At 39.3% G+C, this 72,089-nt stretch overlaps 2 protein-coding genes across 2 annotated transcripts; both read right to left on the bottom strand.

The window, feature by feature from the left end:
• Positions 1–14,834: 14,834 nt before the first annotated feature.
• Positions 14,835–45,569, bottom strand: LOC127111646 (protein NTM1-like 9). The gene is made up of 4 exons (XM_051046192.1): positions 45,365–45,569; positions 45,075–45,266; positions 16,155–16,452; positions 14,835–14,937 (listed from the first exon to the last, which is right to left on the bottom strand). Exons 1-4 carry the CDS (start codon positions 45,567–45,569, stop codon positions 14,835–14,837), a joined length of 798 nt encoding a protein of 265 aa, XP_050902149.1.
• Positions 45,570–65,093: 19,524 nt separating this feature from the next.
• LOC127111629 (NAC domain-containing protein 1) lies at positions 65,094–65,704 on the bottom strand. Its single transcript, XM_051046191.1, has 2 exons — positions 65,629–65,704; positions 65,094–65,401 (listed from the first exon to the last, which is right to left on the bottom strand). Exons 1-2 carry the CDS (start codon positions 65,702–65,704, stop codon positions 65,094–65,096), a joined length of 384 nt encoding a protein of 127 aa, XP_050902148.1.
• Positions 65,705–72,089: the final 6,385 nt, after the last annotated feature.

Raw genomic sequence — 72,089 nt, 5'->3', positions numbered from 1 at the left:
AGCCAACACAAAATCCAAGCAAATAGATCAATAGATGATGAGTTTCGAAGAAAAAACCAGTTGAAGAACAACCTTGGATTTTGGAGATTTGAGCTTGCTTCCTTGCTTCCTTTGGCAAAACAGAAGTGCAATGGACTAAAGGATGAAGGTCTAGAAGCTTTAGATCCAAAGATTCAACCAGATGTAGTTGGATTTTAGATCTGAAAAATTTGAAGAAAAGTGAAATAGCTTCTTTGGTGAGAGGTTAGGTTTTCAGTCTGCAGCATTTCAGGTTGATTCATGGATGAAATTTGAATGGAGTGAGGTCCTATTTATAGATGGAATGGCAAGGAGAGTGTGATTCAATCCGTGTGCATGGAATTGGGCATTCATTGCATGGGCTTGCATGATCATGCAAAAGGCCCAAATTCAATGCCAAATGCAATATGAAATCATACCAAAGTGAAATGAACGTGTAATCTGAATGGTAATTGCTTGTGCATGGAATTTTGAAGTGTTATGCATAATTGAACTAAAAACTTCTCCTCTTCGAAAATACCATTTGCCAAATCCAAACATGAGCATGTGAGTAATGGTTGGAAAGGTTTTGATGTAAGGAACAATTGTTATGTTGGGCGAAAATCCATTTGAAGTGTGGAAATTGGTGAAATTGGAGTTTAAAGTGCAAGGTGCAAAACATGTAAAGGCAAAGTTTCTAAATTTAGCCAATGTTCAAGCCCCTCAGTTTTGACGATGCAAACCTCAAATGGAAAAACCTCCAACATCAAAGTTGTCTATCTTTTCAAGAAAATCAAAATGGACTTAAATTTTGCATCATTTGGATTTTTGATGAAAGCGTTATGGGAACTTGAAGTTGTACTTTTTTGCCTTTTAATGCATTTGGTCCAAAAGGACCTATAATGTCTTGCATTATCACATGTATTTCCTTTGAGATTTTGAAATTTTGTTCAACACAACATTTGAAGTAGACATCTTAAGATTTCCAATGCATTTGATCCCACCTCAAAATTATAAAAAATGAATGAGTTATGTCCTTGGGAAGTTGACCCAAAATTAGGGTTTCAGTCAAAATGACCTATAATGTCTTGGAATGGGAGATAACCTTCCAAGCTTCAAATCAATTTTTTATGAACATGAAAGTTGTTCATATTGTCCTTCAGAACATTTTTGATTTTGGGATCATCTCCATTTGACCAACACATAACAAGTTAGGTCTTAGTGCATTTCAAAATAGTCAGATGAATTAACTGATCAACTTCTCGAGTCCATGACTCATATTTTGATGAATTTATGATTGAGGACACTCAAATAAGTTCAAATATGCATGAAATGATGAATTGAAGAACTTACCTTGATTGTATTTGACCATGGGCTGAGGTTGCTTCATGAGCAAGGCATTGTGGTGCACAGATGAATTAGGGTTTCTTTGGGGAACAAACCTCAAACCCTTTGACTAGCTTTGATCAAAATGATGAATTGAGATGCTAGGGAGGCATATTTGATGGATGAGAGCTTTGGGGACCATTACCATGCTTGCTTTCATCTCCTCTTGGCCATATCTTTGTACCAATGATCTCCTTGAAGCTTTGGACCTTGTGATTACTCAAGCTACAAACAAAAGATGTTAGTGACATATTTTTGTGCTTTTGGTTAATAAACAAAAATAAGAAAAGTAATTATATACAATTCAAACATGCTTGGTGATCTCAAACCACTCACAAGAGGCCCTACCCAAAGGTAAAGGGAACCAAGATGCTTATGATCCTTGAGGCAATGCAAATGCAATGTCATGATGCCATGAGGGATCTTAGGGTCAAAATTGGGGTCTTACAGATGCCCCTATTTAAGGTCATTCTAGCCGGAGAAGTGAAGGTTAAAATCTTCATCTCGGCGGGGTAGAATGGGCTTAAATAATAACAAAGAGACGAATTTTGGTCCCTAAGAGACCTCATGATGCGAATGTATGTATGCAAACTGTAATACTCTGTGGGGATATATGTCCACAAAGAAAGAAAGAGATCAGGAACAATTGAAAATCCACTGGAGTAACACACTCCTAAATGGAACAGAGACTCTACCGGGGAGTAAAAGGATAGAAATGCGTGAGCAGGTCACGACTTAAAACTTACCGAGAGACACAGAGAGAATCCATGAAATAAATCAATGGAAGGACTCGAGCTAACTCGAAGATGCATGTATTGAGGAATATGCCAATACAGCAAAATTATCCGCAACGGATACTTCGGATAAAAATCCGGACTCAGGTGGGGATGTCCACTAAGGACTCAGCTGAGGAAAACAAATGAGGTATTACCGGTTACTGGGTAATAAGCTCAAAAAGAGATCATGTGATTCCACCGGTATAAGGGTGAGGAAAAAACATGCTCCGGGAGAATGAGTATCTAAGACTGGTACAAGGGTGAGAGATATCAATCAACCAAATCATCTGAGGAAGATTTAAAAGATGTATTTCAACTCAGGAAAATCTGACTCCACAGGGGACAAAAAGTCATAATAGGGAGCAGAAGGAGGGAACACCAGGGATGCCGGTTACTGGGCATATAATAGGTGACCAACCAAAGCATGAGTTGGGGAATATTCTCAAAACACTCATCATCCAAAAGAGGGCTAAAAGCGAACTCGATTATGGGATGGACATTCGATTCCAAAAAAGGGATACGAATCTTACTTAACTGGGGAAGAACAAAAGGCTTCGACCAAAGAGTGCATGAGATATATTATCTATTACCGTCAGAACATAGATAATATACTCGCATGGAAGATTATCCACAACCGGTTACTGGGTTAATAAAGGATAAATCTACCGACAGAGAAAGGCATCGGGATACCGAAACTAGGTATATAATGATGACCATTCAAGGGGAGCAACAAACATTACAGTCAACCGGTATATGAAAGATGACTGCTGAGGATAAACTGCTTAATCAGAGCAATTATCCGAGAAAATGAGGGGATATCAACACCGAATGTTGGATGAAGATAACCGTCAAGGAGGGGATTACATCTACCGGATACTGGGTAGAAAACCACGGCGGAGTAACCGTCATCAATCAGGTTAACTCTGCAAGGGGATGAAATAGGGTTTACAACTACCGGTATAAAGGTAGAAAACCACAGACTCTGCCGGGGCAAAGATGGATAATTTCCGGTTACTGAGCAACTATTCATCTATACCACAGAGGAGTGCAGGAAACAGTTACAAGAAGCCAATCTAGGATCAAACTAAAGAGGCAAGCTGAATCAAAACTCGTCCTAGTGAGGATATAGCTCAATAGGGAAACCCATCCCAATATATGTTGGGAAGGAACAGAAACAACCATCATCCACGAGGATATAACTCGGTGGGGAATATGGAAGGAAAGATAAACACTTTCTGCTTAAGGGGCTGACTCTACATGGGGAGATCAGACACCGACATCTGCTTGGGAAATGTATTACCCCCTAGCAGGGATAACAAACAAAGATATATGGCAAAGAATGCAATCATGAATATCTGAATGTTTGAAAACTATGTGCACGCATGCATGGTTTATGTATGATGAATGCTGACAAACAGACATTTCTAACACAAACAGCTCCAAAGGACTCAAACATCCGGTACTACATCTCAAGAGAGAAAGCCAGGTTCACCGGAGAGTATCCAAATCTGATGAGGGCAAGAGATACCAGGAAGAAAAGATCTATGCAGATGATGAACATCAGTCATTCCAGTTGAGGACAGGAGTTTTTGCACAGATAAAATCCGCCACATAAGCAACTCCACTGGGGAATCTATCCGAGAAGGTGAAGGGATTTTGGGGATCAACCACCAAACAGGAAGCTTCTAAGGTCACCACCAAATACCGTACTACCAAAGAGATCACATCTACTGAGGAGGAAAGGTTGCTACTCTGCTGAAGGGAAAAGTGGTGAATATCTTACCAAACACCCTGCTTGGTAGAAGAAACCAAAAGGCTCCGGCAGGAAGAGGATACAAACATGCCAGGAATATGAACAAATGTCTTACCCTGTTGGGGATCATACCATCCTTGGGAGAGCACTGAAGATTTCCTAAGTATCCTTTCGTCATTGTGAATGTTCATTTTGTTTAAAAACAAATTTATGAAAAATTCGATTCTTCAAAACAATGATATTTTTTTAATTAAAACATGCAAAACATTTGTTGAATAGAAACAAATAAGAGTGCAAATAATTGGATAAAAGGCTCAAATTTATTTGATGGAATGGTAGTTTGCAAATGGCAAGACTCCATAGATCTTTACAAGTTTGAAATTGGTGATATATATTGGAAAAGGGCTACATTGAACATAATGACCATTTCTCCACCAATTCTGAATCCGATGTATTTGAAGCTTCGGCTGATGACGAATGAGCAAGAATCTCTGACGGATGACAGTTGTAGAACAAAGTCTTGTCAGGATGCAGTTACTTGCCAAATCCCTAATTTTTGCCTAGATTGCCCCAGGATGAGGTACTCAATCTAGCGGGATACATATATTCATTTTTTATGTCTCTATCTTTTGCCTGGACCGCCTTTTCGGGTTTTCAATCCACCGAGACACTCATTTTTGCCTAAGCCGCCCTTTCGGGTTTTCAACTTAGCGAGCTATTCTGTTTTTATTTTTAGGCGAAGTATTTCTTGACTGCATCTGAATTCACAGGACGAGTGAAATCCTCCCCATCCATAGTTGTAAGTATCAAAGCACCGCCTGAAAAGGCTCTTTTAACAACATATGGACCTTCATAGTTTGGAGTCCACTTGCCCCTGGAATCGGGCGCGAAAGATAAAACTTTCTTGAGCACAAGGTCACCTTCTCGGAACACACGGGGCTTGACCTTCTTATCAAAAGCTTTCTTCATCCTTTGCTGATATAATTGACCATGGCACATGGCAGTCAGTCTCTTTTCTTCAATCAAATTCAGCTGGTCATAACGACTCTGAACCCATTCAGCATCAGTCAACTTGGCTTCCATCAAGACTCTCATTGATGGGATCTCCACCTCTACTGGGAGTACAGCCTCCGTGCCATAAACAAGAGAGAAAGGGGTTGCCCCTGTTGAAGTGCGGACAGATGTACGATATCCGTGTAAAGCAAATGGCAGCATCTCGTGCCAATCTTTGCACGTGACAACCATCTTCTGGATAATCTTCTTGATATTCTTATTAGCAGCTTCAACAGCCCCATTCATCTTGGGTTTGTAGGGAGAGGAGTTATGATGCGCAATCTTGAATTCACTACACAGTTCTTTCATCATTTTGTTGTTCTAGTTAGATCCATTATCAGTAATGATCCTATCTGGAACACCATAACGACATATGAGTTGATTCTTGATAAACTTTACAACCACCTGCCTGGTCACGTTTGCATATGATGCCGCTTCAACCCACTTGGTGAAGTAATCAATTGCTACGAGAATAAATCTGTGTCCGTTGGACGCTTTTGGCTCTATCATGCCGATCATGTCAACTCCCCACATGGAGAAAGGCCATGGTGATGAAATCACATTCAAAAGTGTCGGGGGAATATGAATCTTATCCGCATAAATTTGACACTTATGGCATTTCTTCACATACTTGCAACAGTCAGACTCCATTGTCAGCCAATAGTAGCCTGCTCTCAACATCTTTCTAGCCATTGCATGTCCATTGGAATGAGTACCAAATGAAACTTCATGGACCTCAGTCATCAACAGGTTTGCTTCGTGTCTATCCACGCATCTGAGCAGAACCATGTCAAAATTCTCTTATAAAGCACATCGCCATTGAGGTAGAAACTTCCTGACAATCTCCTCAGAGTCTTCCTATCTTTCACAGATGCCCCAGGCGGGTAAGATTGGTTCTGAAGGAAACGCTTGATATCATAATACCATGGCTTATCATCTTTCACCTCTTCTACTGCAAACACATGAGCTGGTCTGTCCAAGCGCATCACAGTGATATTGGGGACTTCATTCCAAAGTTTTACCACAATCATCGAAGCAAGTGTAGCAAGAGCGTCTGCCATCCGATTCTCATCTCGAGGAATATGATGGAAGTCAACCTTAGTAAAGAACGTTGAAATCCTCCTCGCATAATCCCTATATGGAATGATACCAGGCCGATTCGTTTCCCATTCACCCTTAATCTGATTAACAACGAGGGCCGAATCACCATAAACATCAAGATGCTTGATCCTTAGATTAATGCATTCCTCCAATCCCATAATACAGGCCTCATACTCAGCCATATTATTCGTGCATTTGAAAGTTAGCCTTGCTTTAAAAGGAATATGTGTGCCCTGAGGAGTAATAATCACTGCCCCAATACCATTTCCATATTGATTTACAACGCCATCAAACACCATACTCCATCTGGAACCAGGCTCTGGCCCTTCATCGAGTGTAGGCTCATCGCAATCTTTCATTTTCAAATACAGAATCTCCTCATCTGGGAAGTCATACTGAACTGACTGATAATCTTCGATCGGCTGGTGTGCCAAGTGGTCAGCCAAGATACTACCTTTAATAGCCTTCTGAGCTCGATGCTCAATATCATACTCAAATAACAACATCTGCCAACGGGCAATCCTCCCTGTTAAAGCAGGATTCTCGAAGATATACTTGATTGGATCCATTCTGGATATCAACCACGTCGTATGATTTAACATATACTGGTGCAAGCGCTTAGCAGCCCAAGCCAAAGCACATCATGTCTTCTCAAGCATGGAATATGGAGACTCATAATCGGTGAACTTTTTGCTCAAATAGTAAATAGCATACTCTTTCTTTCCTGATTCGTCTTGCTGACCAAGGACACAACCCATTGAGTCTTCAAGAACAGTCAGATACATAATCAACGGTCTTCCTTCCACGGGCGGAGATAGGATTGGAGGCTCAGATAAATATTCTTTAATGCTATCAAAAGCTTTCTGGCAATCTTCGGTCCAATCATGGGACTGATCTTTCCGGGAGCTTGAATATCGGCGCACATGTGGCAGTCATGTGGGATATGAATCTGGAAATATAATTCAAGCGGCCAAGAAAACCTCGGACTTGCTTCTCAGTTTTGGGCGCAGGCATCTCTTGTATTGCTTTGACCTTTGCAGGATCAACCTCAATACCTCTTTCACTAACAATAAAGCCCAATAATTTGCCGGAACGGACTCCAAATGTACACTTGTTGGGATTCAGACGAAGCTTATACTTTCTCAGACGCTGAAAAAGCTTCAACAAGTGCTCTACATGTTCAACTTCCGTTCTTGACTTAGCAATCATGTCGTCAACATATACCTCGATCTCCTTGTGCATCATATCATGGAACAAGGTAGTCATAGCTCGTTGATACGTGGCTCCGGCGTTCTTCAAACCGAAGGGCATCACTCGATAACAGAATGTTCCCTAAGGTGTGATGAATGTTGTCTTCTCCATATCCTTGGGTGCCATCATAATCTGATTATATCCGGAAAATCCATCCATAAAGGAGAAGACATTGAATTTAGCTGTATTATCTACCAACATATCAATATGTGGTAGAGGAAAATCATCTTTCGGACTAGCTTTATTCAAGTCTCTATAGTCCACACACATCCGGACTTTTCCATCTTTCTTAGGCACGGGCACAATATTGGCTACCCATTGAGGATATGTAGAAGTCACCAGAAACCCCGCATCAATTTGCTTCTGAACTTCCTCCTTGATCTTCACTACCATATCAGGATGAGTTCTTCTGAGCTTCTGCTTCACAGGCACGCACTCAGGTTTCAAAGGTAGGAAATGTTGCACAATCTTTGTATCTAGACCGGGCATGTCTTCATATCACCAGGCAAAGACATCAACATATTCTCGTAACAACTCAATCAACCCTTTCTTGACAGACTCCTCCAGGAGTGCCCAAATCTTCACTTCTCGCACACAATCTTCAGACCCCAAGTTGACTGTTTCCAGATTCTCAAGATGCGGCTGAATGATCTTCTCTTCATGCTCAAGTAGACGGGTAATCTCGTCGGGAATCTCTTCAACATCATCTTCTTCCGCCTCAAATACAGGAAATTCAAAGTTGGGAGCTGGTGGTGGGTCATTATGTTCAATGGGTTTGATTAACCTGCATAATGATTTTGGATATAAAGAGCTTTAGAATTCAAACAAGGCAAATCACTATGCAGATGAAAAGGTTGATTTTATTCTATTTTTAGGTTTTATGTGATCACCAATTTCATGAAAAAAAAGCGAAAAGGGAAAATAATTGGAAAAACAAATATTTAACATGAATCTATTGAATGAAAATATCATTGTATTTATGCGCCAACAATGTCATCACTCCTCCTTTTGGCATGGGAGGAGGGTTTTTAAACACAATGAACATTACTCTGACTTATGGATGACTGTTGGAATATCCACAGCGACCCAATTATTGCAGATTCCCCCAGGGATGACGAAGTTGCCAGAATCCTCTTCGTCCTCTTCCAGAACGGCAGCAGCCTCTTCGTCTTGACCAGTGTGGATGAAACCTCCACTCTTGAACAGCCCTTGCGTATTAGAAACCCCAGATGAATAACCTATGCCAGCCCGGGACTTGTTATCTTCTAGCTCAATCATTTTCCCTAATCCAGCAGTTGTACCACGCTCAATGGCCAACTTTGCATCTTTGTAAGAAGTAAATGGAGTTCTTTTCTCAATAGGTTCAGCAATAGATAAAGCTTGGAAAGGAGTTCCAACTTCATCCTCAGCATCTATATATGAGAAGGAAGACAAATGGCTAACCAGGAGAGCCTTTTCTCCCCCTACCACCACCAGCTTCTTATTCTTCACAAATTTCAATTTCTGGTGTAGGGTGGATGTCACAGCGCCTGCCTCGTGAATCCATGGTCTGCCTAAGAGACAGTTATACGATGGGTGAATGTCCATAACCTGGAAAGTAATTTGGAAATCACTTGGTCTGATTTTGACTGGGAGATCAATCTCACCAATCACAGTTTTGCGAGACCCATCGAAAGCCTTCACAACTACTCCACTCTGCCTCATGGGAGGCCCTTGATATGACAACTTCGAGAGAGTGGATTTCGGCAATACGTTCAATGATGACCCAATATCCACCAGCACGTTGGACATGGCGTCATCTTTGCAACCCATAGATATATGTAATGCCAAGTTGTGGTCTCTTCCCTCCTCGGGGAGATCAGAGTCACAAAAGCTCAAGTTGTTACAAGCAGTAATGTTTGCAACAATGCTATCGAATTGTTCTATCGTGACATCATGATCCACATATGCCACATCCAAAACTTTCTGCAGAGCCTCTCGGTGTGGTTCTGAATTCAAAAGCAATGATATCACGGATATTTTGGATGGCGTTTGTAGAAGCTGGTCTACAACATTGTACTCGCTCCTTTTGATGAGCTTCAACATCTCATCACAGTCTTCTTTCATATTTCCGCTCGGGTCAACAGAAGCAGGAGTTCTCAATGTAGAGGAGGGCTGAACAACAAGTGTCGGGTTCGGAGAGCTCACAGCATTCCCAATCGGGCGTTCAACAGAATCAGCATTAATTCTTACTCGAGCATCTGCTTGAGGCTTTGGCGGTGCTGAAAATACACGACCACTACGGGTCAAACCGCTAACATCAGCAATATTTACAATAGATGAGGATGGCAAGGACACCTCTTTCCCATTTTCTACCGCGACAACATTATAGCGATAGGGGACCGCCTTTTCAGAAGAGTACGCTATCGGTCCGACTGGCTTAATGATGAGAGCAGGAGAAGCCTTCTGCTTGCTACCATCATACTTGATGATAACAGGCTCGGGGATCCGGAATACTGGAGAAATCACGTTGACCTCATCGGCGTCTTCGTCAACATTTCTGTTTTGAAGGATCTCAATAACTCCTTCATCCAGCATTTCTTGGACATCTTTGCGCACCTGGCGACAACCTCTTTTGATTAACAGAACAGACTCGGCATCTATCGTGGTCATGCTCATAATGACTATAATCACATAGCAAATGATGCATCTCAACCAGAGATTGTCGAATATGACTGACATATTTGACTTTGTATTTGCCAGGGCAGCCCTGGACCATGTTGACAGACTTCCCATGCCCGGACAATGGGTTCTTCTTCACGTTAGGACCTACGTCCTCAAAACATAAAATGCCACACCTCACAAGGTCTTGAACTTTGGTCTTCAAAGGGTAGAAATTCTCCACGTCGTGGCCGGGAGCACCAGAATGATAAACACAGTGTAATTCGGGCTTATACCACCACTGGGGTTAGTAGGTATAGCCGGTGGGTCTCGCAGAGTAATCAACTTCCTCTCTATCAAAGAAGGATATAACTCTGCATACGTCATCGGAATAGGATCGAAGGTGACCCTTTTCCTCTCGTAACTCGTGCTGGTTTGATTACCGTTTCGAGGCTGGTAGGCCTGCTGTTGCGGACGGTGCTATTGATGTTGATATTGCGGATGTGGTTGCTGATTGTTGTTATGTTGCTGGTATTGCTGATTATCTATGAAGATAGGTGCTATATGAGCCACCTGGTGCTGGTTACCGGCGGGACGCACAGCCTTCCTCCTCACAGAGGGTCTTCTTGGTTTCATATGAGAAGTCACAGCATGTGCCTCTCCTTCTTTCTTTTTCGCAAATGCCCTATAACGTTTGGCAGAAGAGCATTCTTCTCTTGTCAGACGTCCTTCTCTAACCCCTTCTTCTAGACGCATCCCCATATTCACCATCTCGGTGAAGTCAGAAGGAGCGCTAGCAATCATCCGCTCATAATAAAAAGAACTCAAGGTCTTCAAAAAGATCTTGGTCATCTCTTTCTCTTCTAGCGGAGGCACGATCTGTGCTGCTACCTCTCGCCACCTTGGGCGTATTCTTTGAATGTTTCCTTGTCCTTCTGGGACATGGCCCTCAATTGATCCCTATCGGGAGCCATATCCACATTGTACTTGTATTGTTTGACGAAGGCCTCGCCAAGATCGTTGAAGGATCGGATGTTCTCACTGTCTAAACCCATGTACCAACGCAAAGCAGCACCGGACAAACTGTCCTGAAAGTAGTGGATGAGCAATTGGTCATTGTCGGTCTGAGTCGACATTTTCCTGGCATACATGACCAGGTGGCTGAGAGGGCAAGTATTTCCCTTGTATTTTTCAAAGTCAGGGACCTTGAATTTCACAGGGATCTTCACATTAGGAACCAAGCAGAGTTCGGCAGCAGACTTGCCGAAAAGATCCTTTCCTCTGAGAGTTTTCAATTCCTTGTGAAGCTCAAGAAATTGATCATTCATAGCATCCATCTTCTCATAGACATCTGGGCCCTCAGACGGCTCAGAATGATAGATGGTGTCCTCTACTCTGGGCAGAGTATGCACGACAGGAGGAGGAACAGCAAGGACCGGGCTAGATGCCGGCATAGAAGCAAAGGTGGGAGCAGGACCATCGGGCATGAAATTGGGAGGCATCCCCCACGGGAATCCGACTGGCATGGCCGTGGGAGCAAAGTGTGCACTGGCAGGCACAGTCGAGGAGACAATCTCAGAGATGACGGTCCTCTGGGAGGAGTTAAAGGTGTTGGAGAAGACTGGACTGGCTCTGGGCAGCCATGAATGATTCCATCAAGGGCTTAATCTGGCCACTTCCTCTTTCAGTTCGCGGTTCTCTTGTTCCAAATGATCCATCAGTCTCGAAATGTTGGCTCTGGTGTAGTACCGGTGAGTTAGCTTGTCTTCAAAATAAATGAAGAACACAAAGTCAGACCACAGGACAAGAAGTCGTCGGGAACAAAACCTGCTTATGCACATGATGCATGCAATGCTCGTGCATATGATTTTTTCTTTTATTTCAAAGGAACTTTAGGGTTCTATTTGCAAAGTTTGGAAATATTAAACACTTTTATATGGAAACATAATATCTGGGAATATTTTACACAAAAGAAGTACAGCATTGGTAACCATATAACAAGAGAAAAGGAAAATAATCATCCTATGGATCCCTAGAAACAATCATCTAAAGCTCGGGACACAGGAAGATAAGATGCACGAAGCCTCTTCACCTCCCTCTCGTAAGCTGCCTCCATGTCTGCTTTCTCCTTGGCGAGTCGGTCGTACTTCCTTTTCCAAAACTTGGAAGAAGAGGAAGTAGAGAAGTCCATGCATAATTAGGATCATCAATAACCTGATGTTCGAGGAACTCTATCAAAGCATCCTTCTTCTTGATCTGCTGAAGCAACTCTTCTCGTTCACGGATCCAAGCATCGTGAGCGGTCTTCGTCTCTCAACCTCTACTCCTTGGTCAGGGAGGGTTGAAGGCCCAGCCATAACCAAAGGTGTAGGTCTCGGATATTCATAAGGCATGAGATACAGACGCTCTCTTCCTAACCCAAGCATGTAAGGCTCCATAGCAACACAATTCTTAGGACCAACTCCTTCCTTCCTTTCCTATGAATCTTGCACCAAGCGCGGACCATTCTGCCCTTCAAGTTTTGGGGGATCTTTACCCTCCTGAAAGAACATACCTCTAACAGAATGTTATTGGGTTTATCCTTTAGGGGGAAACCAAGCTGACGACGTGCCAAAATAGGGTTGTAGTTAATCCCACCACCTGTACCAAGAAGAGGTACATTGGGGAATTCACCACAAGAGTCGATAATCTGCACACCATCATACACACGGTTGTACCAAGAGATATCATCATTAGTGAGAGACATGAGTCTCGTGGACCACCGTAGACATCCCTTGTTCTCCTTGAAGGCGACCGTCTGCGGTAAGTGAGAAATAAACCACTTATACAACAGAGGCAAACAGCACACAATGGCACCACCACCCTTTGCATTCTCATATGCAAAGAAAAATAAGTGTCACCCAACAGAGTCGGAACGGGATTAAGAGTAGAGAAAAAATCCTAATAGCGAATAACACACTAACCCATAGATGAGAAGTACAAATATGGCCTCAAAGGCGTCCTCACTCATGGCCTTCCATACACAGTAGCTTGAGCAATGAGGAACTCAGAAGGGAGACCTTGAATTCCACCTTTGGTAGTCATATGAGCACCAACCAGAGATTCATCTATGTGCAACATGTCTGCTATCTCTCGAGAAGTAGGAATACTCTCCAAGCCACTGAACAACAACTGATCTAGAATAGGTATACCCACAAGGTAGGCATACTCCTCAAGTGTAGGCAAAAGCGGAAGTCCGGAAATGTGAAGCAGCGGTACAAGGGATCATAAAACTGCACCAATACACTCATCAATCCTTCGTCCACCTGAGTAGTAAGAAGAGGAAGAAGCTTCCCAAAACGAGCCTTGAAACCCAAAGGATCTAATACATAGGATGTCAGATTCCTTAACTCTTTCAAGTCGGGTTGCCTGAAACTGTACTTCTTTGTATTCCTCTTTGTCTTTCATGTCTGAAAATTTGCAAATAAACCCTTAAGTTCCTGAAAATTTCCTTATTTTTGATGATATGGATGCAAATGGGTGCATGAATGCATGAATGCAACAATCACACTCAAGGATCAAGCAAAGCACACCAAACAAAGGTCATGGGATGGATCATATCATCCTTAATATCAATCATCCATTTTGGTGGATTATGGTTTACACCTTATCAACACCCAAATTCCATTGATATTAAGGATACATGAACGGATCAACCACGAATCAAGGGTTGTTGCGAGTCACGAGCATGGAGTCTCGGTTAAGAACCACCCAAAGGGAGTGTACTAGAGTTTAAACCTGCCAAACATGTTCTACAAGAGGTTCCCATAGTCATCATCCCATCTTTCGGATATATCGGAGAAACGGCTACTCGTATTCCAAGAATATTCTCAAGAGAGACTCTTATGAGTGTAGTAAGGGGGATAGTAAAAATGAAAAATAGGTCTCTTGAACTAGGAAGGGTGATTATCAATGAAAATTGATTTTCAAAATATTTTTTTTTTCAAAAAACCTTAATAAAAGTTTTTTTTAAATGAAAAAAAAAAGTAGTCAACTTGTATAATTAATTATAAACTTATTTATGATTGAGTAATCGATTACGGTTTATATATAATCGACTATACTACATATGTGAGTAAATGTTTCCAAGATATCCTTAGCATAATTGATTATGGACTAGATATAGATTTTTTTCCTTGTTTTTTCATATGGAAATTTATGACAACTCACTTAAATAAAGGGTATTGATGATCATCTGAAAAACATATTTTATTGACAGAAAACCTTACAAAAAAAACTCTCTTACTATCATACTAATAAATACTATTTGTGATCAGTATTATTATTTTACTCTCATAGTAAATTAATAGAGATTTCCTCTCTTAAATTAATAAGATATAAATGTTGCAAGTTGAGTTTGTGTTAAAAGTAATATGCAGATTCCAAATTAAATTTCTTTTGAAAAATTGGGTGGGAATAAAAATGTCTAAATGTTATGCTAATTGCGCAACAGTGCCGCTTTCAATGTCCTAATTGAGCAAGATTACAAATAATCCACCAAAACTACCTATCTATAATAATATTATTATGACCACAACTTTGAGCTATGCCAATTTTAGATTCCAAGTGTTTAAAGTACTATAAACTTATTATGTTACATATGAATGTGAATGAGGGGGAGTTAAAATAACATATTCAAATTAAATTGTTAAAAATAACTATGTAAAACAACTTTAAAAAATATTGAAAGGTGCATTTCATAAACAATAAACGGATGTAGTTTTTACATGAGATAACATGGTTTTCTTTCAAAAAGAAAAACCATACATGTGGTATGTATTTGGTGACTTACGTAAAGTAAATAATTTGATCTTAATAAAATCAAACTTTTCAAATAATTAACTAATTTCAATATTATCGAAGTTTATAAACTTCCATGGATCACTATAATCTTCTTCCATTGCGGTTTCAAAATGTTGATCTTGTGGCATGGAAGTGCATCTGTCGACAAAGAATATTGTCTTTGTTGAGCATTAAAATATTGATATCGTGACAATAAATCTTGTATTTGTTGTGTCCTAAATGTTTATTGGCTTGGTTTTGAAACATCATGTTCGGTAATCGAAAAATCTTGCATTTGTTGAGCATGAGAATGTTGAACAAATTGATATTGTGAATTGTTTACAGACAAATAATCTTGCATTGCTTGATCTTGAGAATGTTGATTTAATTGATAGTGTGAGATACCAATCATATTTGCTGATAAGGGAACTTCTATTGGTTGAAATTGAGAATGTTGATTAAGTTGAGATTGAATCATCATGTGTTCTAACATAGAATCTTGCATTTGTTGAGTCATTGAATGTTGAATTGGTAGATGTTGTCACCTTTTTGTTGTTTTGACTTTAATTTGACATTTCATTCCATACTTATGCTCATAAATTTTGCATAAAACCAATCATCCTATAACATAAAAATATGAAATTTGCATGAGATTCTACTTTTTGTATACATTTAAGATAAATAATACTACTTTTCACACACAAATATATAAACAATAATGTTTAAAAAATAAGAACTTGAATTTATTTAAATGAGTTAAAATTAAAGTTAATGAATTCATTTTTAAAAACGAAAAATTAGTGATTTTTTCATATAAAAATATCATGAAGTAAAAACTCAAATAAATGAAAATGGTATGGAAATATACAAAACCATTTACAAAATTTATAACATGTGATACATAACTAATGAACATTTTATAATGAAATAATTTATTAATTTAATATTTTAACTATCAAAAAAATAAAGTTTACAATTATTTTTGTTTGTTATTAAATATAATTACGCAATAGTTGTTACTACTATTTTGCTTTAGTCTTTGAAAGTTAACTATTTCTTGTCATTTACTAGAATATAAAACTAACTATTATTTTCTAGTTTGTTACTACTATTTTACTTTAATATTTTGAAAGTTAAATACTTCTGTCACTTACTAGAACATAGAACTACTTATATTTAAACTCAAAATAAAAATTAAATATTAATTTTAATTTATTTAATATAAATTTTAAGAATTTTTACATTAACATATAAAAAATTTATTAATTAAATAACTGAACTTCTTCTCTTATATTTATTGTTACTAACACCATCATTAATAATAAATATATTATTAAAAAAATTTAAACACATTTTTAACAATATGTATATCATACCTTATTATTATAAAGAGTTGCACAAGAAATTGTAAAATCTTTGATTCTGAACTCTTGCATAATCCAATGGTCTTCAAATTCACTAACTCTTTAGCCTTTCCTTGTTTACCTGTGTAAAACACTAAACTTCTTTTGAATCCAATTTCAACATCATTATTCATCACTGAATTTTCTTTTCCAGTAGCTTTCCAAAAACCATGATTTTCAACTGCTCGATCAGGACGTTGTCCATTTTCATACTTCTTACTTCTTGGCGTAAAAAAATACATTGTGTCTCTCCTTGAATTATAACTATTTTCTGCAAAGAATATACCAACACAAAATCAACAAAAAGAAATATAAAAATATTAAAGAAATGATAAAAATAAATGAATGTTTTTGATGTATATAACATACCTAATTGTTGAGGAGAAAATTTGTAAACATCAACGTCATGAATCCTTGGTGGAACTATGTGAACACTTTGTAATTTTGTTTCAAATAATAATCAATCAGCTAAATATCATTAGGGTTGAATCTGTAACCTGGTGGTAATGTAATGAGATTTATGTTCAATCTCATTATTGTCGTAACATCATTAGAAAGTTGAGACTGCATGTTGCTAGCACAAAAGAAGATGGATGAAAATAATGAATGAATAAAATAATTATTGGTAGGTTGTTGTATTTATAGGTCTCATTTTTCAGTTGTGATTAGATCTTTTTACATGAGTTTCAAACTACTATATCTTTTGCTATTTAAAAGATTGAATAATTTTACCTTTATTTTCGGAATTTACAGTTACAATATTGTAGCGGGGTATTCGTTACCATTAGAGATATTGACTAATACAAGGTTAAATCATACAAGTCGAGTCGCCGCTGCACTTCTATTTATCCAAAGGAATGGTTAGAAAGCGAACAAAACCTAATAGTTTTATCGAATCAAAACTAGTAAAAGAGAGTCAGAGATCTGGGTAAGGGGGTGGTTATTCAATGGGAAGGTGTTAGGCACCCAAAACATCCCTAGGTACTCCTAGGGAGCCCTTTCACATGTTGCAAGGTTGTTGTTTTGTGAAAGTTTATTTGTGCAAACATGATTGAAGAGATGAGAAGAGATTATACAAGTTATTTACATTTTTGTGTTTGGATGGATAAGCCCATTGCCTACGTACCATCTTAAAAAAGATTATGATCAAAACCTCGTAGTTCGGGGTAAAAATCTCAAAAATGAGTTGGTGAATTGATTGGTCCAAAAGCCTTAAGGTCTTTTGTTATCAAAGGGAGAGAAAACTCAACCTAAAACCATAAATCCACCATGTGAGGATATCTTCAACATGCTAGTGAGAGGTTAACCCTATAATAAGCATGGAAGACTCATTGTCCATCACTAAGGATATAGGTGAGTATTACATCTACCACCAAGATAACTCAAACCTAACAGCTAAAGGTTGTGAAAAATTTGATTAAGGAAGTGGCCATTGGAACCACAAAAAAGACATTCGAATGGGTTTATTTACCATTAGAAGTATTACCAAAATGGTCAAAGTGAACTTAAAGATTCAATTCAAAATAAGTATTATGAAAAGAAAGTTTGAAAAATCAAAAGCATAAGGCTTAGGTTTCTAATGTTGAAAAAAGAGTTAAATGTTTGCAAAAAGTTTTGGCTTGGGTTAGAGTGAGAGAAGAAGAAGAAGGGCTAAAGTCCTAAGTAAAGCAAAAAGGTGAGGGAAAAGAAGTAAAACCACAATGGAGTTCCTTCTTGAGATCATATTGATGATCCAAGTAGCTCCCATCCTTTGGAATAAGCAATCACAGAAAGCATAAACTCAAACAATCAACAATCAAATGAACTCTTGGAAAGACTCCTCAATGCCTCTTGGATCTCTCTCTTTGGAAGCTCATGGTAATGGTCCTCAATTAAGCTCAAGTTGGAACTCCTAGCACAAGAAAACACACATCAAAAGGTTCTTACACAATCAAAGAATGGACAAGAGGGAGTTTAGAATATGGTCCTTTCAATGTCATCTTCAATTTTAAGCATTCTAAAGGCTCAATGCCTAGTTGCTCTTTGACTTTTTATAGCACTCTAAAGGCCCAATGCCTAGTGCTCTTTGACTCCAAATTTGCATAGGGAAAGTCCTAAGATCTAAGTCCATTTGTCCATTTCTTTGCATTTTGTTCACAACAATCAAAAACAAAACAAAAAACAATAGTATATACACAATTATGTGCTCAAGTGAGCAAAAGGCAAATGGGATTACAAAACATGTGCTCCAATGAGCAAAGAAAAAGCAAATGAATAATATGTACAAGAATGGTAAATTGCATAAAATAAGTGCATAAGGTAAATGTTAATTGTAGTGGTCAATAGTTAGTGTACCATAAGGCAAAATTAGCGCTATGTTAAGCAATCGTAATTGGACTTATGTAGAAGTCACAACTATCTGAGGCTCGGTCAATAATAATGTAGGCAAAAAACACAAGTTAGAAGTCTTGATTAGTGAACCCAAGTTCCAACAACTTGCCATGCCAAAAAGAAGAAGAGAATTGAGCTGTATTGGTTTAAGTCTTTTGCATGATTTAGGAAAAACCTATCCTTAATGCAAAGTCATTCACTTGATCAATTGATCAAGATGAATTAGATTTGAATCAAAGAAGATTAAGTCCCTTTAATCAATGTCAACTTATCAACCTTCAACTCATTGATCAAAAATAAAAGAAGAAGAATAAGGAGATGAAGAAGGATAAGGAATGGAAGGATCAAAATGCATAAGGTGAAATAAAAAATGTACCAATCCATGTGTATTGACCAAATGATTGAAAGTCAAAGTCAAACAATGAGAAAGAAGAAATGAGATGAAGATTGGAAGTTAAACAATAAACAAAATATTTTTGGCATTTTTAATATTAAAAGAAACTTGAATTAAAAAATAAAAGAAAAGGTCAAACTTCAAAATCACTCAAATCAACCTTGAAAGGTCCAAGTGATTTATCCCAAGTTCAACAAGGTCAACAAAGTTTGACAAAAAATTTCAGCATTTTAAAAGTCAGAAATATTTTTAATCAATTAAAAATGAATAAAATAACAACCAGAAAAAAAGAGGACTGAATATTCCTAGTACGGACAGACATTGCATGTGTGAGTCATACTAACCCATTTGCTGTTTTGTAGGTTTCAGTATTCAACCGGTACGCATAGCTCGTCTGTTCAGATAACCTGCTGAGGGTCAACAAATCCAAGCTGATGGATCTTCCCAACGCCGACATCCTTGAGCTGAAAGAGATGATGAGGGAGTTGTTCAGTGTTGTGCAAGGGCTTGCCTTGGGACAGAAAGCCATGTCCGAAAGATTGGAACGGATCGAGAAATGGCTGATAGTAGAAAAGGTTCAGGGGAAGGCTCCGTCCTCCGAAGTGAACAAACCTTCTGGTACTGTAGCAGAGAAACCCTCCGACAGTGGTCCATTCAAGAAGAAGGTTGAGCCAGTTGGTGTGCCCGCAAAGAAAGAACGTAGCAAAGATCGTTATCATCCTTATGCTGCCACTATAACCACTCCTGTCAGCAATCCACCTGCTCAACAGCAACAACAGCCACCTCAACAGAAGACACCGAGAGCTGAAAGCCAGGTGAAGAAGAAGAAAGAGGATCGTCAGTTTGAGGAACCACCCGTGACTTACGCCCTTCTGTTCCAAAGGTTGATGGATCTTGCTTTAGTACGGCCAAGGATATTGATTCCCATAGAACGGCAGAAGAGGCCACCAAACTATGATGAGAATGCCAAGTGCGAGTTTCACTCTGGGGCACCCGGACACAACATTGAGGGTTGTAGAGCTTTTAAGCATGTCGTCCAGGACATGGTGGACTCCGAGACCATTAACTTGGCCCAGATTATGAAGGGGGATGTCAACCCTGCGCCCAGAAAGGGTCCTGTAAAAGTCAAGATGGTGAAGAAGGCCAAGAAAGGATTGGAGATGACTGAGGAGGATCAGTTGAAAGGTCCAATGGCTATGGTTCCAAAATCTCTGATGCAGGATGGAGCTTTCCCTGTTGTTGATAATGCTTGTGCGACTGTCACTACAGAAGGGTGTGTATTGATGAAGGACCCGACCCAGAAGATGAAGAAAGTAGAAATGGACAATGAAAGATGTAAAGCACCCCGTCTGGCAGTTGAAACCGTCCAGGTAGAGAAGGTCCTTGTTGCTGAGAAAGAGAAGAAGTTGTCCATTTCTTCTTATAAACAAGCTCTGGAGGTGGTGAAGAACAAAGAAGCCCAAGGCTGGGGAAGGATCATTGACATCGTGGTAAAAGCAGACATGTTTGGGGTCGGTTATCAGCCGGGTCAAGAGTCGTCTAGATCAAATAGAGGATGTCGCCCACCATACACCTTCGTCAGTGCAGGGATGTTGGATCCTGGTCATGCCCGTTCAGTGGTTGAAGATGTTGACAGCAACCGCGAACTCGAGCTGTGGATAAAGTCGTGCGTACCAAGAAACTGGAAGTACTCCAAAAGCATCACTGTCACTCATTCTGAAGAGTAGTATTTCTGTTTTTCAATTTTTGTTTGCATGAAAGCCATACGTTTTGCCCGAAACGTAATGGTCCATTGTAAGGGCCATCTCATGTGTTTCATTATGCAACATTTTGCATCAGTAATGAATGGATGTTTTGTAGTTAAAAACGGTGTTCCCTGTTTTTCATTTAATTTTGCAATTTAAAAAAAGAAAAAAAAACAAATAAAAATGGCAACGTTTTTTTCAGTCTCTTTCCTTTTGATTTGGTCTCGTTCCAAAGTGATTACTCTCCTGATCTCACCGATAACGATTTAGTTACACCTCTGTATGACTTCGACAATTCAATCTATCATGCCAGAGAGAAAGACGAAGAAGATTGGGATTTGCTGGAATTAGCCAGGTCATTGAAACAAGAGGAGAAGGTGATCCAACCACACGAGGAGCGATTCAAGATTGTTACTCCAAGCTCCGCCGAGGTTAGAAAGCGAAAAATTGAGGTCGTTTCAGAGGCAAGTCAAGAGCAGAATGGTAGCCCCTTTTGAAAGAGAAGGTCAATATATGTGCCTGGTTGTATCTAGATACACCAAGGTGGGATACCAATGCTTTGGGGCATAAACTACCATCAGGAGGGGACTGTGCAAAAGCTGAGGCCGACAAAGGATAAGAAAGAGAGAAGGTGTGAATAGACTATCAAGATGCGAGCGGAGCTAATCTGAAAGATGGATTCCCGGTACATCACAATGAGGTATTGGTTGATTATATGGCTCAGGTCTCAGTGTTTATCTTCATGGATGGCTTTTTGGCCAAGACCAGATTGAATTGTTGCCAGATAATATGGAGTAAACCAGGTCCATCACACGAGGGGTACCTTCTTGGTCTAAGTTGATGTCGTTCCGTCACATGAGGCCGGTGCCACGTATCAGAGGTCTACGGTGACTTTGTTTCGTGATATGATTCATCGTGAAAGCAAATGCCATGTTGATGACATGATGACAAAGTCCCAAGCAGAACAGGGGCATCCGGTAGACTTAGGGCAAGTTGTTTGACCGTTTGAGATAACTCATACTTTTGAGTCTGAACCAGTGCACTTATGGAGTGCTGTCCATCAAGCTACCGAGGCTTGTTGTGAGCGAATCAGAGGAATCGAGGTCGATCCTGCCAAAAAAAAAAAAAAAAAAAAAAAAGGGGTAAGTTGTAGGAACCTCTGATTCCGATACCTCAGTGAAAGAAATAACTGTTAATCCGGTACTTGATAACCCTCGAGGGGTCTACGAGGTGCGTATTGAGTCAGCATGACTAGTCTTGTCGAAAAGAGTATGCAATTTACCTAAGCAAAAGTTTATCGACTGTGAAACAATACACTCACTGTTCGAAAAGCTTGATGTACTTCGGCATAGGCTGCTCGCCGACTGAGACAGTGTATGCTGATTCATACCACTTTGTGGATGTCAAAAATAGATCTGATCAGATATGTGTTTGAGAAGCTAGTAGCAACCCATGGAAAGGTTATCAACCAAGGAAGTTTGAGGTCCCTGATGAGGACATCTCGAGGTACTCAAATCGAAAGATTGAGAGTGACTGATCCCGGAGGAGGGGTCTGACCCCAAATCCGAACGGATTCCGATGTCTGAGGGGGAAAGAGACGAGGTGAATAAGGTGGTGCTTCCCGGATCACAGTTGGTTGCACCAACAATGGTGGCTGAACATAAAGTCTGTATCCTGGATATTGAACCTAGGGATGTGCATCTACCTGGGGCAGTGTCTTCCTCACAGAAATATGAGAAATCAGTGAAGACTGAATGGATAAAGACTCGGAATGACACGTAGAGCCCAGCTGAAGGAAGGGGCTGACAGTTACCTGGCATGGGGCAATTGTACCCGGTGAACGAAGCATGTTGTTAACCAAGAAGTATGACCTCGCGCGTACCACGTGGAAGAATTGGTTGAAAGGGATCCTTCCTCCTCAAGACGATTGTGGGGCAGATGGACAAACAGGTATGAATGTCCGTTCGTGGTCAAGAGGGTCCCATCTGACAGAACCTTGTTGTTTATGACCACGGATGACGACGATTTTTCCATTCCCTGTGAATGCGGACGCAGTTAGAAAATACTTCGTGAAAGAAACCCGCTGGACAAAAAAAAAAGAATAAAGAGTCCAGGCAAAAATGGGCATCCCGGCGAACCAAGAAAAGAGAAAGGTTCGGGCAAAGTTAGGGATAATAAAAGAAAAGAAATGTACACCCGGCAAGTTGAAAACCCGCAAGGGCGACTTGGGCAAAAAAGGGTATCCCGGTGGACTGAAACCCGAAAGGGCGGTCCAGGCAAAAGAGGGAATGAAACGAACAACTGCATCTAGCATGATCATTTGTGCTCATGATGACTTGGATAATCTCCGACAGAGACCGATCGGAAGCGTCTTGTTCAGAAGACAGAAGGTGCGGAAAGTCCTGAGGACATATGAGGTGTAACTAAGTTGGAACCCGATGAGATCACGGTTTCACGTTGCCATTAGGATAGATTTTTCCTTTTGTGTGCAATCACCTCTTTCCAGGGTTTGCTTCCTGTGTGTTGCTCGATTGTGAGCCATCTTTTATTCCAGTAAAATAAAGCGTGTGTTCAGTCAAATAATTTTGTTTTGTTGTCATTACCGTTTTGATTACGAAAACATCCGTTTATTTTGATAAGAATATTTGCATTTTGAAACATAGAGGTCTCTTCCAATGCATGCTTGTATGATTGAAATCTGGAAATCTTACTTGGAAGTCTGAGTGACCTAAGTGTTGAAATATCATAACACCTGGGGCATACCTGGGGCACGTTTTTATCTGACGATCTCTTGTGCAGAGCCTGATTAGGGGCAACGGATAGTTGAGCGGTAAAAAGACGGTGAAGGATTACGACCACGGTCCTGGAAAATTAATCAAGAAGACTCTTCAAAGTCTGATGATTGGAAAGTTTGTATGAATACCAGGAGTTCGATCCCCGTGGAGTACGGACGAGATTTGGAATACAAGATGATGGAGCAGAAAAGTCCAGAAGAGTCTGAGAGTTCTTAAAAGTGGAAAGTCAACACTATGGGTGGATGATGGATACCAGTGTTCGACGAGTCGACCGACACCCCCGTCAAACAGGCTGTATCTCCCCAGAGGATTAAGAGTGTGATCTCCCTGGCAGATTCGAGATCGTTGTCTCCTCAGCAAGCCTGAAGGTTGTCACGTCCCCAGCCCAAGTCAGTATTGAAGCTATCAGAGTTATTTCCCCTGCAGAGATGCCTGTAGACAGTACCTTCTTTCCCCAGCAGATCTAAGGATTGCTTCTCCCCAGCAGGCCTATGCTTGCAGATTTCCCCAGTTGAGAATCCCCGCTGAGCGCCTGACAGTTATTTTCCTCGGGAGCACCTCAGTGGAGTTTATCTGTAGACCGTTGGTGTGTCCCCCAACAATTGGTTTTGTGATGCTATCATCTCCAGTATGGCCGTGAGTGCTTATCCCAAGCAGGTTTGTGGGAATTCATCTCCAGTATGATATGACGTGCTATCATCCTCGACAGAGTTGTTACTCTTGCCACTACGGTTGTTCTCTCCGCTAGGATTGTTCTCCTCAGCAGAATGGCGTGGTTTTTCCTCAGCAAGTTCCCCGAGTGGAGCGGGTCTTATGAAATGCATCACCAACAGTGATTCTCCTACATATGGATTGGTTGGGTCGTCCCTAGTGGAGTAGTACTTATTTCTCCAGCAGAGTTCATCCTACCAGTGGATTGGACGGGTTTCTGTAGTAGACTGATATCTGTATCCCCAGCGGAGTTACGACTGTTTTCCAAGACTGAAGCTGTCTTCCCAGCAGAGGTTGTGTTGATTGGTTTTTCCCCAGCAAGGTTTGTCTTTCCCCGGCAGAATGGAAGTTGACATGGTTATAGGATCCCCAACACAGCTCCTGGAGTTCCCCGGTGTTGTCTCTAAAGGAGACGTGTGTTTATGCATTCATCATTTAGATAAGCATGGCATATCGCATCATTAGTGCATAGCATTTCCATAATCATGGGGCATTGTGTAAAGCAAAAAAAACTCATGCATCAACATAGCAAGCATATCTATTAGCCCTAGGCCGTGGCAACCAACCAAGGTTGGTTTGTTGGAAAGAGTTTAACATCGCGCCATTGGATCGGCTTTAGAATTGGGTTCATCAGCATGGTTGAGAGGTTGGTGTTTTCCCAACAAGTGATTCCTCAGTCGAGTGGGTATCCCCAGCAGTGTTACTCCCCAATTGTTAGTGTCTTTCCAGCTTGGGTCTTTTTCCTTAAGCAGATATGGGTGTGTCTGATCTCTCCATGTAGAGTCTACCCCTTAAGCAGAAAGTGTCTATCCTTTCCTGCCATTTCCCCACTGAGATACATCCTCGTGGATGACGGTTGCTTCCGTCCCCTCCCTAATGGGATGGGTTTTCCCTATTGAGTTCTTTCCTCATTAGGATGAGTCTTGATTCAGTCTGCCTTTTTGGATCGATCCCAAATTGGCTTCTTGTTGACTATCTCTTGTGCTGCCCTGGGGCATAAATGAATAGTCGCTCACTAACCGGCACTCATTCATTTCATCCTCAGCGGGGTTTGTTGTTGGCTTCTACCTACAAACCGGTAGTTGTAAGTCCTATCTTTGTGGTTTTCTACCTACTAGCTGGTAGTTGTAAAATCCCACTTTCATCCCCTTGGTGGAATTAACCCTTGTGCTCATCCCGATGATGACTGGTTACTTTTCCATTGGCCTCTACCACCAAACCGGTAGTTGTAAGTCCTATCTTTGTGGTTTTCTACCTACTAGCTGGTAGTTGTAAAATCCCACTTTCATCCCCTTGGTGGAATTAACCCTTGTGCTCATCCCGATGATGACTGGTTACTTTTCCATTGGCCTCTACCACCAAACCGGTAGCTGTAAGTCCTATCTTTGTGGTTTTCTACCCACTAGCTGGTAGTTGTAAAATCCCACTTTCCTCCCCTTGTTGGAATTAACCCTTTGTGCTCGTCCCGATGATGACTGGTTACTTTTCCGTGGTTTTCTGCCTACAAACCGGTAGATGTAATCCCCTCTTTGTGGTATTAATGGTCTTGTCCCCTTTAGATACTTGCTTTGATCAAACAGTATTGTCCCCATTGGGTCTTCACTTTCTTTTTGGATACTTGCTCCAAGTTAGCAACTTTATCCTCTTTTGATTGGTCATCTTTTGCATACCTAGTCTGGTACCCAGATGCCTGTCTTTTCGGTCGATTATTCATTTAACAACCTACAACCCGGTTATGGATAGTCTTCCATGCGAGCGTATTATCTACGTTTTGACGGCTATAGATAATATGTACTTATGATTTCCCGGTATTCAGACCGAAGGAGTTTCCGACGATCAGGTCGATGTACTCATGGCACAAGGCCAATTTTCCGGTATTCAGACCGAAGGAGTTTCCGACGATCAGGTCGATGTACTCGTGGCACAAGGCCAATTTTCCGGTATTCAGACCGAAGGAGTTTCCGACGATCAGGTCGATGTACTCATGGCACAAGGCCAATTTTCCGGTATTCAGACCGAAGGAGTTTCCGACGATCAGGTCGATGTACTCATGGCACAAGGCCAATTTTCCGGTATTCAGACCGAAGGAGTTTCCGACGATCAGGTCGATGTACTCATGGCACAAGGCCAATTTTCTGGTATTCAGACCGAAGAAGTATTCTCCTCTCCGTTGGTGTCGATAAACGTCGAGTTTTTTCCCGATCATCCGTTGATGATTTGGTTGTGTCCTCCTTCCCAAGTGAAGTATTCTCCTCTCCGTTGGTGTCGATAAACGTCGAGTTTTTCCCGATCATCCGTTGATGATTTGGTTGTGTCCTCCTTCCCAAGTGAAGTATTCTCCTCTCCGTTGGTGTCGATAAACGTCGAGTTTTTCCCGATCATCCGTTGATGATTTGGTTGTGTCCTCCTTCCCAAGTGAAGTATTCTCCTCTCCGTTGGTGTCGATAAACGTCGAGTTTTTCCCGATCATCCGTTGATGATTTGGTTGTGTCCTCCTTCCCAAGTGAAGTATTCCTCCTCTCCGTTGGTGTCGATAAACGTCGAGTTTTTTCTATTCGTCCTATGACGTCTAGTTGTACCTGTCCCCACGTGGATTTACCTCTCCGTTGGTCTTGGTAAACGTTGAGTTTTTTCCCATTTCGTCCGTTGACGTATGGTTGTATCCCTTCCATTCATTCATTAATGTTTGGTTACCTCTCCGTTGGTCTTGGTAAACGTTGAGTTTTTCCCATTTCGTCCGTTGACGTATGGTTGTATCCCTTCCGGTCATTCATTAATGTCCGGTTACCTCTCCGTTGGTCTTGGTAAACGTCGAGTTTTTCCTAGTTGTCCGTTGGCATCTAGTTGTGATTTCTATTCCCATTCGTCATCGTTGTGATGTCTGGATGTGGCCATACCCTTTGAAAACCAAAAAAACAAAACAAAATACCCAGTAATAAATATCAAATCCCAGTGGACGTTTCCATTGGTGGATCCCTGTATTGTGCAAATTCTACGGTTCTTGGTATTCAATCCCTGTTTACCCTGGAAGTCTGACAGCCGTTGCTCTCATCCATTCGGGTTCCCAGCTGATTGAATAGGGGCAGCTGTAGCACCTCAAATTTGCACCTATCATTGTACATACATTTTCATATTAGGTCATAGCATATCATGGTCCATTGCATAGCATTTGCATAACCCTCAGTTGCCTCAAGAGCAAGCAAGCAAGAATTAGGTCAAACTGATCAGGAGATCAGTCAGTCAAGCAGGCAAGTGCATTTTTCAAGGAGCCAAGGCCCTAGGGTTTGTCCAACAAGTTCACATGACTTGGAGGTCCATTTGAAGTGTTCAAGTCAAGGGTTGAAGGCTCAGAGGTCATCAGTTCATACACAGACAGTCAAAAACCCTAGACAGTCAACAGTCAGTCAAAGCAGTGGATGGTGGCCATTCTTGTGGAATTTGGACACCATGCTCATTAATCAAGAGTTCATACAACTTGGGACATCATTTGAAGTCAAATTCTCAAGGAATTAGGGTTTGGAAGTCATCAGTCAATGCACAATCAGACAGAAACCCTAAAAGTCAACTGTTGGTCAACTGTCCATTTAATCAGTGATTTGATGATTGGATTTGGTTTGTGAGAGCTCATTCATGGCCAAATAGTCCTCATATATCATGTCAAACACCATCATGGAAGAATTTGAAGCCAGATCAAAAATTTCCAAAAGTGGAAACTGGACCTGTAACTGAAACCTGCCATAAATGGAAAGTCTTGATCCTCAAACTTACATCATGATACAAGCTTCAAATGAATTTTTGCCCAACATGAAAGTTGAAGATCTTGTTCTCCCATTTCCAAAAAGTCCAAGAACTCTCAATTCCCATGTGTGGTTGGCAAGTTATGATCGAATCGATTTCAGAAAATCTTGAACTTCAAAGGGCCATATCTCTCAAACCGTTTGGCCAATTTTGGTGGGGTTTTTTCCTACAAGTCACATTTCATCTCCTCTTTCCAAAAATATAAATTTCATGAACCAAAACCTTGCCAATCAAAATGGCATTTTTGAACCTAGCATATGTGAAATTCAAGTTTGACCAATGGTTGACTTTTTGAATTATGCATTTTTAACACTTGGGGCCAATTGGAACTTGCTTGGAATGTTATTTGCAGCATGTACAAAGTCAAATTCGTGCAAGTACTTGCACCCATCACATAGCCATGCCTAGTTGCTTGAAAATGGGAAGAAAAGTACAATTTGCAACCACCATATCCCACATATCCATGAGCCATGCCTTGTACCACAAAGGCAGCAGAATTGTCCATGATTTTCTGTCATGAGAAGTCAGTAATAGCAGCCCTCACATTGCTGACAGAACGGCATTCATTTTCAAAAACATGATCTCACTTGCATTTTTCTAAAAAATCTGTAAAACTTGCCTTTGCCAAGAACAACATCCAACAGCAGCCAGTCAAGAGCTTCCAAGGTGAACTGAGCCTGGCATTGTTATTTTACCATCCATTCATCAAAACCAAACTAGTTGCAACCAACAAACCAGCAGAAAAACCTTGTGCTAAAAAACTGCATCTTGGCCATCTTCCAAAGGGCTGTCAAAACTTCAAAGTGACAAATGCATTGCCCTGCCACAAACAACATAAAACAGAACTCTTGAACATTTTCTGTCATGAGGAACCAATGACAGCAACAAACCAATAGAACACAAACCAACTCACTCATGCTGAAATCCTCATTCTCTCTCATTTGACATTGGGACAAAAATTGCAAATTCTGTTCTAAACAATAGGCAACATGAAACAGCACTTTTGGACATCATTCACTGTCCTATGAAACCCTGCCTTGCCAACCAACAGCAGCCTCATAACACAGAAAATCATCCATCTGCTAAGAAACTCACTTTGGCACTCTTGCAAAATCTGTCAAACTTCAAAGGAATGAAACCCTGCCTTGCTTAACACAATATCTCCTCACCATTTTTTCTGTCACTTAGCAGCCATCAAACATAACATAGCAGACCAACCAACTTCATTCACTCTCAAAATCTCACCTTCTTGCATTTTCAAATTTTCTGTCAAAACTCCAAAGTCACCAAGCCTTGCCTTGCCCTGAACACAATCCAAGCATCCTTTTGAACCACTAGAGGCAGCCACAAGCCAGCATAAACCATGGTGTTCCCAATCTCATTTTCACATTTCATTCAAAAAACCACAAAATAGCCAAAACATGACAGCTCTTGTTCTAAGCATTTGTTGATCAAAAGAGCATTGCAAACACACCTCAAATATCACATAGCAGGTGTCCAAAGCCTCAAAACCTGCAGAAAACATCAAGAACTCAAAATCACTTTTCAACTTGTCACATTGTGTCAAACTTGCATTTTCAAAGCTACCTTCACTCTCAGGTCCTTCCAAGCTTAGCAAATTAGTTTGTCATGGTCCATAGGGTATATTGAAGCTGTCTCAAACCTCCATTGCTCACTGTTTGAAAATCAAAAACATCACCATTCTCAAAAATCAAGCAAAACCAGTTCAGTGGCCATCTTCATTACCAGCTTGATTCAAGTTCAAGTAAGGTGTCAAACAGCTTGCCTTGGACCCTTTGAAGCTATCTGGATACCTGTCAAGCATTGAAAGCATCTCCAGCATCACATTCAACATTGCCCTGTTCAGTTTGGTAAATTTTCGAGCTCCATTATTCTTCAAATTACTACATGCTTTGGATAGGTCCTTTTATGCTGAGCTCAACAGTGTTTTTAGTTTTAAGGATGGTTTAGTGTGTAGCAAGTTATGTTGAATTGAATGTGGGTGATCCAAACTTGTTTTTGCATGTTTCTATTTGCCTAGCTCGATTTAGTGAAAACTAGTGATGAATTCATGTTGCTTGTTGCTTGCTGGTCATTTCTATATATGCAATCGACATTTCTGAAAAAAATTGAGAAAACACGATTTGGGGATGAAGGTGACATGAAACCCTAATTTTTCTTCAAGCCTTGCCCAGAACTGGCCTCTTTTCACGTGTGCATGGCCCCTTCTACCATCAACCAATAGGAACATTTCGTTCCTTGGCCAAAACGGCTGTGTTTTGATTAGTGAATCATGGAATTACCAAACTACCATTCTTGCTTTATTAATTCAATTAATTTCTTCATTTCATTTCACTTTGATATCCAATCTTCCAAAAATCATAAATGCTTCAATTTTAATCCAATTTGAATGGGATTTTTTGTGTTGTGTTCATCATGATCTCTACTTTTTTATCATTATTTTTCCAGAATTTTTTGATCATTGGTTTTTGTTTGGCACTAGGGTTTGTGACATGTGACCAATTTTTGTACACTTTGCCAAAACATTTGTGAAATGGTGATACTTTATCCAATGGCCCCCAAATTTTTTGTGTTTAAACTAGACACACTCATGGTGATTTTGGTGTAGAGTTTGTGAATTTATCATTTGTGGTTTGTGAGTTATGATTTTTTGAATTAGGGTGTGACAATTTGTGTCACATCATTGATGTCCAACTTCATGATTTTCATTACCATGCTTCTTGACCTCCAATTGATCTGATTTTTTGCATGAACCTACTCTTGTATGTCTAGTTTACATGTGAATTTTCTTGGAATTATTTGTGGCATTTCCTAATTGTTTGAGATTTTCTCCCCTGGTTAGTCAAATGTTGACTTTGTGTGACACATGTTCCCTTTTCATTTGTGAAATTCTCATACTTTATTGGATGGACATGAAATTTTACATGAGATAACTAGACATCCTCATCTTTACCATGGTTTTGGTCCCATTCATTTATCATACACCATCTCTGACTTATGATTTTTCTAAGTTGATGCATGTTTGGTTGACTTCTTTGAGCATGTTCAAGATTGCTTTGACTTTCTGATTTTCATTGACTGCCTTCCACTTGTCCAAATGAGATGAAATTTGACATGCTTACCATGCTATGGATTGTGATTGATCATGATTTATTTGGTGATTTTTGGAAATGTTTAAGATTGCTTTTGAGCAAGTCTTGCTGTTGACTTCTATGAGTTTCTGTTTGCCATACTTTGACCTAATTTGTTCATGAAATGATGATAGTGATTGATATGGATGTGAACCCAATTGGTTGTGTTTCTTAATTGTTTGAACATGATTTTGGATACTTACCCATGCTGTTTTGACTTTTCTTATTCTCTTTTGACCCTAGGCTTGCCCTAGTGGTCCTGTTACTCACCTTTGAGCTTGTGTTTTCAGATTGACCATCAAATGGCCATTGAGACCAATTCTTTTAATTGAGCTTGCTTAAATATCATTGTCTAACCTCTTTGTCTTGTAGGTAGCTTGGCTCACATGCTTTAAGCTTTGTGCCTTGCACATTCACTAGCTTGTGTTGACTGGTTGATGTCTGTTTCATTTTGATTTAACTCTGACTTGTATACTAACTGTGCTTGACTGATTTCAGGTACTTTAGTTGCTTTTAGTTCCTTGTGAACTTTTGCTTTGCTTTGCTTGTATAAGCAATTTGCATTGAGGTATGTCTCTTTGCCTTCATGTAGTCTGGAAGACCTGGCCTGTTACTTGGCCAGGCAACTGTCTGAAGTCCTCCTTAAGAGGCAATGTTTGTGGATGTTTACTTTTGTCCTTGCATAGAGTCAAAGTCCTCCTAAGTGAAGAGGCAATTGGTGGAAGGTAGGGATATGCAATCTATCCCCCACTATTCAGTGTGTCATCTGCTTTGCTCACACCACTGTGTTGATGCATTTCAGATACAAACCCAAGATCTTGTACAATTGTACAGTTGAGTCAGTTTCAAATGTGTAGAAGGGTTCCCACTTTCTGAACCCACACATTCTTGTCAAATGCTCTCCCAGGCCAGGGATAGAAGCAATGAGGCACACCCCTCATCTCCTTTCATCTGCTTCACCTTAGCCCCGCAATGGCAAGGTTAAGAGCAACATTCACCCAGTTCCAGAGGTTTGTTTGTTGAGGTTGATATGACCCCTCGACTAAAACCTAGCCTTGTTTGAGCCACTTGCTTGTATATAGTGTGTGTTATCTGTGCTTGTAGGATTGTTTGACTTGCTTCCTATGCAAGTTAGGATTGTTTGACTTGCTTCCTGTGCAAGTTAGGATTGTTTGACTTGCTTCCTGTGCAAGTTAGGATTGTTTGACTTGCTTCCTGTGCAAGTTAAGTGTGTGTGTGGCTTGCTTCCTGTGCAAGCCATACTTAGGATAGGCTGGCTCCTTGTGCCATTTAGCTAGAAACCTTAACTTAGGGATGATTTGCATGATAACATCTAGGCTCGAGTCGTAGTCTCCCTAGTTGTGTCTCCCTCTGTTATCTGGTTAGGCTAGTCCTGTATCCCTCTGTAGGGGAACTACATCGCCCTGATCTTCACACCAGATGAAGTATGTAGGCAGGAGATTGAGCTGATCTCTCCGGGCGCCCTTTTTCTTTTTTGTGTGTGTTGTCTGACATTTGCTAGGCTCGAGTCCTTGACTCCTTAGCAACCTGTCGTCCGTTTGTTTGTGTGTGCTTGATAGTTATAGGCTCGAGTCCCCGACTCCCTATTAACTTGTTGTGTTGTTGTGTGCTTGGAAGCTGATGTAAGTCCATCGAGTGGCATTAGGGTTCCAGTGTGCGTGTGTTTGGTTCGGATGCTGATGTAAGTCCAGTGATTGGCGTTCAGGCTCCATGTTTGCCTTCTTGTGTGTGTTTTGGTTCGGATGCTGATGTAAGTCCAGTGATTGGCAGTCGGGCTCCACGTTTGCCTTTGCCTGTGTTTGTTTGTGCGCGTGTCAGCCGAGCTACGAATGCTCTGATTCTTCTCTCGTCCGAGAAGATACGTATGCATAGGATGCGATATCCTAGCGAGCATGTGTCGTTTCCCCAGTCCGAACTACTTCGACTCTGATGTCTATGCCTGATAGACTAAGTAGGCCCAGGATGCGACATCCTGCCGAGTTCAGTTTCAGTCTGTTTTCTTGCGTCTCTTTCAGCCAGTGTGTGTGTGTGTGTGAGCAGTGTTTAGCAACCATTTTCCTTCCTTTTGTGCGTGGATCCCGTAGAGTACTACGGATGCGTAGGGGTGCTAATACCTTCCCTTCGCATAACTGACTCCCGAACCCATACTCTTTGGTCGCGAGACCATGTTCTTTCCCAGGTTTACTCTGAGCGTTTCCTTTCCCTCTTTTGGGATAAATAACGCACGGTGGCGGCTCTGTTGTTCTTTCTTTCCCGCCGGTTTTTCGCGTGATGCGACACAAAGCACCGCCTGAAAAGGCTCTTTTAACAACATATGAACCTTCATAGTTTGGAGTCCACTTGCCCCTGGAATCGGGCGCGAAAGATAAAACTTTCTTGAGCACAAGGTCACCTTCTCGGAACACACGGGGCTTGACCTTCTTATCAAAAGCTTTCTTCATCCTTTGCTGATATAATTGACCATGGCACATGGCAGTCAGTCTCTTTTCTTCAATCAAATTCAGCTGGTCATAACGACTCTGAACCCATTCAGCATCAGTCAACTTGGCTTCCATCAAGACTCTCATTGATGGGATCTCCACCTCTACTGGGAGTACAGCCTCCGTGCCATAAACAAGAGAGAAAGGGGTTGCCGCTGTTGAAGTGCGGACAGATGTACGATATCCGTGTAAAGCAAATGGCAGCATCTCGTGCCAATCTTTGTACGTGACAACCATCTTCTGGATAATCTTCTTGATATTCTTATTAGCAGCTTCAACAGCCCCATTCATCTTGGGTTTGTAGGGAGAGGAGTTATGATGCGCAATCTTGAATTCACTACACAGTTCTTTCATCATTTTGTTGTTCTAGTTAGATCCATTATCAATAATGATCCTATCTGGAACACCATAACGACATATGAGTTGATTCTTGATAAACTTTACAACCACCTGCCTGGTCACGTTTGCATATGATGCCGCTTCAACCCACTTGGTGAAGTAATCAATTGCTACGAGAATAAATCTGTGTCCGTTGGACGCTTTTGGCTCTATCATGTCGATCATGTCAACTCCCCACATGGAGAAAGGCCATGGTGATGAAATCACATTCAGAAGTGTCGGGGGAATATGAATCTTATCCGCATAAATTTGACACTTATGGCATTTCTTCACATACTTGCAACAGTCAGACTCCATTGTCAGCCAATAGTAGCCTGCTCTCAACATCTTTCTAGCCATTGCATGTCCATTGGAATGAGTACCAAATGAAACTTCATGGACCTCAGTCATCAACAGGTTTGCTTCGTGTCTATCCACGCATCTGAGCAGAACCATGTCAAAATTTCTCTTATAAAGCACATCGCCATTGAGGTAGAAACTTCCTGACAATCTCCTCAGAGTCTTCCTATCTTTCACAGATGCCCCAGGCGGGTAAGATTGGTTCTGAAGGAAACGCTTGATATCATAATACCATGGCTTATCATCTTTCACCTCTTCTACTGCAAACACATGAGCTGGTCTGTCCAAGCGCATCACAGTGATATTGGGGACTTCATTCCAAAGTTTTACCACAATCATCGAAGCAAGTGTAGCAAGAGCGTCTGCCATCCGATTCTCATCTCGAGGAATATGATGGAAGTCAACCTTAGTAAAGAACGTTGAAATCCTCCTCGCATAATCCCTATATGGAATGATACCAGGCCGATTCGTTTCCCATTCACCCTTAATCTGATTAACAATGAGGGCCGAATCACCATAAACATCAAGATGCTTGATCCTTAGATTAATGCATTCCTCCAATCCCATAATACAGGCCTCATACTCAGCCATATTATTCGTGCATTTGAAAGTTAGCCTTGCTTTAAAAGGAATATGTGTGCCCTGAGGAGTAATAATCACTGCCCCAATACCATTTCCATATTGATTTACAACGCCATCAAACACCATACTCCATCTGGAACCAGGCTCTGGCCCTTCATCGAGTGTAGGCTCATCGCAATCTTTCATTTTCAAATACAGAATCTCCTCATCTGGGAAGTCATACTGAACTGACTGATAATCTTCGATCGGCTGGTGTGCCAAGTGGTCAGCCAAGATACTACCTTTAATAGCCTTCTGAGCTCGATGCTCAATATCATACTCAAATAACAACATCTGCCAACGGGCAATCCTCCCTGTTAAAGCAGGCTTCTCGAAGATATACTTGATTGGATTCATTTTAGATATCAACCACGTCGTATGATTTAACATATACTGGTGCAAGCGCTTAGCAGCCCAAGCCAAAGCACATCATGTCTTCTCAAGCATGGAATATCGAGACTCATAATCGGTGAACTTTTTGCTCAAATAGTAAATAGCATACTCTTTCTTTCCTGATTCGTCTTGCTGACCAAGGACACAACCCATTGAGTCTTCAAGAACAGTCAGATACATAATCAACGGTCTTCCTTCCACGGGCGGAGATAGGATTGGAGGCTCAGATAAATATTCTTTAATGCTATCAAAAGCTTTCTGGCAATCTTCGGTCCAATCATGGGACTGATCTTTCCGGAGGAGCTTGAATATCGGCGCACATGTGGCAGTCATGTGGGATATGAATCTGGAAATATAATTCAAGCGGCCAAGAAAACCTCGGACTTGCTTCTCAGTTTTGGGCGCAGGCATCTCTTGTATTGCTTTGACCTTTGCAGGATCAACCTCAATACCTCTTTCACTAACAATAAAGCCCAATAATTTGCCGGAACGGACTCCAAATGTACACTTGTTGGGATTCAGACGAAGCTTATACTTTCTCAGACGCTGAAAAAGCTTCAACAAGTGCTCTACATGTTCAACTTCCGTTCTTGACTTAGCAATCATGTCGTCAACATATACCTCGATCTCCTTGTGCATCATATCATGGAACAAGGTAGTCATAGCTCGTTGATACGTGGCTCCGGCGTTCTTCAAACCGAAGGGCATCACTCGATAACAGAATGTTCCCTAAGGTGTGATGAATGTTGTCTTCTCCATATCCTTGGGTGCCATCATAATCTGATTATATCCGGAAAATCCATCCATAAAGGAGAAGACATTGAATTTAGCTGTATTATCTACCAACATATCAATATGTGGTAGAGGAAAATCATCTTTCGGACTAGCTTTATTCAAGTCTCTATAGTCCACACACATCCGGACTTTTCCATCTTTCTTAGGCACGGGCACAATATTGGCTACCCATTGAGGATATGTAGAAGTCACCAGAAACCCTGCATCAATTTGCTTCTGAACTTCCTCCTTGATCTTCACTACCATATCAGGATGAGTTCTTCTGAGCTTCTGCTTCACAGGCACGCACTCAGGTTTCAAAGGTAGGAAATGTTGCACAATCTTTGTATCTAGACCGGGCATGTCTTCATATCACCAGGCAAAGACATCAACATATTCTCGTAACAACTCAATCAACCCTTTCTTGACAGACTCCTCCAGGAGTGCCCAAATCTTCACTTCTCGCACACAATCTTCAGACCCCAAGTTGACTGTTTCCAGATTCTCAAGATGCGGCTGAATGATCTTCTCTTCATGCTCAAGTAGACGGGTAATCTCGTCGGGAATCTCTTCAACATCATCTTCTTCCGCCTCAAATACAGGAAATTCAAAGTTGGGAGCTGGTGGTGGGTCATTATGTTCAATGGGTTTGATTAACCTGCATAATGATTTTGGATATAAAGAGCTTTAGAATTCAAACAAGGCAAATCACTATGCAGATGAAAAGGTTGATTTTATTCTATTTTTAGGTTTTATGTGATCACCAATTTCATGAAAAAAAAGCGAAAAGGGAAAATAATTGGAAAAACAAATATTTAACATGAATCTATTGAATGAAAATATCATTGTATTTATGCGCCAACAATGTCATCACTCCTCCTTTTGGCATGGGAGGAGGGTTTTTAAACACAATGAACATTACTCTGACTTATGGATGACTGTTGGAATATCCACAGCGACCCAATTATTGCAGATTCCCCCAGGGATGACGAAGTTGCCAGAATCCTCTTCGTCCTCTTCCAGAACGGCAGCAGCCTCTTCGTCTTGACCAGTGTGGATGAAACCTCCACTCTTGAACAGCCCTTGCGTATTAGAAACCCCAGATGAATAACCTATGCCAGCCCGGGACTTGTTATCTTCTAGCTCAATCATTTTCCCTAATCCAGCAGTTGTACCACGCTCAATGGCCAACTTTGCATCTTTGTAAGAAGTAAATGAAGGAGTTCTTTTCTCAATAGGTTCAGCAATAGATAAAGCTTGGAAAGGAGTTCCAACTTCATCCTCAGCATCTATATATGAGAAGGAAGACAAATGGCTAACCAGGAGAGCCTTTTCTCCCCCTACCACCACCAGCTTCTTATTCTTCACAAATTTCAATTTCTGGTGTAGGGTGGATGTCACAGCGCCTGCCTCGTGAATCCATGGTCTGCCTAAGAGACAGCTATACGATGGGTGAATGTCCATAACCTGGAAGGTAATCTGGAAATCACTTGGTCTGATTTTGACTGGGAGATCAATCTCACCAATCACAGTTTTGCTAGACCCATCGAAAGCCTTCACAACTACTCCACTCTGCCTCATGGGAGGCCCTTGATATGACAACTTCGAGAGAGTGGATTTCGGCAATACGTTCAATGATGACCCAATATCCACCAGCACGTTGGACATGGCGTCATCTTTGCAACCCATAGATATATGTAATGCCAAGTTGTGGTCTCTTCCCTCCTCGGGGAGATCAGAGTCACAAAAGCTCAAGTTGTTACAAGCAGTAATGTTTACAACAATGCTATCGAATTGTTCTATCGTGACATCATGATCCACATATGCCACATCCAAAACTCTCTGCAGAGCCTCTCGGTGTGGTTCTGAATTCAAAAGCAATGATATCACGGATATTTTGGATGGCGTTTGTAGAAGTTGGTCTACAACATTGTACTCGCTCCTTTTGATGAGCTTCAACATCTCATCACAGTCTTCTTTCATATTTCCGCTCGGGTCAACAGAAGCAGGAGTTCTCAATGTAGAGGAGGGATGAACAACAAGTGTCGGGTTCGGAGAGCTCACAGCATTCCCAATCGGGCGTTCAACAGAATCAGCATTAATTCTTACTCGAGCATCCGCTTGAGGCTTTGGCGGTGCTGAAAATACACGACCACTACGGGTCAAACCGCTAACATCAGCAATATTTACAACAGATGAGGATGGCAAGGACACCTCTTTCCCATTTTCTACCGCGACAACATTATAGCGATAGGGGACCGCCTTTTCAGAAGAGTACGCTACCGGTCCGACTGGCTTAATGATGAGAGCAGGAGAAGCCTTCTGCTTGCTACCATCATACTTGATTATAACAGGCCCGGGGATCCGGAATACTGGAGAAATCACGTTGACCTCATCGGCGTCTTCGTCAACATTTCTGTTTTGAAGGATCTCAATAACTCCTTCATCCAGCATTTCTTGGACATCTTTGCGCACCTGGCGACAACCTCTTTTGATTAACAGAACAGACTCGGCATCTATCGTGGTCATGCTCATAATGACTATAATCACATAGCAAATGATGCATCTCAACCAGAGATTGTCGAATATGACTGACATATTTGACTTTGTATTTGCCAGGGCAGCCCTGGACCATGTTGACAGACTTCCCATGCCCGGACAATGGGTTCTTCTTCACGTTAGGACCTACGTCCTCAAAACATAAAATGCCACACCTCACAAGGTCTTGAACTTTGGTCTTCAAAGGGTAGCAATTCTCCACGTCGTGGCCGAGAGCACCAGAATGATAAACACAGTGTAATTCGGGCTTATACCACCACTGGGGGTTAGTAGGTATAGCCGGTGGGTCTCGCGGAGTAATCAACTTCCTCTCTATCAAAGAAGGATATAACTCTGCATACATCATCGGAATAGGATCGAAGGTGACCCTTTTCCTCTCGTAACTCGTGCTGGTTTGATTACCGTTTCGAGGTTGGTAGGCCTGCTGTTGCGGACGGTGCTGTTGATGTTGATATTGCGGATGTGGTTGCTGATTGTTGTTATGTTGCTGGTATTGCTGATTATCTATGAAGATAGGTGCTATATGAGCCACCTGGTGCTGGTTACCGGCGGGACGCACAGCCTTCCTCCTCACAGAGGGTCTTCTTGGTTTCATATGAGAAGTCACAGCATGTGCCTCTCCTTCTTTCTTTTTCGCAAATGCCCTATAACGTTTGGCAGAAGAGCATTCTTCTCTTGTCAGACGTCCTTCTCTAACCCCTTCTTCTAGACGCATCCCCATATTCACCATCTCGGTGAAGTCAGAAGGAGCGCTAGCAATCATCCGCTCATAATAAAAAGAACTCAAGGTCTTCAAAAAGATCTTGGTCATCTCTTTCTCTTCTAGCGGAGGCACGATCTGTGCTGCTACCTCTCGCCACCTCTGGGCGTATTCTTTGAATGTTTCCTTGTCCTTCTGGGACATGGCCCTCAATTGATCCCTATCGGGAGCCATATCCACATTGTACTTGTATTGTTTGACGAAGGCCTCGCCAAGATCGTTGAAGGATCGGATGTTCTCACTGTCTAAACCCATGTACCAACGCAAAGCAGCACCGGACAAACTGTCCTGAAAGTAGTGGATGAGCAATTGGTCATTGTCGGTCTGAGTCGACATTTTCCTGGCATACATGACCAGGTGGCTGAGAGGGCAAGTATTTCCCTTGTATTTTTCAAAGTCAGGGACCTTGAATTTCACAGGGATCTTCACATTAGGAACCAAGCAGAGTTCGGCAGCAGACTTGCCGAAAAGATCCTTTCCTCTGAGAGTTTTCAATTCCTTGTGAAGCTCAAGAAATTGATCATTCATAGCATCCATCTTCTCATAGACATCTGGGCCCTCAGACGGCTCAGAATGATAAATGGTGTCCTCTACTCTGGGCAGAGTATGCACGACAGGAGGAGGAACAGCAAGGACCGGGCTAGATGCCGGCATAGAAGCAAAGGTGGGAGCAGGACCATCGGGCATGAAATTGGGAGGCATCCCCCACGGGAATCCGACTGGCATGGCCGTTGGAGCAAAGTGTGCACTGGCTGCAGGCACAGTCGAGGAGACAATCTCAGAGATGACGGTCCTCTGGGGAGGAGTTAAAGGTGTTGGAGAAGACTGGCTCTGGGCAGCCATGAATGATTCCATCAAGGCGCTTAATCTGGCCACTTCCTCTTTCAGTTCGCGGTTCTCTTGTTCCAAATGATCCATCAGTCTCGAAATGTTGGCTCTGGTGTAGTACCGGTGAGTTAGCTTGTTTTCAAAATAAATGAAGAACACAAAGTCAGACCACAGGACAAGAAGTCGGGAACAAAACCTGCTTATGCACATGATGCATGCAATGCTCGTGCATATGATTTTTTCTTTTATTTCAAAGGAACTTTAGGGTTCTATTTGCAAAGTTTGGAAATATTAAACACTTTTATATGGAAACATAATATCTGGGAAATATTTTACACCAAAGAAGTACAGCATTGGTAACCATATACAAGAGAAAAGGAAAATAATCATCCTATGGATCCCTAGAAACAATCATCTAAAGCTCGGGACACAGGAAGATAAGATGCACGAAGCCTCTTCACCTCCCTCTCGTAAGCTGCCTCCATGTCTGCTTTCTCCTTGGCGAGTCGGTCGTACTTCCTTTTCCAAAACTTGGAAGACCGAGGAAGTAGAGAAGTCCATGCATAATTAGGATCATCAATAACCTGATGTTCGAGGAACTCTATCAAAGCATCCTTCTCCTTGATCTGCTGAAGCAACTCTTCTCGTTCACGGATCCAAGCACGTGAGCGGTCTTCGTCTCTCAACTCCTCTACTCCTTGGTCAGGGAGGGTTGAAGGCCCAGCCATAACCAAAGGTGTAGGTCTCGGATATTCATAAGGCATGAGATACTCAGACGCTCTCTTCCTAACCCAAGCAGTGTAAGGCTCCATAGCAACACAATTCTTAGGACCCAACTCCTTCCTTCCTTTCCTATGAATCTTGCACCAAGCGCGGACCATTCTGCCCTTCAAGTTTTGGGGGATCTTTACCCTCCTGAAAGAACATACCCTCTAACAGAATGTTATTGGGTTTATCCTTTAGGGGGAACCCAAGCTGACGACGTGCCAAAATAGGGTTGTAGTTAATCCCACCACCTGTACCAAGAAGAGGTACATTGGGGAATTCACCACAAGAGTCGATAATCTGCACACCATCATACACACGGTTGTACCAAGAGATATCATCATTAGTGAGAGACATGAGTCTCGTGGACCACCGTAGACATCCCTTGTTCTCCTTGAAGGCGACCGTCTGCGGTAAGTGAGAAATAAACCACTTATACAACAGAGGCAAACAGCACACAATGGCACCACCACCCTTTGCATTCCTCATATGCAAAGAAAAATAAGTGTCACCCAACAGAGTCGGAACGGGATTAAGAGTAGAGAAAATCCTAATAGCGAATAACACTAACCCATAGATGAGAAGTACAAATATGGCCTCAAAGGCGTCCTCACTCATGGCCTTCCATACACAGTAGCTTGAGCAATGAGGAACTCAGAAGGGAGACCTTGAATTCCACCTTTGGTAGTCATATGAGCACCAACCAGAGATTCATCTATGTGCAACATGTCTGCTATCTCTCGAGAAGTAGGAATACTCTCCAAGCCACTGAACAACAACTGATCTAGAATAGGTATACCCACAAGGTAGGCATACTCCTCAAGTGTAGGCAAAAGCTGGAAGTCCGGAAACGTGAAGCAGCGGTACAAGGGTTTGGTGGTAGTCATAAAACTGCACCAATACACTCATCAATCCTTCGTCCACCTGAGTAGTAAGAAGAGGAAGAAGCTTCCCAAAACGAGCCTTGAAACCCAAAGGATCTAATACATAGGATGTCAGATTCCTTAACTCTTTCAAGTCGGGTTGCCTGAAACTGTACTTCTTTATATTCCTTCTTTGTCTTTCCATGTCTGAAAATTTGCAAATAAACCCCTTAAGTTCCTTGAAAATTTCCTTATTTATTGATGATATGGATGCAAATGGGTGCATGAATGCATGAATGCAACAATCACACTCAAGGATCAAGCAAAGCACACCAAACAAAGGTCATGGGATGGATCATATCATCCTTAATATCAATCATCCATTTTGGTGGATTATGGTTTACACCTTATCAACATCCAAATTCCATTGATATTAAGGATACATGAACGGATCAACCACGAATCAAGGGTTTGTTGCGAGTCACGAGCATGGAGTCTCGGTTAAGAACCACCCAAAGGGAGTGTACTAGAGTTTAAACCTGCCAAACATGTTCTACAAGAGGTTCCCATAGTCATCATCCCATCTTTCGGATATTATCGGAGAAACGACTACTCGTATTCCAAGAATATTCTCAAGAGAGACTCTTATGAGTGTAGTAAGGGTGAATAGTAAAAATGAAAAATAGGTCTCTTGAACTAGGAAGGGTGATTATCAATGAAAATTGATTTTTCAAATATATTTTTTTTTCAAAAACCCTTAATAAAAGTTTTTTTTAAATGAAAAAAAAAGTAGTCAACTTGTATAATTAATTATAAACTTATTTATGATTGAGTAATCGATTACGGTTTATATATAATCGACTATACTACATATGTGAGTAAATGTTTCCAAGATATCCTTAGCATAATTGATTATGGACTAGATATAGATTTTTTTCCTTGTTTTTTCATATGGAAATTTATGACACCTCACTTAAATAAAGGGTATTGATGATCATCTGAAAAACACATTTTATTGACAGAAAACCTTACAAAAAAAATCTCTCTTACTATCATACTATATAAATACTATTTGTGATCAGTATTATTATTTTACTCTCATAGTAAATTAATAGAGATTTCCTCTCTTAAATTAATAAGATATAAATGTTGCAAGTTGAGTTTGTGTTAAAAGTAATATGCAGATTCCAAATTAAATTTCTTTTGAAAAATTGGGTGGGAATAAAAATGTCTAAATGTTATGCTAATTGCGCAACAATGTCGCTTTCAATGTCCTAATTGAGCAAGATTACAAATAATCCACCAAAACTACCTATCTATAATAATATTATTATGACCACAACTTTGAGCTATGCCAATTTTAGATTCCAAGTGTTTAAAGTACTATAAACTTGATTATGTTACATATGAATGTGAATGAGGGGGAGTTAAAATAACATATTCAAATTTAAATTGTTAAAAATAACTATGTAAAACAACTTTAAAAATATTTGAAAGGTGCATTTCATAAACAATAAACGGATGTAGTTTTTACATGAGATAACATGGTTTTCTTTCAAAAGAAAAACCATACATGTGGTATATTTGGTGACTTACGTAAAGTAAATAATTTGATCTTAATAAAATCAAACTTTTTCAAAATAATTAACATAATTTTCAATATTATCGAAGTTTATAAACTTCCATGGATCACTATAATCTTCTTCCATTGCGGTTTCAAAATGTTGATCTTGTGGCATGGAAGTTGCATCTGTCGACAAAGAATATTGTCTTTGTTGAGCATTAAAATATTGATATCGTGACAATAAATCTTGTATTTGTTGTGTCCTAAAATGTTTATTGGCTTGGTTTTGAAACATCATGTTCGGTAATCGAAAATCTTGCATTTGTTGAGCATGAGAATGTTGAACAAATTGATATTGTGAATTGTTTACAGACAAATAATCTTGCATTGCTTGATCTTGAGAATGTTGATTTAATTGATAGTGTGAGATACCAATCATATTTGCTGATAAGGGAACTTCTATTGGTTGAAATTGAGAATGTTGATTAAGTTGAGATTGAATCATCATGTGTTCTAACATAGAATCTTGCATTTGTTGAGTCATTGAATGTTGAATGGGTTTGCATGGTGGAGGAACAACCACATTGGTAGATGTTGTCACCTTTTTGTTGTTTTGACTTTTAATTTGACATTTCATTCCATACTTATGCTCATAAATTTTGCATAAAACCCAATCATCCTATAACATAAAAATATGAAATTTGCATGAGATTCTACTTTTTGTATACATTTAAGATAAATAATACTACTTTTTCACACACAAAATATATAAACAATAATGTTTAAAAAAATAAGAACTTGAATTTATTTTAAATGAGTTAAAATTAAAAGTTAATGAATTCATTTTTAAAAACGAAAAATTAGTGATTTTTTCATATAAAAATATCATGAAGTAAAAACTCAAATAAATGAAAATGGTATGGAAATATACAAAACCATTTACAAAATTTATAAGCATGTGATACATAACTAATGAACATTTTATAATGAAATAATTTATTAATTTAATATTTTAACTATCAAAAAAATAAAGTTTACAATTATTTTTAGTTTTGTTATTAAATATAATTACGCAATAGTTTGTTACTACTATTTTGCTTTAGTCTTTTGAAAGTTAACTATTTCTTGTCATTTACTAGAATATAAAACTAACTATTATTTTCTAGTTTGTTACTACTATTTTACTTTAATATTTTGAAAGTTAAATACTTCTTGTCACTTACTAGAACATAGAACTACTTATTATTTAAACTCAAAATAAAAATTAAATATTAATTTTAATTTAATTTAATATAAATTTTAAGAATTTTTTTACATTAACATATAAAAAATTTATTAATTAAATAAACTGAACTTCTTCTCTTATATTTTATTGTTACTAACACCATCATTAATAATAAATATATTTATTAAAAAAATTAAAACACATTTTTAACAATATGTATATCATACCTTATTATTATAAAGAGTTGCACAAGAAATTGTAAAATCTTTGATTCTGAACTCTTGCATAATCCAATTGGTCTTCAAATTCACTAACTCTTTAGCCTTTCCTTGTTTACCTGTGTAAAACACTAAACTTCTTTTGAATCCAATTTCAACATCATTATTCATCACTGAATTTTCTTTTCCAGTAGCTTTCCAAAAACCATGATTTTCAACTGCTCGATCAGGACGTTGTCCATTTTCATACTTCTTACTTCTTGGCGTAAAAAAATACATTGTGTCCTCTCCTTTGAATTTATAACTATTTTCTGCAAAGAATATACCAACACAAAATCAACAAAAAGAATATAAAAATATTAAAGAAATGATAAAAATAAATGAATGTTTTTGATGTATAATAACATACCTAATTGTTGAGGAGAAAATTTGTAAACATCAACGTCATGAATCCTTGGTGGAACTATGTGAACACCTTGTAATTTTTGTTTCAAATAATAATCAATCAGCTCAATATCATTAGGGTTGAATCTGTAACCTGGTGGTAATGTAATGAGATTTATGTCTTCAATCTCATTATTTGTCGTAACATCATTAGAAAGTTGAGACTGCATGTTGCTAGCACAAAAGAAGATGGATGAAAATAATGAATGAATAAAATAATTATTGGTAGGCTGTTGTATTTATAGGTCTCATTTTTCAGTTGTGATTAGATCTTTTTACATGAGTTTCAAACTACTATATCTTTTGCTATTTAAAAGATTGAATAATTTTACCTTTATTTTCGGAATTTACAGTTACAATATTGTAGCGGGGTATTCGTTACCATTAGAGATATTGACTAAATCCAAGGTAAATCATACAAGTCGAGTCGCCACTGCACTTCTATTTATCCAAAGGAATGGTTAGAAAGCGAACAAAAACCTAATAGTTTTATCGAATCAAAAACTAGTAAAAGAGAGTCAGAGATCTGGGTAAGGGGGTTGGTTATTCAATGGGAAGGTGTTAGGCATCCAAAACATCCTAGGTACTCCTAGGGAGCCCTTTTCACATTTCTTGCAAGGTTGTTGTTTTGTGAAAGTTTATTTGTGCAAACATGATTGAAGAGATGAGAAGAGATTATACAAGTTATTTATATTTTTGTGTTTGGATGGATAAACCCATTGCCTATGTACCATCTTAAAAAAGATTATGATCAAAACCTCGTAGTTCGGGGTAAAAATCTCAAAAATGAGTTGGTGAATTGATTGGTCCAAAAGCCTTAAGGTCTTTTGTTATCAAAGGGAGAAAACTCAACCTAAAACCACAAATCCACCATGTGAGGATATCTTCAACATGCTAGTGAGAGGTTAACCCTACAATAAGCATGGAAGACTCATTGTCCATCACTAAAGATATAGGTGAGTATTACATCTACCACCAAGATAACTCAAACCTAACAGCTAAAGGTTGTGAAAATTTTGATTAAGGAAGTGGCCATTGGAACCACAAAAAAGACATTCGAATGGGTTATATTTACCAATTAGAAGTATATACAAAATGGTCAAAGTGAACTTAAAGATTCAATTCAAAATAAGTATTATGAAAAGAAAGTTTGAAAAATCAAAAGCATAAGGCTTAGGTTTCTAATGTTGAAAACAAGAGTTAAATGTTTGCATAAAAGTTTTGGCTTGGGTTAGAGTGGAGAGAAGAAGAAGAAGGGCTAAAGTCCTAAGTAAAGCAAAAAAGGTGAGGGAAAAGAAGTAAAACCACAATGGAGTTCCCTTCTTGAGATCATATTGATGATCCAAGTAGCTCCCATCCTTTGGAATAAGCAATCACAGAAAGCATAAACTCAAGCAATCAACAATCAAATGAACTCTTGGAAAGACTCCTCAATGCCTCTTGGATCTCTCTCTCTTGGAAGCTCATGGTAATGGTTCCTCAATTAAGCTCAAGTTGGAACTCCTAGCACAAGAAAACACACATCAAAAGGTTCTATAACACAATCAAAGAATGGACAAGAGGGAGTTTAGAATATGGTCATTTCAATGTCATCTTCAATATTAAGCATTCTAAAGGCTCAATGCCTAGTTGCTCTTTGACTTTTTATAGCACTCTAAAGGCCCAATGCCTAGTTACTCTTTGACTCCAAATTTGCATAGGGAAAGTCCTAAGATCTAAGTCCATTTTGTCCATTTCTTTGCATTTGGTTCACAACAATCAAAACAAAACACAAACACAATAGTATATACACAATTATGTGCTCAAGTGAGCAAAAGGCAAATGACATTAACATAAACATGTGCTCCAATGAGCAAAGGAAAAAGCAAATGAATAATATGTACAAGAATGGTAAATTGCATAAAATTAAAGTGCATAAGGTAAATGTTAATTGTTAGTGGTCAATAGTTAGTGTACCATAAGGCAAAATTTAGCGCTATGTTAAGCAATCGTAATTGGACTTATGTAGAAGTCACAACTATCTGAGGTCGGTCAATAATAATGTAGGCAACAACACAAGTTAGAAGTCTTGATTAGTGAACCAAGTTCCAACAACTTGCCATGCCAAAAAGAAGAAGAGAATTGATCTTGTATTGGTTTATGTCTTTTGCATGATTTAGGAAACAACCTATCCTTAATGCAAAGTCATTCACTTGATCAATTGATCAAGATGAATTAGATTTGAGTCAAAGAAGATTAAGTCTCCTTAATCAATGTCAACTTATCAACCTTCAACTCATTGATCAAAAATAAAAAGGAAGAAGAATAAGGAGATGAAGAATGGATAAGGAAATGGAAGGATCAAAATGCATAAGGTGAATTAAAAAATGTACCAATCCATGTGTATTGACCAAATGACATTGAAAGTCACAGTCAAACAATGAGAAATCAGAAATGAGATGAAGATTGGAAGTTAAACAATAAACAAAATATTTTTGGCATTTTTAATATTAAAATAAACTTGAATTAAAAATAAAAGAAAAGGTCAAACTTCAAAATCACTTCAAATCAACCTTGAAAGGTCCAAGTGATTTATCCCAAGTTCAACAAGGTCAAACAAAGTTTGACAAAAAATTTCAGCATTTTTAAAAGTCAGAAACTATTTTTAATCAATTAAAAATGAATAAAAATAACCTAATTGAACTAAAATCTCAAATAAATCTCAAATCAATTAAAAAATTGATGAGAATATTTTTCATAGATCCATCATCATTCAAATAGGTTAGGAAAATATTTTTGTATTTTTTGGATATCAAAAACTATTTAAAATGAATTAAAAATAACCAGAAAAGAGAAAATTCACAAAATATATCAAATAATAAAATAAAAAATATTAAAAATCAAAATCAGAAACTAGAATTTATTTGGAGAAGAATGCAATTGGTCCCATATTTTTTGGATTTAAAATGAAGAAGATATGAATTTTTGAAAATAATGGAAATAAAAGAAATAAAATCAGAAAATAAGAAATTCAAAAAAACAAGGAGCGTTAGATCTGAGCTCATTAATTGAGCTGGCAGATCATACGCTCCAGAAGCGCGCTTCCACCATAGACCAAAGTCCACGCGTAACACCATGAATTAAAATGAGTCATAACAAGCGAAGGCCAGGATTAGATCTGGAAAATGCATCCAACGATCCAAATTGGATCTGGCAATGGGACGGCCACCGGAGCCACCTTCTTCTCTGGTGAGCATGAAGATTCCGGTGACATTTACAGGTTTCAAAAGCTTAACCAAAATACACGATCTATACACCGTTGGAAAGCTGGGATGATGTACATCATCCCTGTATCACTCAATTCCACTCTAGATCTCTATTTTGAGAGAAATCAGAGATGGAAATTCTGTGATGTTCATGAGAACTTGATGGATTTCAAAAATTAAATGCACAGTAATGATGCCTCTATTGAGAGGACTTCAGCCAACACAAAATCCAAGCAAATAGATCAATAGATGATGAGTTTCGAAGAAAAAACCAGTTGAAGAACAACCTTGGATTTTGGAGATTTGAGCTTGCTTCCTTGCTTCCTTTGGCAAAACAGAAGTGCAATGGACTAAAGGATGAAGGTCTAGAAGCTTTAGATCCAAAGATTCAACCAGATGTAGTTGGATTTTAGATCTGAAAAATTTGAAGAAAAGTGAAATAGCTTCTTTGGTGAGAGGTTAGGTTTTCAGTCTGCAGCATTTCAGGTTGATTCATGGATGAAATTTGAATGGAGTGAGGTCCTATTTATAGATGGAATGGCAAGGAGAGTGTGATTCAATCCGTGTGCATGGAATTGGGCATTCATTGCATGGGCTTGCATGATCATGCAAAAGGCCCAAATTCAATGCCAAATGCAATATGAAATCATACCAAAGTGAAATGGACGTGTAATCTGAATGGTAATTGCTTGTGCATGGAATTTTGAAGTGTTATGCATAATTGAACTAAAAACTTCTCCTCTTCGAAAATACCATTTGCCAAATCCAAACATGAGCATGTGAGTAATGGTTGGAAAGGTTTTGATGTAAGGAACAATTGTTATGTTGGGAAAAAATCCATTTGAAGTGTGGAAATTGGTGAAATTGGAGTTTAAAGTGCAAGGTGCAAAACATGTAAAGGCAAAGTTTCTAAATTTAGCCAATGTTCAAGCCCCTCAGTTTTGACGATGCAAACCTCAAATGGAAAAACCTCCAACATCAAAGTTGTCTATCTTTTCAAGAAAATCAAAATGGACTTAAATTTTGCATCATTTGGATTTTTGATGAAAGCGTTATGGGAACTTGAAGTTGTACTTTTTTGCCTTTTAATGCATTTGGTCCAAAAGGACCTATAATGTCTTGCATTATCACATGTATTTCCTTTGAGATTTTGAAATTTTGTTCAACATAACATTTGAAGTAGACATCTTAAGATTTCCAATGCATTTGATCCCACCTCAAAATTATAAAAAATGAATGAGTTATGTCCTTGGGAAGTTGACCCAAAATTAGGGTTTCAGTCAAAATGACCTATAATGTCTTGGAATGGGAGATAACCTTCCAAGCTTCAAATCAATTTTTTATGAACATGAAAGTTGTTCATATTGTCCTTCAGAACATTTTTTATTTTGGGATCATCTCCATTTGACCAACACATAACAAGTTAGGTCTTAGTGCATTTCAAAATAGTCAGATGAATTAACTGATCAACTTCTCGAGTCCATGAATCATATTTTGATGAATTTATGATTGAGGACACTCAAATAAGTTCAAATATGCATGAAATGATGAATTGAAGAACTTACCTTGATTGTATTTGACCATGGGCTGAGGTTGCTTCATGAGCAAGGCATTGTGGTGCACAGATGAATTAGGGTTTCTTTGGGGAACAAACCTCAAACCCTTTGACTAGCTTTGATCAAAATGATGAATTGAGATGCTAGGGAGGCATATTTGATGGATGAGAGCTTTGGGGACCATTACCATGCTTGCTTTCATCTCCTCTTGGCCATATCTTTGTACCAATGATCTCCTTGAAGCTTTGGACCTTGTGATTACTCAAGCTACAAACAAAAGATGTTAGTGACATATTTTTGTGCTTTTGGTTAATAAACAAAAATAAGAAAAGTAATGATATACAATTCAAACATGCTTGGTGATCTCAAACAACTCACAAGAGGCCCTACCCAAAGGTAAAGGGAACCAAGATGCTTATGATCCTTGAGGCAATGCAAATGCAATGTCATGATGCCATGAGGGATCTTAGGGTCAAAATTGGGGTCTTACAGATGCCCCTATTTAAGGTCATTCTAGCCGGAGAAGTGAAGGTTAAAATCTTCATCTCGGCGGGGTAGAATGGGCTTAAATAATAACAAAGAGACGAATTTTGGTCCCTAAGAGACCTCATGATGCGAATGTATGTATGCAAACTGTAATACTCTGTGGGGATATATGTCCACAAAGAAAGAAAGAGATCAGGAACAATTGAAAATCCACTGGAGTAACACACTCCTAAATGGAACAGAGACTCTACCGGGGAGTAAAAGGATAGAAATGCGTGAGCAGGTCACGACTTAAAACTTACCGAGAGACACAGAGAGAATCCATGAAATAAATCAATGGAAGGACTCGAGCTAACTCGAAGATGCATGTATTGAGGAATATGCCAATACAGCAAAATTATCCGCAACGGATACTTCGGATAAAAATCCGGACTCAGGTGGGGATGTCCACTAAGGACTCAGCTGAGGAAAACAAATGAGGTATTACCGGTTACTGGGTAATAAGCTCAAAAAGAGATCATGTGATTCCACCGGTATAAGGGTGAGGAAAAAACATGCTCCGGGAGAATGAGTATCTAAGACTGGTACAAGGGTGAGAGATATCAATCAACCAAATCATCTGAGGAAGATTTAAAAGATGTATTTCAACTCAGGAAAATCTGACTCCACAGGGGACAAAAAGTCATAATAGGGAGCAGAAGGAGGGAACACCAGGGATGCCGGTTACTGGGCATATAATAGGTGACCAACCAAAGCATGAGTTGGGGAATATTCTCAAAACACTCATCATCCAAAAGAGGGCTAAAAGCGAACTCGATTATGGGATGGACATTCGATTCCAAAAAAGGGATACGAATCTTACTTAACTGGGGAAGAACAAAAGGCTTCGACCAAAGAGTGCATGAGATATATTATCTATTACCGTCAGAACATAGATAATATACTCGCATGGAAGATTATCCACAACCGGTTACTGGGTTAATAAAGGATAAATCTACCGACAGAGAAAGGCATCGGGATACCGAAACTAGGTATATAATGATGACCATTCAAGGGGAGCAACAAACATTACAGTCAACCGGTATATGAAAGATGACTGCTGAGGATAAACTGCTTAATCAGAGCAATTATCCGAGAAAATGAGGGGATATCAACACCGAATGTTGGATGAAGATAACCGTCAAGGAGGGGATTACATCTACCGGATACTGGGTAGAAAACCACGGCGGAGTAACCGTCATCAATCAGGTTAACTCTGCAAGGGGATGAAATAGGGTTTACAACTACCGGTATAAAGGTAGAAAACCACAGACTCTGCCGGGGCAAAGATGGATAATTTCCGGTTACTGAGCAACTATTCATCTATACCACAGAGGAGTGCAGGAAACAGTTACAAGAAGCCAATCTAGGATCAAACTAAAGAGGCAAGCTGAATCAAAACTCGTCCTAGTGAGGATATAGCTCAATAGGGAAACCCATCCCAATATATGTTGGGAAGGAACAGAAACAACCATCATCCACGAGGATATAACTCGGTGGGGAATATGGAAGGAAAGATAAACACTTTCTGCTTAAGGGGCTGACTCTACATGGGGAGATCAGACACCGACATCTGCTTGGGAAATGTATTACCCCCTAGCAGGGATAACAAACAAAGATATATGGCAAAGAATGCAATCATGAATATCTGAATGTTTGAAAACTATGTGCACGCATGCATGGTTTATGTATGATGAATGCTGACAAACAGACATTTCTAACACAAACAGCTCCAAAGGACTCAAACATCCGGTACTACATCTCAAGAGAGAAAGCCAGGTTCACCGGAGAGTATCCAAATCTGATGAGGGCAAGAGATACCAGGAAGAAAAGATCTATGCAGATGATGAACATCAGTCATTCCAGTTGAGGACAGGAGTTTTTGCACAGATAAAATCCGCCACATAAGCAACTCCACTAGGGAATCTATCCGAGAAGGTGAAGGGATTTTGGGGATCAACCACCAAACAGGAAGCTTCTAAGGTCACCACCAAATACCGTACTACCAAAGAGATCACATCTACTGAGGAGGAAAGGTTGCTACTCTGCTGAAGGGAAAAGTGGTGAATATCTTACCAAACACCCTGCTTGGTAGAAGAAACCAAAAGGCTCCGGCAGGAAGAGGATACAAACATGCCAGGAATATGAACAAATGTCTTACCCTGTTGGGGATCATACCATCCTTGGGAGAGCACTGAAGATTTCCTAAGTATCCTTTCGTCATTGTGAATGTTCATTTTGTTTAAAAACAAATTTATGAAAAATTCGATTCTTCAAAACAATGATATTTTTTTAATTAAAACATGCAAAACATTTGTTGAATAGAAACAAATAAGAGTGCAAATAATTGGATAAAAGGCTCAAATTTATTTGATGGAATGGTAGTTTGCAAATGGCAAGACTCCATAGATCTTTACAAGTTTGAAATTGGTGATATATATTGGAAAAGGGCTACATTGAACATAATGACCATTTCTCCACCAATTCTGAATCCGATGTATTTGAAGCTTCGGCTGATGACGAATGAGCAAGAATCTCTGACGGATGACAGTTGTAGAACAAAGTCTTGTCAGGATGCAGTTACTTGCCAAATCCCTAATTTTTGCCTAGATTGCCCCAGGATGAGGTACTCAATCTAGCGGGATACATATATTCATTTTTTATGTCTCTATCTTTTGCCTGGACCGCCTTTTCGGGTTTTCAATCCACCGAGACACTCATTTTTGCCTAAGCCGCCCTTTCGGGTTTTCAACTTAGCGAGCTATTCTGTTTTTATTTTTAGGCGAAGTATTTCTTGACTGCATCTGAATTCACAGGACGAGTGAAATCCTCCCCATCCATAGTTGTAAGTATCAAAGCACCGCCTGAAAAGGCTCTTTTAACAACATATGGACCTTCATAGTTTGGAGTCCACTTGCCCCTGGAATCGAGCGTGAAAGATAAAACTTTCTTGAGCACAAGGTCACCTTCTCGGAACACACGGGGCTTGACCTTCTTATCAAAAGCTTTCTTCATCCTTTGCTGATATAATTGACCATGGCACATGGCAGTCAGTCTCTTTTCTTCAATCAAATTCAGCTGGTCATAACGACTCTGAACCCATTCAGCATCAGTCAACTTGGCTTCCATCAAGACTCTCATTGATGGGATCTCCACCTCTACTGGGAGTACAGCCTCCGTGCCATAAACAAGAGAGAAAGGGGTTGCCCCTGTTGAAGTGCGGACAGATGTACGATATCCGTGTAAAGCAAATGGCAGCATCTCGTGCCAATCTTTGCACGTGACAACCATCTTCTGGATAATCTTCTTGATATTCTTATTAGCAGCTTCAACAGCCCCATTCATCTTGGGTTTGTAGGGAGAGGAGTTATGATGCGCAATCTTGAATTCACTACACAGTTCTTTCATCATTTTGTTGTTCTAGTTAGATCCATTATCAGTAATGATCCTATCTGGAACACCATAACGACATATGAGTTGATTCTTGATAAACTTTACAACCACCTGCCTGGTCACGTTTGCATATGATGCCGCTTCAACCCACTTGGTGAAGTAATCAATTGCTACGAGAATAAATCTGTGTCCGTTGGACGCTTTTGGCTCTATCATGCCGATCATGTCAACTCCCCACATGGAGAAAGACCATGGGGATGAAATCACATTCAGAAGTGTTGGGGGAATATGAATCTTATCCGCATAAATTTGACACTTATGGCATTTCTTCACATACTTGCAACAGTCAGACTCCATTGTCAGCCAATAGTAGCCTGCTCTCAACATCTTTCTTGCCATTGCATGTCCATTGGAATGAGTACCAAATGAAACTTCATGGACCTCAGTCATCAACAGGTTTGCTTCGTGTCTATCCACGCATCTGAGCAGAACCATGTCAAAATTTCTCTTATAAAGCACATCGCCATTGAGGTAGAAACTTCCTAACAATCTCCTCAGAGTCTTCCTATCTTTCACAGATGCCCCAGGCGGGTAAGATTGGTTCTGAAGGAAACGCTTGATATCATAATACCATGGCTTATCATCTTTCACCTCTTCTACTGCAAACACATGAGCTGGTCTGTCCAAGCGCATCACAGTGATATTGGGGACTTCATTCCAAAGTTTTACCACAATCATCGAAGCAAGTGTAGCAAGAGCGTCTGCCATCCGATTCTCATCTCGAGGAATATGATGGAAGTCAACCTTAGTAAAGAACGTTGAAATCCTCCTCGCATAATCCCTATATGGAATGATACCAGGCCGATTCGTTTCCCATTCACCCTTAATCTGATTAACAACGAGGGCCGAATCACCATAAACATCAAGATGCTTGATCCTTAGATTAATGCATTCCTCCAATCCCATAATACAGGCCTCATACTCAGCCATATTATTCGTGCATTTGAAAGTTAGCCTTGCTTTAAAAGGAATATGTGTGCCCTGAGGAGTAATAATCACTGCCCCAATACCATTTCCATATTGATTTACAACGCCATCAAACACCATACTCCATCTGGAACCAGGCTCTGGCCCTTCATCGAGTGTAGGCTCATCGCAATCTTTCATTTTCAAATACAGAATCTCCTCATCTGGGAAGTCATACTGAACTGACTGATAATCTTCGATCGGCTGGTGTGCCAAGTGGTCAGCCAAGATACTACCTTTAATAGCCTTCTGAGATCGATGCTCAATATCATACTCAAATAACAACATCTGCCAACGGGCAATCCTCCCTGTTAAAGCAGGCTTCTCGAAGATATACTTGATTGGATCCATTTTGGATATCAACCACGTCGTATGATTTAACATATACTGGGGCAAGCGCTTAGCAGCCCAAGCCAAAGCACATCATGTCTTCTCAAGCATGGAATATCGAGACTCATAATCGGTGAACTTTTTGCTCAAATAGTAAATAGCATACTCTTTCTTTCCTGATTCGTCTTGCTGACCAAGGACACAACCCATTGAGTCTTCAAGAACAGTCAGATACATAATCAACGGTCTTCCTTCCACGGGCGGAGATAGGATTGGAGGCTCAGATAAATATTCTTTAATGCTATCAAAAGCTTTCTGGCAATCTTCGGTCCAATCATGGGACTGATCTTTCCGGAGGAGCTTGAATATCGGCGCACATGTGGCAGTCATGTGGGATATGAATCTGGAAATATAATTCAAGCGGCCAAGAAAACCTCGGACTTGCTTCTCAGTTTTGGGCGCAGGCATCTCTTGTATTGCTTTGACCTTTGCAGGATCAACCTCAATACCTCTTTCACTAACAATAAAGCCCAATAATTTGCCGGAACGGACTCCAAATGTACACTTGTTGGGATTCAGACGAAGCTTATACTTTCTCAGACGCTGAAAAAGCTTCAACAAGTGCTCTACATGTTCAACTTCCGTTCTTGACTTAGCAATCATGTCGTCAACATATACCTCGATCTCCTTGTGCATCATATCATGGAACAAGGTAGTCATAGCTCGTTGATACGTGGCTCCGGCGTTCTTCAAACCGAAGGGCATCACTCGATAACAGAATGTTCCCTAAGGTGTGATGAATGTTGTCTTCTCCATATCCTTGGGTGCCATCATAATCTGATTATATCCGGAAAATCCATCCATAAAGGAGAAGACATTGAATTTAGCTGTATTATCTACCAACATATCAATATGTGGTAGAGGAAAATCATCTTTCGGACTAGCTTTATTCAAGTCTCTATAGTCCACACACATCCGGACTTTTCCATCTTTCTTAGGCACGGGCACAATATTAGCTACCCATTGAGGATATGTAGAAGTCACCAGAAACCCCGCATCAATTTGCTTCTGAACTTCCTCCTTGATCTTCACTACCATATCAGGATGAGTTCTTCTGAGCTTCTGCTTCACAGGCACACACTCAGGTTTCAAAGGTAGGAAATGTTGCACAATCTTTGTATCTAGACCGGGCATGTCTTCATATCACCAGGCAAAGACATCAACATATTCTCGTAACAACTCAATCAACCCTTTCTTGACAGACTCCTCCAGGAGTGCCCAAATCTTCACCTCTCGCACACAATCTTCAGACCCCAAGTTGACTGTTTCCAGATTCTCAAGATGCGGCTGAATGATCTTCTCTTCATGCTCAAGTAGACGGGTAATCTCATCGGGAATCTCTTCAACATCATCTTCTTCCGCCTCAAATACAGGAAATTCAAAGTTGGGAACTGGTGGTGGGTCATTATGTTCAATGGGTTTGATTAACCTGCATAATGATTTTGGATATAAAGAGCTTTAGAATTCAAACAAGGCAAATCACTATGCAGATGAAAAGGTTGATTTTATTCTATTTTTAGGTTTTATGTGATCACCAATTTCATGAAAAAAAAGCGAAAAGGGAAAATAATTGGAAAAACAAATATTTAACATGAATCTATTGAATGAAAATATCATTGTATTTATGCGCCAACAATGTCATCACTCCTCCTTTTGGCATGGGAGGAGGGTTTTTAAACACAATGAACATTACTCTGACTTATGGATGACTGTTGGAATATCCACAGCGACCCAATTATTGCAGATTCCCCCAGGGATGACGAAGTTGCCAGAATCCTCTTCGTCCTCTTCCAGAACGGCAGCAACCTCTTCGTCTTGACCAGTGTGGATGAAACCTCCACTCTTGAACAACCCTTGCGTATTAGAAACCCCAGATGAATAACCCATGCCAGCCCGGGACTTGTTATCTTCTAGCTCAATCATTTTCCCTAATCCAGCAGTTGTACCACGCTCAATGGCCAACTTTGCATCTTTGTAAGAAGTAAATGAAGGAGTTCTTTTCTCAATAGGTTCAGCAATAGATAAAGCTTGGAAAGGAGTTCCAACTTCATCCTCAGCATCTATATATGAGAAGGAAGACAAATGGCTAACCAGGAGAGCCTTTTCTCCCCCTACCACCTCCAGCTTCTTATTCTTCACAAATTTCAATTTCTGGTGTAGGGTGGATGTCACAGCGCCTGCCTCGTGAATCCATGGTCTGCCTAAGAGACAGCTATACGATGGGTGAATGTCCATAACCTGGAAGGTAATCTGGAAATCACTTGGTCTGATTTTGACTGGGAGATCAATCTCACCAATCACAGTTTTGCGAGACCCATCGAAAGCCTTCACAACTACTCCACTCTGCCTCATGGGAGGCCCTTGATATGACAACTTCGAGAGAGTGGATTTCGGCAATACGTTCAATGATGACCCAATATCCACCAGCACGTTGGACATGGTGTCATCTTTGCAACCCATAGATATATGTAATGCCAAGTTGTGGTCTCTTCCCTCCTTGGGGAGATCAGAGTCACAAAAGCTCAAGTTGTTACAAGCAGTAATGTTTACAACAATGCTATCGAATTGTTCTATCGTGACATCATGATCCACATATGCCACATCCAAAACTTTCTGCAGAGCCTCTCGGTGTGGTTCTGAATTCAAAAGCAATGATATCACGGATATTTTGGATGGCGTTTGTAGAAGCTGGTCTACAACATTGTACTCGCTCCTTTTGATGAGCTTCAACATCTCATCACAGTCTTCTTTCATATTTCCGCTCGGGTCAACAGAAGCAGGAGTTCTCAATGTAGAGGAGGGCTGAACAACAAGTGTCGGGTTCGGAGAGCTCACAGCATTCCCAATCGGGCGTTCAACAGAATCAGCATTAATTCTTACTCGAGCATCCGCTTGAGGCTTTGGCGGTGCTGAAAATACACGACCACTACGGGTCAAACCGCTAACATCAGCAATATTTACAACAGATGAGGATGGCAAGGACACCTCTTTCCCATTTTCTACCGCGACAACATTATAGCGATAGGGGACCGCCTTTTCAGAAGAGTACGCTACCGGTCCGACTGGCTTAATGATGAGAGCAGGAGAAGCCTTCTGCTTGCTACCATCATACTTGATGATAACAGGCTCGGGGATCCGGAATACTGGAGAAATCACGTTGACCTCATCGGCGTCTTCGTCAACATTTCTGTTTTGAAGGATCTCAATAACTCCTTCATCCAGCATTTCTTGGACATCTTTGCGCACCTGGCGACAACCTCTTTTGATTAACAGAACAGACTCGGCATCTATCGTGGTCATGCTCATAATGACTATAATCACATAGCAAATGATGCATCTCAACCAGAGATTGTCGAATATGACTGACATATTTGACTTTGTATTTGCCAGGGCAGCCCTGGACCATGTTGACAGACTTCCCATGCCCGGACAATGGGTTCTTCTTCACATTAGGACCTACGTCCTCAAAACATAAAATGCCACACCTCACAAGGTCTCGAACTTTGGTCTTCAAAGGGTAGCAATTCTCCACGTCGTGGCCGGGAGCACCAGAATGATAAACACAGTGTAATTCGGGCTTATACCACCACTGGGGGTTAGTAGGTATAGCCGGTGGGTCTCGCGGAGTAATCAACTTCCTCTCTATCAAAGAAGGATATAACTCTGCATACGTCATCGGAATAGGATCGAAGGTGACCCTTTTCCTCTCGTAACTCGTGCTGGTTTGATTACCGTTTCGAGGCTGGTAGGCCTGCTGTTGCGGACGGTGCTGTTGATGTTGATATTGCGGATGTGGTTGCTGATTGTTGTTATGTTGCTGGTATTGTTGATTATCTCTAAAGATAGGTGCTATATGAGCCACCTGGTGCTGGTTACCGACGGGACGCACGGCCTTCCTCCTCACAGAGGGTCTTCTTGGTTTCATATGAGAAGTCACATCATGTGCCTCTCCTTCTTTCTTTTTCGCAAACGCCCTATAACGTTTGGCAGAAGAGCCTTCTTCTCTTGTCAAACGTCCTTCTCTAACCTCTTCTTCTAGACGCATCCCCATATTCACCATCTCGGTGAAGTCAGAAGGAGCGCTAGCAATCATCCGCTCATAATAAAAAGAACTCAAGGTCTTCAAAAAGATCTTGGTCATCTCTTTCTCTTCTAGCAGAGGCACGATCTGTGCTGCTACCTCTCGCCACCTCTGGGCGTATTCTTTGAATGTTTCCTTGTCCTTCTGGGACATGGCCCTCAATTGATCCCTATCGGGAGCCATATCCATATTATACTTGTATTGTTTGACGAAGGCCTCGCCAAGATCGTTGAAGGATCGGATGTTCGCACTGTTTAAACCCATGTACCAACGCAAAGCAGCACCGGACAAACTGTCCTGAAAGTAGTGGATGAGCAATTGGTCATTGTCGGTCTGAGTCGACATTTTCCTGGCATACATGACCAGGTGGCTGAGAGGGCAAGTATTTCCCTTGTATTTTTCTAAGTCAGGGACCTTGAATTTCACAGGGATCTTCACATTAGGAACCAAGCAGAGTTCGGCAGCAGACTTGCCGAAAAGATCCTTTCCTCTGAGAGTTTTCAATTCCTTGTGAAGCTCAAGAAATTGATCGTTCATAGCATCCATCTTCTCATAGACATCTGGGCCCTCAGGCGGCTCAGAATGATAGATGGTGTCGTCTACTCTGGGCAGAGTATGCACGACAGGAGGAGGAACAGCAAGGACTGGGCTAGATGTCGGCATAGAAGCAAAGGTGGGAGCAGGACCCTCGGGCATGAAATTGGGAGGCATCCCTCACGGGAATCCGGCTGGCATGGCCGTTGGAGCAAAGTGTGCACTGGCTGCAGGCACAGTCGAGGAGACAATCTCAGAGATGACGGTCCTCTAGGGAGGAGTTAAAGGTGTTGGAGAAGACTGGCTCTGGGCAGCCATGAATGATTCTATCAAGGCGCTTAATCTGGCCACTTCCTCTTTCAGTTCGCGGTTCTCTTGTTCCAAATGATCCATCAGTCTCGAAATGTTGGCTCTGGTGTAGTACCGGTGAGTCAGCTTGTCTTCAAAATAAATGAAGAACACAAAGTCAGACCACAGGACAAGAAGTCGGGAACAAAACCTGCTTATGCACATGATGCATGCAATGCTCTTGCATATGATTTTTTCTTTTATTTCAAAGGAACTTTAGGGTTCCATTTGCAAAGTTTGGAAATATTAAACACTTTTATATGGAAACATAATATCTGGGAAATATTTTACACCAAAGAAGTACAGCATTGGTAACCATATACAAGAGAAAAGGAAAATAATCATCCTATGGATCCCTAGAAACAATCATCTAAAGCTCGGGACACAGGAAGATAAGATGCACGAAGCCTCTTCACCTCCCTCTCGTAAGCTGCCTCCATATCTGCTTTCTCCTTGGCGAGTCGGTCGTACTTCCTTTTCCAAAACTTGGAAGACTGAGGAAGTTGAGAAGTCCATGCATCATTAGGATCATCAATAACCTGATGTTCGAGGAACTCTATCAAAACATCCTTCTCCTTGATCTGCTGAAGCAACTCTTCTCGTTCACGGATCCAAGCATGTGAGCGGTCTTCGTCTCTCAACTCCTCTACTCCTTGGTCAGGGAGGGTTGAAGGCCTAGCCATAACCAAAGGTGTAGGTCTCGGATATTCATAAGGCATGAGATACTCAGACGCTCTCTTCCTAACCCAAGCAATGTAAGGCTCCATAGCAACACAATTCTTAGGACCCAACTCCTTCCTTCCTTTCCTATGAATCTTGCGCCAAGCGCGGACCATTCTGCCCTTCAAGTTTTGGGCATTTTTACCCTCCTGAAAGAATATACCCTCTAACAGAATGTTATTGGGTTTATCCTTTAGGGGGAACCCAAGCTGGCGACGTGCCAAAATAGGGTTGTAGTTAATCCCACCACCTGTACCAAGAAGAGGTACATTGAGGAATTCACCACAAGAGTCGATAATCTGCACACCATCATACACACAGTTGTACCAAGAGATATCATCATTAGTGAGAGACATGAGTCTTGTGGACCACCGTAGACATCCCTTGTTCTCCTTGAAGGTGACCGTCTGCGGTAAGTGAGAAATAAACCACTTATACAACAGAGGCAAACAGCACACAATGGCACCACCACCCTTTGCATTCCTCATATGCAAAGAAAAATAAGTGTCACCCAACAGAGTCGGAACGGGATTAAGAGTAGAGAAAATCCTAATAGCGTTCACATCCACAAACTTGTCGATGTTGGGGAACAACACTAACCCATAGATGAGAAGTACAAATATGGCCTCAAAGGCGTCCTCACTCATGGCATTCCCATACACAGTAGCTTGAGCAATGAGGAACTCGGAAGGGAGACCTTGAATTCCACCTTTGGTAGTCATATGAGCACCAACCAGAGATTCATCTATGTGCAACATGTCTGCTATCTCTCGAGAAGTAGGAATACTCTCCAAGCCACTGAACAGCAACTGATCTAGAATAGGTATACCCACAAGGTAGGCATACTCCTCAAGTGTAGGCAAAGGCTGGAAGTCCGGAAATGTGAAGCAGCGGTACAAGGGATCATAAAACTGCACCAATACACTCATCAATCCTTCGTCCACCTGAGTAGTCAGAAGAGGAAGAAGCTTCCCAAAACGAGCCTTGAAACCCAAAGGATCTAATACATAGGATGTCAGATTCCTTAACTCTTTCAAGTCGGGTTGTCTGAAACTGTACTTCTTTGTATTCCTTCTTTGTCTTTCCATGTCTGAAAATTTGCAAATAAACTCCTTAAGTTCCTTGAAAATTTCCTTATTTATTGATGATATGGATGCAAATGGGTGCATGAATGCATGAATGCAACAATCACACTCAAGGATCAAGCAAAGCACACCAAACAAAGGTCATGGGATGGATCATATCATCCTTAATATCAATCATCCATTTTGGTGGATTATGGTTTACACCTTATCAACACCCAAATTCCATTGATATTAAGGATACATGAACGGATCAACCACGAATCAAGGGTTTGTTGCGAGTCACGAGCATGGAGTCTCGGTTAAGAACCACCCAAAGGGAGTGTACTAGAGTTTAAACCTGCCAAACATGTTCTACAAGAGGTTCCCATAGTCATCATCCCATCTTTCGGATATTATCGGAGAATCGGCTACTCGTATTCCAAGAATATTCTCAAGAGAGACTCTTATGAGTGTAGTAAGGGTGAATAGTAAAAATGAAAAATAGGTCTCTTGAACTAGGAAGGGTGATTATCAATGAAAATTGATTTTTCAAATATATTTTTTTCAAAAACCCTTAATAAAAGTTTTTTTTAAATGAAAAAAAAAGTAGTCAACTTGTATAATTAATTATAAACTTATTTATGATTGAGTAATCGATTACGGTTTATATATAATCGACTATACTACATATATGATTAAATGTTTCCAAGATATCCTTAGCATAATTGATTATGGACTAGATATAGATTTTTTTTCCTTGTTTTTTCATATGGAAATTTATGACACCTCACTTAAATAAAGGGTATTGATGATCATCTGAAAAACATATTTTATTGACAAAAAACCTTACAAAAAAAATCTCTCTTACTATCATACTATATAAATACTATTTGTGATCAATATTATTATTTTACTCTCATAGTAAAATTAATAGAGATTTCCTCTCTTAAATTAATAAGATATAAATGTTGCAAGTTGAGTTTGTGTTAAAAGTAATATACAAATTCCAAATTAAATTTCTTTTGAAAAATTGGGTGGGAATAAAAATGTCTAAATGTTATGCTAATTGCGCAACAGTGCCGCTTTCAATGTCCTAATTGAGCAAGATTACAAATAATCCACCAAAACTACCTATCTATAATAATATTATTATGACCACAACTTTGAGCTATGCCAATTTTAGATTCCAAGTGTTTAAAGTACTATAAACTTGATTATGTTACATATGAATGTGAATGAGGGGGAGTTAAAATAACATATTCAAATTTAAATTGTTAAAAATAACTATGTAAAACAACTTTAAAAATATTTGAAAGGTGCATTTCATAAACAATAAACGGATGTAGTTTTTACATGAGATAACATGGTTTTCTTTCAAAAGAAAAACCATACATGTGGTATATTTGGTGACTTACGTAAAGTAAATAATTTGATCTTAATAAAATCAAACTTTTTCAATATTATCGAAGTTTATAAACTTCCATGGATCACTATAATCTTCTTCCATTGCGGTTTCAAAATGTTGATCTTATGGCATGGAAGTTGCATATGTCGACAAAGAATATTGTCTTTGTTGAGCATTAAAATATTGATATCGTGACAATAAATCTTGTATTAATTTGTTGTGTCCTAAAATGTTTATTGGCTTGGTTTTGAAACATCATGTTCGGTAATCGAAAATCTTGCATTTGTTGAGCATGAGAATGTTGAACAAATTGATATTGTGAATTGTTTACAGACAAATAATCTTGCATTGCTTGATCTTGAGAATGTTGATTTAATTGATAGTGTAAGATACCAATCATATTTGCTGATAAGGGAACTTCTATTGGTTGAAATTGAGAATGTTGATTAAGTTGAGATTGAATCATCATGTGTTCTAACATAGAATCTTGCATTTGTTGAGTCATTGAATGCTGAATGGGTTTGCATGGTAGAGGAACAACCACATTGGTAGATGTTGTCACCTTTTTGTTGTTTTGACTTTTAATTTGACATTTCATTGCATACTTATGCTCATGAATTTTGCATAAAACCCAATCATCCTATAACATAAAAATATGATATTTGCATGAGATTCTACTTTTTGTATACATTTAAGATAAATAATACTACTTTTTCACACACAAAATATATAAACAATAATGTTTAAAAAAATGAGAACTTGAATTTATTTTAAATGAGTTAAAATTAAAAGTTAATGAATTCATTTTTAAAAACGAAAAATTAGTGATTTTTTCATATAAAAATATCATGAAGTAAAAACTCAAATAAATGAAAATGGTATGGAAATATACAAAACCATTTACAAAATTTATAACCATGTGATACATAACTAATGAACATTTTATAATGAAATAATTTATTAATTTAATATTTTAACTATCAAAAAAATAAAGTTTACAATTATTTTTAGTTTTGTTATTGAATATAATTACGCAATAGTTTGTTACTACTATTTTTCTCTAGTCTTTTGAAAGTTAACTATTTCTTATCATTTACTAGAATATAAAACTAACTATTATTTTCTAGTTTGTTACTACTATTTTACTTTAATATTTTGAAAGTTAAATACTTCTTGTCACTTACTAGAACATAGAACTACTTATTATTTAAACTCAAAATAAAAATTAAATATTATTTTTAATTTAATTTAATATAAATTTTAAGAATTTTTTTACATTAACATTTAAAAAATTTATTAATTAAATAAACTGAACTTCTTCTCTTATATTTTATTGTTACTAACACCATCATTAATAATATATATATTTATTAAAAAAATTAAAACACATTTTTAACAATATGTATATCATACCTTATTACTATAAAGAGTTGCACCAGAAATTGTAAAATCTTTGATTCTGAACTCTTGCATAATCCAATTGGTCTTCAAATTCACTAACTCTTTAGTCTTTCCTTGTTTACCTGTGTAAAACACTAAACTTCTTTTGAATCCAATTTCAACATCATTATTCATCACTGAATTTTCTTTTCCAGTAGCTTTCCAAAAACCATGATTTTCAACTGCTCGATCAGGACGTTGCCCATTTTCATACTTCTTACTTCTTGGCGTAAAAAAATACATTGTGTCCTCTCCTTTGAATTTATAATTATTTTCTGCAAAGAATATACCAACACAAAATCAACAAAAAGAATATAAAAATATTAAAGAAATGATAAAAATAAATGAATGTTTTTGATGTATAATAACATACCTAATTGTTGAGGAGAAAATTTGTAAACATCAACGTCATGAATCCTTGGTGGAACTATGTGAACACTTTGTAATTTTTGTTTCAAATAATAATCAATCAGCTAAATATCATTAGGGTTGAATCTGTAACCTGGTGGTAATGTAATGAGATTTATGTCTTCAATCTCATTATTTGTCGTAACATCATTAGAAAGTTGAGACTGCATGTTGCTAGCACAAAAGAAGATGGATGAAAATAATGAATGAATAAAATAATTATTGGTAGGTTGTTGTATTTATAGGTCTCATTTTTCAGTTGTGATTAGATCTTTTTACATGAGTTTCAAACTACTATATCTTTTGCTATTTAAAAGATTGAATAATTTTACCTTTATTTTCGGAATTTACAGTTACAATATTGTAGCGGGGTATTCGTTACCATTAGAGATATTGACTAAATACAAGATAAATCATACAAGTCGAGTCGCCACTGCACTTCTATTTATCCAAAGGAATGGTTAGAAAGCGAACAAAAACCTAATAGTTTTATCGAATCAAAAACTAGTAAAAGAGAGTCAGAGATCTGGGTAAGGGGGTTGGTTATGCAATGGGAAGGTGTTAGGCACCCAAAACATCCTAGGTACTCCTAGGGAGCCCTTTTCACATTTGTTGCAAGGTTGTTGTTTTGTGAAAGTTTATTTGTGCAAACATGATTGAAGAGATGAGAAGAGATTATACAAGTTATTTACATTTTTGTGTTTGGATGGATAAACCCATTGCCTACGTACCATCTTAAAAAAGATTAGGATCAAAACCTCGTAGTTCGGGGTAAAAATCTCAAAAATGAGTTGGTGAATTGATTGGTCCAAAAGCCTTAAGGTCTTTTGTTATCAAAGGGAGAAAACTCAACCTAAAACCATAAATCCACCATGTGAGGATAGCTTCAACATGCTAGTGAGGGGTTAACCCTATAATAAGCATGGAAGACTCATTGTCCATCACTAAGGATATAGGTGAGTATTACATCCACCACCAAGATAACTCAAACCTAACAGCTAAAGGTTATGAAAAATTTGATTAAGGAAGTGGCCATTGGAACCACAAAAAAGACATTCGAATGGGTTATATTTACCAATTAGAAGTATATACAAAATGGTCAAAGTGAACTTAAAGATTCAATTCAAAATAAGTATTATGAAAAGAAAGTTTGAAAAATCAAAAGCATAAGGCTTAGGTTTCTAATGTTGAAAACAAGAGTGAAATGTTTGCACAAAAGTTTTGGCTTGGGTTAGAGTTGAGAGAAGAAGAAGAAGGGCTAAAGTCCTAAGTAAAGCAAAAAGGTGAGGGAAAAGAAGTAAAACCACAATGGAGTTCCCTTCTTGAGATCATATTGATGATCCAAGTAGCTCCCATCCTTTGGAATAAGCAATCACACAAAGCATAAACTCAAGCAATCAACAATCAAATGAACTCTTGGAAAGACTCCTCAATGCCTCTTGGATCTCTCTCTCTTGGAAGCTCATGATAATGGTTCCTCAATTAAGCTCAAGTTGGAACTCCTAGCACAAGAAAACACACATCAAAAGGTTCTATAACACAATCAAAGAATGGACAAGAGGGAGTTTAGAATATGGTCCTTTCAATGTCATCTTCAATTTTAAGCATTCTAAAGGCTCAATGCCTAGTTGCTCTTTGACTTTTTATAGCACTCTAAAGGCCCAATGCCTAGTTGCTCTTTGACTCCAAATTTGCATAGGGAAAGTCCTAAGATCTAAGTCCATTTTGTCCATTTCTTTGCATTTTGTTCACAACAATCAAAACAAAACACAAACACAATAGTATATACACAATTATGTGCTCAAGTGAGCAAAAGGCAAATGGGATTAACATAAACATGTGCTCCAATGAGTAAAGGAAAAAGCAAATGAATAATATGTACAAGAATGGTAAATTGCATAAAAGTAAAGTGCATAAGGTAAATGTTAATTGTTAGTGGTCAATAGTTAGTGTACCATAAGGCAAAATTTAGCGCTATGTTAAGCAATCGTAATTGGACTTATGTAGAAGTCACAACTATCTGAGGCTGGTCAATAATAATGTAGGCAACAACACAAGTTAGAAGTCTTGATTAGTGAACCAAGTTCCAACAACTTGCCATGCCAAAAAGAAGAAGAGAATTGATCTTGTATTGGTTTAAGTCTTTTGCATGATTTAGGAAACAACCTATCCTTAATGCAAAGTTATTCACTTGATCAATTGATCAAGATGAATTAGATTTGAATCAAAGAAGATTAAGTCTCTTTAATCAATGTCAACTTATCAACCTTCAACTCATTGATCAAAAAGAAAAAGGAAGAAGAATAAGGAGATGAAGAATGGATAAGGAAATGGAAGGATCAAAATGCATAAGGTGAAATAAAAAATGTACCAATCCATGTGTATTGACCAAATGACATTGAAAGTCAAAGTCAAACAATGAGAAATCAGAAATGAGATGAAGATTGGAAGTTAAACAATAAACAAAATATTTTTGGCATTTTTAATATTAAAATAAACTTGAATTAAAAATAAAAGAAAAGGTCAAACTTCAAAATCACTTCAAATCAACCTTGAAAGGTCCAAGTGATTTATCCCAAGTTCAACAAGGTCAAACAAAGTTTGACAAAAAATTTCAGCATTTTTAAAAGTCAGAAACTATTTTTAATCAATTAAAAATGAATAAAAATAACCTAATTGAACTAAAATCTCAAATAAATCTCAAATCAATTAAAAAATTGATGAGAATATTTTTCATAGATCCATCATCATTCAAATAGGTTAGGAAAATATTTTTGTATTTTTTGGATATCAAAAACTATTTAAAATGAATTAAAAATAACCAGAAAAGAGAAAATTCACAAAAAATATCAAATGATAAAATAAAAAATATTAAAAATCAAAATCAGAGACTAGAATTTATTTGGAGAAGAATGCAATTGGTCCCATATTTTTTGGATTTAAAATGAAGAAGATATGAATTTTTGAAAATAATGGAAATAAAAGAAATAAAATCAGAAAATAAGAAATTCAAAAAAACAAGAAGCGTTAGATCTGAGCTCATTAATTGAGCTGGCAGATCATACGCTCCAGAAGCGCGCTTCCACCATAGACCAAAGTCCACGCGTAACACCATGAATTAAAATGAGTCATAAGAAGCGAAAGCCAGGATTAGATCTGGAAAATGCATCCAACGATCCAGATTGGATCTGGCAATGGGACGGCCACCGGAGCCACATTCTTCTCCGGTGAGCATGAAGATTCCGGTGACATTTGCAGGTTTCAAAAGCTTAACCAAAAGACACGATCTATACACCGTTGGAAAGCTGGGATGATGTACATCATCCCTGTATCACTCAATTCCACTCTAGATCTCTATATTGAGAGAAATCAGAGATGGAAATTCTGTGATGTTCATGAGAACTTGATGGATTTCAAAAATTAAATGCACAGTAATGATGCCTCTATTGAGAGGACTTCAGCCAACACAAAATCCAATCAAATAGATCAATAGATGATGAGTTTCGAAGAAAAAACCAGTTGAAGAACAACCTTGGATTCTGGAGATTTGAGCTTGCTTCCTTGCTTCCTTTGGCAAAACAGAAGTGCAATGGACTAAAGGATGAAGGTCTAGAAGCTTTAGATCCAAAGATTCAACTAGATGTAGTTGAATTTTAGATTTGAAAAATTTGAAGAAAAGTGAAATAGCTTCTTTGGTGAGAGGTTAGGTTTTCAGTTCTGCAGCATTTCAGGTTGATTCATGGATGGAATTTGAATGGAGTGAGGTCCTATTTATAGATGGAATGGCAAGGAGAGTGTGATTCAATCCGTGTGCATGGAATTGGGCATTCATTGCATGGGCTTGCATGATCATGCAAAAGGCCCAAATTCAATGCCAAATGCAATCTTAAATCATACCAAAGTGAAACGGACGTGTAATCTGAATGGTAATTGCTTGTGCATGGAATTTTGAAGTGTTATGCATAATTGAACTAAAAACTTCTCCTCATCGAAAATACCATTTGCCAAATCCAAACATGAGCATGTGAGTAATGGTTGGAAAGGTTTTGATGTAAGGAACAATTGTTATGTTGGGAAAAAATCCATTTGAAGTGTGGAAATTGATGAAATTGGAGTTTAAAGTGCAAGGTGCAAAACATGTAAAGGCAAAGTTTCTAAATTTGGCCAATGTTCAAGCCCCTCTATTTTGATGATGAAAGCCTCAAATGGAAAAACCTCCAACATCTAAGTTGTAGATCTTTTCAAGACAATCAAAATGGACTTAAATTTTTCATCATTTGGATTTTTGATGAAAGAGTTATGGGCACTTGAAGTTGGACTTTTTTGCCTTTTAATGCATTTGGTCCAAAAGGACCTATAATGTCTTGCATTATCACATGTATTTCCTTTGAGATTTTGAAATTTTGTTCAACACAACATTTGAAGTATACATCTTACGCTTTCCAATTCATTTGATCCTACCTCAAAATTATAAAAAATGAATGAGTTATGTCCTTGGGAAGTTGACCCAAAATTAGGGTTTCAGTCAAAATGACCTATAATGTCTTGGAATGGGAGATGACCTTCCAAGCTTCAAATCAATTTTTGATGAACATGAACGTTGTTCATATTATCCTTAAGAACATTTTTTTTTGGGATCATCTCCATTTGACTAACACATAACAAGTTAGGTCTTAGTGCATTTCAAAATAGCCAGATGAATTGACTGATCAACTTCTCGAGTCCATGACTCATATTTTGATGAATTAATGATTGAGGATACTCAAATAAGTTCAAATATGCATGAAATGATGAATTGAATAACTTCCCTTAATTGTATTTGACCATGGGCTGAGGTTGCTTCATGAGCAAGGCATTGTGGTGCACAGATGAATTAGGGTTTCTTTGGGGAACAAACCTCAAACCCTTTGACTAGCTTTGATCAAAATGATGAATTGAGATGCTAGGGAGGCATATTTGATGGATGAGAGCTTTGGGGACCATTACCATGCTTGCTTTCATCTCCTCTTGGCCATATCTTTGTACCAATGATCTCCTTGAAGCTTTGGACCTTGTGATTGCTCAAGCTACAAACAAAGGATGTTAGTGACATATTTTTGTGCTTTTGGTTAATAAACAAAAATAAGAAAAGCAATGATATACAATTCAAACATGCTTGGTGATCTCAAACCACTCACAAGAGGCCCTACCCAAAGGTAAAGGGAACCAAGATGCTTATGATCCTTGAGGCAATGCAAATGCAATGTCATGATGCCATGAGGGATCTTAGGATCAAAATTGGGGTCTTACAAATATGTAGGAGAATAATTAACCTAGAAGCTAACCACATGTGTGACTTGAATTGTAAAACTATTTGAAAATAGTTTTACTTCAGAAATTGGTTTTTTTACCCAAATAACCCACTTTTTAAAGGAAATTCCCAAAATACCCCTAATTTCAAAAAAAATCCCAAAAGACCCCACTTTTAGGAGGAGTCTCCAATTGGAGACTCCTCTTAAAACTTGAATGGAGGCGCCAATTGGATTGGCTAGGGCACTTGCCCTAGCCAATCCAATTGGCGCCTATGTGTAGGTTTTAAGAGGAGTCGCCAATTCAATTGGAGACTCCTCCTAAAATGCATTTTTTTGTGTTTTATGGTATAAGTGAAAGATAAATTTGATATAATACGACTTAATATTAATAAAGTTTGGATTTTACACAAAGAAACTTAATGGTGATGACCGGAATCACCTAACCGACCTCCGGTCCCACATCCTCTACCTACCCTAACCCTTGGCCCTAACCCACGTTGACGATTCTGCACCGGTGTTTGATCATCTGAGGGGCCAGGAGTGTCACTACCAACTACAGGAGAAGGTCCGTTGAGGTATTCAGACAAGTCAACATAGTCTTCAGTATGCATTGATGGTGTACCATCGTAGCTGAGCTCATGACCCATGCCAGAGAAGTTGGGATGTGGTTGACTCATGGATGGGCGACCGGGACGGTTGAAGTGAGACATGGGTGTGAATGATGCATCGAGGAAAGGTTGGAAAGGTTGTTGGGGTGTTTGGTAGAGATAGGGTTGTTGGATGTTTTGGTTTTGTGATGTTTGGGCTTCTTGGCTACGGTAGGAGGAGGGGCGGTTGGTGTTTTGGCTAAGGCGACTTTGGTAGGGTGATGGTGTAGGTGCGAAGCGATGTTGGATCTCAGGTTGATGGTCAATTTGTTGGTGGTGGTATGGGGTATGCTCTTGGTATTGGGGTTGGGTGAATGACATGTTTTAGTTGTATGTTTGTGTGTTTGTGGAACGGAAAGTTTGACGGATAGGGGGTTGTGAGTAACCGGGCTGAGAATGTTGTTGGGGGTTAGATGTTGATCCTTCTTGTGTGTAACTTGCCTGGCGTGGGTCGTATAGGTACATATCTTCGGCGATGAACTGAAAACCAACCGATCTGTACCAAGCCATATAAGTACGACTTGGTTTTACCTCAGTTGGCATGACTGCGTTAGTTAAGACATGGTCATGACGGTGCTTCCACTTGCGACACTCCGATCTTGCGAAGTTTTTCCATG

Source organism: Lathyrus oleraceus, chromosome 1, assembly GCF_024323335.1.
Source record: "Lathyrus oleraceus cultivar Zhongwan6 chromosome 1, CAAS_Psat_ZW6_1.0, whole genome shotgun sequence".
Taxonomy (NCBI): Eukaryota; Viridiplantae; Streptophyta; class Magnoliopsida; order Fabales; family Fabaceae; genus Lathyrus; species Lathyrus oleraceus.
Note: the sequence above shows the minus strand (reverse complement) of the source record. Positions and strands in the feature narration are given on the sequence as shown.

Excerpts from the sequence above, each read along its gene's own strand:
- LOC127111646 (XM_051046192.1), bottom strand. The coding sequence starts at position 45,569 with ATGCAGTCTCAACTTTCTAATGATGTTACGACAAATAATGAGATTGAA. Across the intron at positions 45,267-45,364 it reads ATTTTCTCCTCAACAATTAG|AAAATAGTTATAAATTCAAA; the intron begins GTATGTTATTAT and ends TATTCTTTGCAG. Across the intron at positions 14,938-16,154 it reads CAACTCTTTATAATAATAAG|ATGCACTTCCATGCCACAAG; the intron begins GTATGATATACA and ends CTTTGTCGACAG.
- LOC127111629 (XM_051046191.1), bottom strand. The coding sequence starts at position 65,704 with ATGCAGTCTCAACTTTCTAATGATGTTACGACAAATAATGAGATTGAA. Across the intron at positions 65,402-65,628 it reads TCTCATTACATTACCACCAG|AAAATAATTATAAATTCAAA; the intron begins GTTACAGATTCA and ends TATTCTTTGCAG.